The 72,089-nt window shown below is 34.9% G+C and overlaps 5 protein-coding genes, 1 long non-coding RNA gene and 3 pseudogenes across 6 annotated transcripts in view; 3 read left to right on the forward strand and 6 right to left on the reverse strand.

The window, feature by feature from the left end:
• The first annotated feature begins 2,316 nt into the window (after positions 1-2,316).
• On the forward strand, positions 2,317-3,066 carry LOC142644006 (uncharacterized). The gene has a single exon (XM_075818699.1). The coding sequence runs from the start codon at positions 2,317-2,319 to the stop codon at positions 3,064-3,066; it is 750 nt and encodes a 249-aa protein (XP_075674814.1).
• A 19,395-nt stretch (positions 3,067-22,461) lies between these two features.
• Positions 22,462-23,342, reverse strand: LOC142644008 (AAA-ATPase At2g18193-like; annotated as a pseudogene).
• A 9,408-nt stretch (positions 23,343-32,750) lies between these two features.
• LOC142644009 (zinc finger BED domain-containing protein RICESLEEPER 1-like) lies at positions 32,751-36,866 on the reverse strand (annotated as a pseudogene).
• An 8,403-nt stretch (positions 36,867-45,269) lies between these two features.
• LOC142642210 (putative E3 ubiquitin-protein ligase ARI8) lies at positions 45,270-46,921 on the reverse strand (annotated as a pseudogene).
• A 2,276-nt stretch (positions 46,922-49,197) lies between these two features.
• On the reverse strand, positions 49,198-51,807 carry LOC142644602 (AAA-ATPase At2g18193-like). The gene is made up of 2 exons (XM_075819181.1): positions 50,757-51,807; positions 49,198-50,166 (listed from the first exon to the last, which is right to left on the reverse strand). Exon 2 carries the CDS (start codon positions 50,137-50,139, stop codon positions 49,537-49,539), a length of 603 nt encoding a protein of 200 aa, XP_075675296.1. The 5' UTR covers positions 50,140-50,166; positions 50,757-51,807; the 3' UTR covers positions 49,198-49,536.
• LOC142644010 (AAA-ATPase At2g18193-like) lies at positions 50,889-51,707 on the reverse strand. Its single transcript, XM_075818700.1, has one exon. It carries the CDS (start codon positions 51,705-51,707, stop codon positions 50,889-50,891), a length of 819 nt encoding a protein of 272 aa, XP_075674815.1.
• Positions 51,808-67,839: 16,032 nt separating the features above from the next.
• Positions 67,840-69,400, forward strand: LOC142644011 (uncharacterized). Its single transcript, XM_075818702.1, has 2 exons — positions 67,840-68,221; positions 68,274-69,400. The coding sequence occupies exons 1-2, from the start codon at positions 67,840-67,842 to the stop codon at positions 69,398-69,400; spliced, it is 1,509 nt and encodes a 502-aa protein (XP_075674817.1).
• A 530-nt stretch (positions 69,401-69,930) lies between these two features.
• LOC142644012 (uncharacterized) lies at positions 69,931-70,473 on the forward strand. Its single transcript, XM_075818703.1, has 2 exons — positions 69,931-70,153; positions 70,247-70,473. Exons 1-2 carry the CDS (start codon positions 69,931-69,933, stop codon positions 70,471-70,473), a joined length of 450 nt encoding a protein of 149 aa, XP_075674818.1.
• Positions 70,474-71,469: 996 nt separating this feature from the next.
• Positions 71,470-72,089, reverse strand: part of LOC142642340 (uncharacterized) — a 2,131-nt gene continuing 1,511 nt past the window's right edge. The window contains exon 3 of the long non-coding RNA XR_012845644.1: positions 71,470-71,604. This is a non-coding gene — a long non-coding RNA (uncharacterized LOC142642340). The remainder of the gene's footprint in view (positions 71,605-72,089) is intronic.

A 72,089-nucleotide genomic window follows, 5' to 3' on the forward strand; every position in this document is an offset into this window, starting at 1 on the left:
TGTACTACAAATAAACACCCAATGGCATACTTTTCTTTTCTTTTTTTGGTGGGCAATGGCATACTTTTCAAGGGCAATTAAAACCTACCAATTAATACATTTTTTGTAGCATCAACAAGGACATTAGCATCTATCAGCATAAGCCTAGGCATGAGAAAGTCGGCAACAACTTTTCCAGGCTACTGTATTGGTACACCTTCCTATAAGATTCCAATTCTGTCACCCTGTCTTAATTCTTATGATGTTAGCTACTGATTTGAAATATTTTTTTCCGAGAATTTGACCTATGGTTTTCTTGACTTGATTAAAGATACTTGAAGTTTTTTTTTTTTAAAATGAAAGATACTTGAAGTTGGCAGCAGGGTTTTTACGTATGTAATTTACGTCATTTTTATAATAATTGTTCATTATCATCTCATTAAGTTAAGATATTAATTTATGTTTGGCACAGATGTATGAATCTCGAATATCTTATACATAAATAATAGATTTTTCTAACTGGGCTACTATAGGGCTATTTTTCCCCACGTCTGGTGGAAACCTTCACCCCCTCCATACAAAACTCCTCCCCTTCCCTCCCTTCCCACTACCCATATCACCATGGAAGACCTTGCTGGACAGTGTGCCCACCTCTCCCTCCATGCGAAGGAGTGCCAAACTATTCCCTTAGCACAAGCCGTGGAAGATAACAACAGGATCCTTGTAGCAAAACTCTTTACCAAGCGCCGAGTTAACGTGGAAGCCCTCTCACGGACTCTAAAGACCATGTGGCGCTTTGTAAAGGACTTCGAAGTCAGAGATCTTACGTCAAACACAGTACTGCTACTTTTTGCCGACGATGCCGACATGCAAAAAATCCTCTCTCAGGGGCCTTGGACTTTTGACAAATACTTAATAGGCCTATACAAACCCGGTGCGAAAGAATCAGTGGATGACGCAAACTTCGACACCACCTCGTTTTGGATCCAAATCCACAACCTACCTCTTTGCCGGATGAACAGAACCAATGTCGTAGCCATAGGTAATACTCTCGGCACAGTTGAGCAAGTGGATGCCTCACCGACTGGAGAATGTTGCGGACGCTGCCTCAGAGTTCGCGTTAATATAAATATCACACAACCTCTCTGCCGAGGCCGCTACGTGGATCTAGGAGATTCGGAGCCCCACTGGATTTCATTTCAGTATGAGCACATGCCCATTTTCTGCTACTGGTGTGGCATCTTGAACCACAACGAAAGGGACTGCAAAATTTGGTCTGACAGTGGTGAAACCTTGAACAAGGAGGACCAACAATACGGTCCATGGTTATGGGCCACCATGACTAACGTCCAACCATCGCAAGTGGTCCATACCAAAACGGCCAAACCTTCTGCACCACCGCGACCCCATCATCCTACACCATCACCCTCCATGCGACCATCACCGCCGGTGGTAAAAGATATGCACCCACCACCAGAACAGCCCAATATCATACAACCCGCTGTTGCTGTGATTTGTGCAGAAACTCCGGACTCAATGCCATCAAACACGGTGATCCTATCCGACCCGACTCTGTTTAATGCGCATATCACGGAGGTTGACAAAGTTTTGAATTACTTTCCAAACTCAAACCTGACAAACCCACTCACACAGCTGGCACCAAGTACAGTTACGGAAACCTCCTTACTTCCCTTTTTAAACTCCACAAAGTCAGCCATCCCATCAAAAGAAAACCCAGAGACTTTAAACACCATCCACCCAAATATTCCCCACGCCATACCAGAGCCCCACATCAGAGACACTGAACCCCGACATTTCTGAAACCCAGAAAACGACCACCAACCCCACATGCTCCACCCCAACAGTAAACACTGGCCCACCGCTTGGCACCTGGCGTAGACTGGGCCCACCTAGACAAATAATGGACACCAGTGATTCTAGCGACCACTTTGTGGGCCCAAAACGTAAAACCCATGCAACCCATGCAGACACACTCCATGATAAGAAACAAAAACTCTCAGACGCTAAAGAAAAAATACCCCATGATAAAAAACAACAACTCCTAGACGATGAAGCAAAAACCTTGGGAAAGCCCATGGCAGATAACTTGGGATCGGCGGTGGCTGCTTGGCAGCACCGCCGGGAACAATAAGTATCCTAAGTTGGAACTGTCGGGGGCTTGGGAACCCCCGAACAGTTAATGCTCTTAAGAGAGCATGGAAGAAGAAAGCTCCCATTTGTGTCTTCTTGATGGAGACTAAACTTACCACTGAGCAACTGAATAACATGAAATAGAATTGGGATTACAACCAAGGCTTGGTGGTTTCTTCTGATGGTATGAGTGGTGGCTTGGCACTCTTGTGGAAAAAAAACACTCAGGTATATGTTCAGAATTTTTCTCGGTGGTTTATTGATGCCCATATAGTCTGTGCAGATACAGGTTTAAAATGGCGGCTCACTGGCTTCTATGGCCATCCTGATACAAGCAAACGTGAAGAAACATGGACTTTGCTTGAATCACTTGGAAGCTCCAATGCACTGCCGTGGCTATGTCTGGGTGACTTCAACGAGATCATTAGCCATATGGAGAAGGCGGGTGGAAGCCTACGTCCAGCCAGACAAATGGACCGATTTCGTACTGCCATCTCACATTGTGGCTTCGTGGATTTAGGTCACATGGGCTCTCCTTTTACATGGTCACGGAACCATCCTACAGAAGGTCGTATCCACATTCGCCTGGACCGAGCCCTCGCCACTGCTACATGGAAGAGACACTTTCCCGGAACCGTGGTGCACCATCTTTCGATGTCCACATCTGACCATTCCATGCTTGCGGTCTGTTTACCAACTTTGAAGCCACGCCAAAAACGCTACCACCCACCTTTTCGTTTTGAGGCAATGTGGTTGAAAGACCCACGTTGCGCTGAGGTTGTTGAAGAAGCATGGATGGAAGGCTTATATAGGTCGGGTGATGTACAAATCTCCAACTGTCTAAGCAGCTGCAAAACACACCTATCTGCATGTAACAAGTCAGAGTTTGGACACGTGCGTAGGCAGATTGAACGACTAGAGGTCACACTACAATAATTAGAACAACACCCCCAACAAAACTATGCACAAATTCATGAGGTCCGTAACTCTCTCAACTGTTGGTTGGATGCAGAAAATATGATGTGGCATCAGAGATCCAGGCACCTATGGATAACTGATGGCGACCGAAACACGTCCTTTTTTCACCAAAAAGCTTCTAACCGTAAGGAGCGAAACTCAATCCGGGGTATCACTGATGAGAATGGAGTTTGGCAGGAAGATGACCAAGTCATGGAACGGGTTATCTTGAATTACTTCACTGGTATTTTTCAGACCAATGGCATAACGGATACAGGTGTTGTAATTGAGGCTATAGAACCCGTTGTCACTGGCCCCATGAACGAATATCTTTGCCAATCTTTTCAAGCTGAGGAAGTTCACACAGCGCTAAAGCAAATGCACCCAAAAAAATCACCGGGTCCAGATGGCATGCCCCCTCTCTTCTATCAGCACTTTTGGTCCTTGACAGGTGAGTGTGTCACCAATGCAGTACTTGATTTCTTAAATTTGGGCATTACTCCCCCAACTTTAATGACACTCATATTGTGCTCATACCTAAAGTGAAAAGCCCTACAAAGATAACTCAATACAGACCCATAAGCTTGAGCAATGTCCTTTCTAGACTTGCCTCCAAGGTCCTAACTAATAGACTGAAGCGTTTCCTTCCAGATATTGTTAGTGAGAATCAAAGTGCTTTCATGTCCTCTCGCCTTACCACAGACAATGTATTAGTTGCTTTTGAGACCATGCACTACTTAAACAACAAACGTAACGGGCGGCAAGGGGAGATGGCTTTGAAACTTGATGTGAGTAAGGATTTTGATAGAGTGGAATGGGGGTATCTAAGGGATGTTATGCTAAAAATGGGTTTCTCTGATAGGTGGGTGAACATTATGATGCGCTGTGTTACATCAGTTACGTACTCCATTCGGATTAACGGTATACCCCGAGGCCACATCACCCCTACAAGAATCTTGCGGCAAGGAGACCTTATATCTCCTTTCCTTTTCCTGTTTTGTGTAGAAGGACTATCAGCCCTCCTCCGTAAAGCCACACGAAATGGAGATTTGCATGGAGTTGCCGCCTCTCCATAGGGCCCTCGAATATCACATCTCTTTTTTGCCGATAACAACATTATTTTCTGTCGAGCCACAAATGATGATTGTAGCTGCCTTGAACATATTTTGGTAACGTATGAAAAAGCATTTGGCCAACAACTCAATAGAGAGAAGACCTCATTATTCTTCAGCCACAACACTCCCCAAGAAGCCAAGGAGTATATACAGCACCGTTTTGGAGCGGATGTCATCAAGCAGCATGAAACCTACTTGGGATTACCTTCCCTAGTTGGTAAATCAAAGAAAAACACCTTTCGTGCTTTAAAAGAGAAGTTGGATAATAAACTCTCTGGCTGGAAGGAAAAAATGCTCTCACAAGCAGGGAAGGAAATCCTCATCAAAGCAGTGGCTCAAGCCATCCCTACCTATACAATGAGTGTCTTCAAGCTACCGGACACCTTGTGTGATGAGTTAACTAGCATGGTTCGCACCTTTTGGTGGGGACAATCCAACGGCAAAAATAAGATGGCATGGTTGAGCTGGGACAAAATGTGGGCACCAAAAAAGGATGGCGGGCTTGGCTTTCGAGACCTTCGCGCTTTTAACTTGGCACTCCTGTCAAAACAAGGCTGGCGCCTGCAAACAAACATACACTCCCTGGTATACCGTGTTCTTAAAGCTCGTTATTTTCCTAACAGTGACTTTCTTCATGCAGAGCTTGGACGACAACCTTCCTATGCATGGCGAAGCCTCATGGCAGCCCAACACATTGTCGATGCTGGTCACCGTTGGCAGGTGGGAAATGGTACTACTATTCGAGTGTGGAGAGATAGATGGATCCCACAACGATCTACATTTCGTGCTATCACCTTGCCGAACACGCTCCACATGACTCCACGGTCTCTGAGCTTATTGATGATGACACAGGTGAATGGAAGGTTGCTTTGGTCAAGCAGATTTTCTCACCTTCTGAAGCCTAGACCATCCTAGGCATTCCATGGAGCCATCAAAGTGCCAATGATCGCATGGTTTGGGCCTATACACCTAAGGGCAACTTTACAGTAAATAGCGCCTACAAAGTGGCTATCGCTATGTCACAAAATACCACCTCAGAGGGTGCCTCAACCAATGACATGATGAGTCGGTTTTGGGAAAAAATTTGGAGCCTTGGTCTCCCTAACAAGCTGAAGACTTTCGCATGGAAGCAAGCCGCAACATCCTCCCTACCAAGGTTAATCTTTATCATCGCGGAGTGATTGATAATGCCACTTGTGAAGCATGTGGTTTGGCCGAAGAAACAAGTGGGCATTTGTTTTGGGATTGCACAAAGGCACGTGAAGTATGGTTGACCACCGGAATACCTTTTGATGCTACGGGTGTACACTTCAGGGAGTTTATTGATCTTCTCTGGTACCTCATCTTTGTGCAGCACATGGGAAATGACTTAGTTGAGCTCGTTGTCATAGTGGCGTGGTGCATGTGGTACAACCACAACAAGGTGAGGCTTGGCTCCACCAGGCAGACCAGCCAGGAGATTATCCACAAAGCTCGCTCCACCCTCAATGAATTTCAGCTAGCCCACTTTCCTCCGCCTCTCTTCAAAGAGCAAGCGGATCCTCGTTGGATTCCACCTTCACACCCATGGTACAAAGTCAACATCGACGCCGCAACCTTTTCAGACCTTCACACCGTCGGCATCGGAATCATGATATGTGACCATGAGGGATCGGTGATAGCCGCTATGAGTAGACACTTACCATTACCATTGGGTCCATTAGAGATAGGTATCAAACATTTGAATACAAATGAGAATAACGTTTTTTTTTCTCCTTTTGTACATGAGATAGTATTACTTTTTTAACCTTTTTTGTTTTTTGTAGGAAAAAAATTAAAATAAAAGGTATGTTATTCTAGGATTTGTATTAGGATATTTTAGTACGTCAAAAATTAAAGAAGAAATAGGAAAATCCTCTTATTAGTAGTATAGATAATCAAACTGAGAATTAAACTTCTCAAGAAGTAATATGATCGTTTATTGGTTCAACCTTTAGATTAATATTTAATTTACTTTAAATAATAATATGCATAAAGAAATTAAAAGAATTATGTTAAAAATAAAAAATAAAGAAATGAAACTAAATCTCACTTTGCCCGTGCGATGAGGCTTTTTTTTTTATTGGTCCTATTTTGTAAAAAAAAAAAAAATGCGTTTTTTTTATTTTATATATATAATTTTTATTTTGAGAATTTAATTTATAAGTTGATAAAACAATTTGAAAATCAACAGGAGAGTAGCCCTATTTTTTAAGCCATGTTTTAGCGGGAGTTAGAGTTGTATTTTTACTGAATTGCCTTTTAATTTTGTCTCTACTTAAACATAGAGGTACATGGGTAGTTTGAACCAGAAAATAAGAGTTCCAAACAGGTGAATAGGATAATACAAAAATGGAAATTAATAAGATATTATAATTGTTAAGAAAATTTATTCAAATATTGAATGTAATGTTCCTTATATATAAAAACCGACTAAAATTAAAATATTTGAATTGATCTTTTGACGTTTCTCAACCAAAAAAAAAAAAAGATTTTTTGATTACTTGCTTCAAATTTAAAAGCAAAAGACTTAAAGACTCCATAAATAAAAGTGCAAATTGAAGAATAAAATCATGTAGTTCTGTATTTTTCTAAAAAATCGTTGGCATATTTCATTGGTTATTGGTTAATCATTTTTTTTTTTTTGTTGCAAATCCATTAAAAAAATTTGAATGGTTTACTGGTTTGACTGTCTGATTGCCAATTTGGAACAATTTTGATAACTATGCTCAAAATTGGATTTGTCCACATAATTATAAGGATTGGTAGTTCATGCCAGCAATCACACACGCTCGTTCGTGCGTGTCCACACGCATGCACACATATAGGGACGATTGAATTTCACCTAGTATAAATTTTTATGAATGTTACTAAAGGTGTCCACTCACCAGCCGGACTCAACCAACCTACAACTGACCCGAGAGCTCTGGTGGTCGACAAGTTCCAGACCCCAAAAACTAACTCTGGTGGGTCAGTCGATGGTTCTCTCCTCTAAAACCCGCCTCACCCAACCCGACCGTGAACTTACCAAAATCCGGCAAGTTTTGATCAAAATTCTCAAATCTAACGATATTTATGCCAGATTTAGGGAGATGTCACCAAATCTAGTGAGATCTCATCTATATCTGATGGAAAACTCATCAGACCAGGCACATATCTCACCAGATTGGCAGGTTCTCTCCTCTAAAACCTGCCTCACCCAACCCGACTGTGAACTTACCAAAATTCAGTGAGTTTTGGTCAAGATCCTTCAAATCTAACGATATTTATGTCAGATTTGGGGAGATCTCACTGAATCTAGTGAGATCTCAGCTAGATCTAGTGGAAATCTCACTGGATCTAGCGAGATCTCACTAGATCTGGTGAGATCTTTGCCAGATCCAGTGAGTTTTTGCTTCTAATTCAATGTTTTGGCTTGTTTCCTTTGCCTTTGACAGTTTTGATCGCTATCCAACCACTTTGATCTGACTCCCTCACCATTCGGCGGTGAGTTTGAAAATCCTCCACCCAATTTGGTCGAGTCAGTCGCGAGTTGGCACAAACCCGACCCATGGACACCCCTAAATGTACACCACTCAATAACTTTTAATTGGATCAATAATTTTAAACTCCTAATGTTGGATTATATGTTTTCATTATTCTTAAGATGCAATCTAAATTTTGCATTAATCAAATGTTAATTACTATTCCATTAATAAACTCATGTTTTGTATATAATTTTAAAATACAAAAAAAAAAAACTCTAAATTTTAAACATTTTATAGATGAAATAGTTATTAATCTTTGATCATTTTCAAATTTTACAATCATGGAACATATAAGGAAAATATATAATCCAATGGTAGTCAAAAGGAGTAGTTCTTAGGTACTTATGGAGTATGGAGAATGGTGCTCCCTCCTCTTACATTCATGATGGGGTCAACTCATTAAATTCATGGTGGGGTTCATCATGAATGTAAGAGAGGAGAGCATCATTTCTCGTACTCCGGGAGGGAAAATTATAGAATACTCCGAGAGTATCATAAATGCATACTCTCCTCATTTCCATGAATTGTGAATCCCACCATAAATTTAATTAGTAAGACCCATAGTTATGTGAGAGAGATAGTACACATTTATAGAAGTCTGGGAGTACCTAATAATTACCCCTCCAGGAGTATCTTAGAATTTTCTGGTCAAAAGACACCAATAAAAAGATATTAAGAGTTGTATTATTGTTAAATGTTATTCTCGGTATAATTTGAAACTAACTCATATATATATACACACACAAATATTATTAGTATCCCTAAAAATTGTATTGGTATACAGTCACCAATTTTGCACGATTCGAGGAGGACAACCCTCAAATTCCGGCATAACCAACACGATTAAGTGACCGTTTGTTTCAACGTTTTGAGTCTAAAAAGTCACTTTTTTAAAAAGTCAGCCCTTTATGTGCGTTTGGTTAAGCACAAAACGCAACTTTTTGAAAAAAGTTGCATTTTGTATTTGTGAAGAAACGCGCAAGCCAATTATGGAGCTCTGGAGGTCCATAACCAAAAAGTCCATGCGCGTTCGGAAGCTATCCGTTGGGCTCTTCCCAAAATTACCAAATTACCCATGAAAAATCATCAATTCTCAAGCTAATGAGCAAGCCCTGACTTGAGAAATTTTTTTCTAGGAATAATCCTCAGAGGTACCGAAAATTACCAAATCATTAACGCCTCTCAGCTAAGGAAAAAATTAATAATAACAAATTTTCAAATCCAAACACAAAAAAATTTATAACAAATTCCCAAATCAGCGAAGGAAAAAAAATAATAATAATAACTATCCAAATCCAAACACACAAAAATTTATAACAAATTCCCAAATCAGCTAAGGAAAAAAAAATCAATTCTTTGCAAATTAGGATTCCTCAAAATGCAAAACAAAAAAACATCAGAATATACCAAAATCTTTCAAATGGAGTTCTGTGTACGGATGATTTCTTGACAATGGATGAGTAATTAGCCATCCCACACAAGGGTTTCTTGCGGTAGCTCTGTGGATAGATAATTCTTGCAGGAAAAAAAAAAAAAGAGAGAGAAAGAGGAGAGCTCTGTGGAATGTCTTGAGTAAGGATGAAGTGGCTGGAGGAAATGGCTAGGAAGAAGAGAGGAAAGAAGGAAAAAAGGAAAAGTGTAATACGTGGGTGGAGGAGAAAAAAAGAGTGGGAAAAAAAAAAGAAAAAAAAAAAAAGGAAAAAAGATGTGGTGCAGTACATGTGTGGAGGAGAAAAAAAGAGGGAAAGAAAAATGAAAAAAAGAAGAAGAAGAAGAAAATGCTATCACAATATTTTCACAATATTTTTTAATATTGGAGAGAAAAAAATAATTTTTATAGAAAGAGAAAAATATAATTTTAATAGTACGTTCAAATTAAAATCAGTGTCAATTTTTATCACAATATTTTCACAATAAATCTTAAGTGGTAAGTTATTATTAGCTAATATTGGTGAGAAAAAAATAATTTTTATAGAAAGAGAAAAAAATAATTTTAATAGTACGTTCAAATTAAAATCAGTATCAATTTTTTATCACAATATTTTCACAATAAATCTTAAGTGGTAAGTTATTATTAGCTAATATTGGTGAGAAAAAAATAATTTTTATAGAAAGAGAAAAAAATAATTTTAATAGTACACTCAAATTAAAATCAGTATCAATTTTTTATCACAAATGCTTGAAACGGTTTTTGTTTTAATTAAAGACCTTTCTACAAAAATTATTCTAGGAAATCCCTTTATGACTTTACTTTACCCTTTTTTAACGACAGATGAAGGAATTAAAACCAATGTATTAGGAAAAGACATACTTATTAAATTCATTCTACCCCCTATCCTGAAAGAAGTCTATTCCCTCACTAACATTTCCCTAATAAAGGAGATTGATAAAGAAAGAATTGACAGGAAAAATAGACATTTAGAATCTTTAAAGTCCGAAATAACATACAAAAGAATTGCTGATCAATTAACTGACCCCATATTGAATCATAAAATAAAATCATTCAAACAATAGATTGAGGCAGAAATTTGTCCTAATCTCCCCACTGCTTTTTGGCACAAGCACCGACTCATAGTACAACTACCTTATGAAAAAGACTTTAATGAAAGACAAATACCTACTAAAGCTAGACTAATACAAATGAATAATGAATTATTAGAACAAAGAGATTGAAGATCTTTCAAATAAAGGATTAATCAGAAAAAGCAAGTCTCCTTGGAGCTGTGTTGCTTTTTATGTTAATAAACAAGTAGAGTTGGAGCGAGGAGTTCCAAGATTAGTTATAAATTACAAACCTTTAAATACTGCATTACAATGGATAAGATATCCCATCCCCAATAAGAAAGACTTACTTGACAGACTTCATGAAGCAACCATATTTTCCAAATTTGATATGAAAAGTGGATTTTGGCAGATACAGATAGATGAGAAAGATAGATACAAAACTACTTTTACAGTTCCTTTTGGTCATTATTTCCTGGAATGTCATGCTCTTTGGTTTAAAAAATGCACCCAGTGAATTTAAAAATATAATGAATGATATATTTACACCTTTCATAGATTTTTCAATTGTTTATATAGATGATGTCTTAATTTTTTCCAAATCAATCAATGACCATTGGAAACATTTAGATATATTTGTCAAAGTAATCAAACAAAATGGATTAGTTGTCTCAGCCTCTAAAATAAATTTATTTCAAGATAAAATCCAATTTTTAAGCCATAATATTTATAAGGGAACCTTAAGCCCTATTGATAGAGCTATTCAATTTGCAGACAAATTCCTAGATGAAATAAAATATTAAAATCAGTTACAAGGATTTCTTGGCAGCCTAAATTATGTTTCAGATTACTTTCAAGGATTAAGAAAAATATGCAGACCCCTGTATAAAAGGCTAGAAAAGAATCCTCCTCCACAGACTGATAGACATACTATGATAATCAGACAAATTAAATTTTTTTAGACAGATGCTTCTGACATAGGTTATGGTGGAATTCTAAAACAAGTAGCAAAAAATGATGCTAAAGAATAGATTGTTAGATTCCATTCTGGCTCCTGGTCAACTACTCAGCAGAATTACAGTACAATTAATAAAGAAATTTTATCTATAATATTATGTGTTTCAAAATTTCAAAATGATCTTTTTAATCAAAAATTTTTAATCCGAGTTGATTGTAAAAGTGCTAAAGAAGTTTTACAAAAAGATGTTCAAAATTTTTTTTCCAAACAGAGTTTTGCTAGATGGCAGGCTATTTTAAGTGTTTTTGACTTTGATATTGAATATATTAAAGGAGAAACTAATTCGATTCCTGATTTCCTAACCCGTAAATTTCTACAGGGACGATGAGTGCCCCTGCAAATAAGAGCAAATCCCCAAAACCCAGAATCAGAAAGTCTTATGCTGCTCCTCCGATTCCTCCTCCCCATAACAGATTTCTCCCTTGTCCCTCTTTTACTTCACCTACTTTCTCTTCAAACAAACCCTAATCCCAATTAACATGCAGCCCAAACCCCTTTGAACCACTCTCCCCATTCCCCACTCCAACAACTAAACAGACATATGCCTCGCCCTCAACTCCCTCAACTCTTCCCTTAAAAAAACCATTTAACATAGTTGCATCCTCTTTTCCCCCTTTAGCCTCTCCTTCTAACCAACCAGAGTACAAATCCTCTATCTCTTAGGAAGCCCAAACCCCAAAAGAAGACCATATTATTGAACTTCCAAAAGATTCCTGGAACTTTATACTATGGATTGAACCAAAATTCCAGCACATAACATACACCCTCTCCCTAGTCAAATAGCTCCTACCCCCAAGATGGGAACACCCTCAAACAGAAACTTTAAAGACCTAGAAGTTTTTTGAGTTTATTTTAGTTGATATAGACTCAATCCTAGTAACACATATGCCATGCTCCCAAGGCCCAAAGAGAGTTGGCTACTTTAAGGTAGTCATAAAACAGATCCTCACCCCCTCCCAATGGAAAGCACCACCCTAGATTACCGGGAACTTTTCTGAACTCTTTGATCCCCAGTTTTATAATTACTAAGACTATGTAGAAGCCTAGGGCGAATTCCTTCTATTCCAAAATAACATTTACAGACATACTTGGTTTTTTCGTTTTGATATGTATAGAAAGAAAGACATGATGGTTCCAAGATGGTTTATTGATTGGTGGAATTCCCATGGTCCTGAAGCTATGATTCTCTCCCCTGATCTCTTAAAGGCATATGAGACTTTCAAGAAAGAACTAGATATACCGCATCTTAAAAATTTCCCACATCTTTTGCAGTTTTTCTACAGGTTTTCGGATCTCCTGTGGATTATTAGATGGGAATACAAGATAGAAAGGCATCCCTAGTATCCTTTTCCCATGCTCACCAAAAAATTTAAATTAAAATGGTGGAAGAAATTTAATTTTGATCATATTTGCCAGGAATTACAGAAGAAATCTTCTCCCTCCTAGACAACGAGTTCTAATTTCTTTGGAAAAATTACACTTTACCACCCTAAACTATGCACTAGATTACCCTTTGCACCCTAAACTATCCGATTGCACACTTTGCACCCTAAACTATTACACTTATCACACTTTGCACCTTGGTGTTATTTTTGTTGTTATATTTAACAGAATCTTATTGCATGTGACAAGCACATGCCTCTTCCCTAGGTGGAACAAAGTTAAAAGACTTAAACACCCTTCTTCATAATCAATTAAAACAAAACCCAATTTTTTCTAGATCTCTCTTTGCTATTATGAATCGCCTGGAAATTATTATCCCTGCAACTAATATATGGTGTTTGTTACTAGCTTTTCTAGGTGGGTGGTGAAATTTTTTTTCCCGAAACATATCTTTAATTTGGTTGCTGTTGATGAATTCACCAATCCGGACCACCTTTTTGTAGTTTGGTTAATGCAGGATTTTTCTTCAAAACCTCTTGAGAAAATTAGTTTTTTTTTTTTTCAACTTCTTTTTATTAAAAATTGCCATGCCTGGACTTATTTAAGTCTTGGCCCTTATTTTTTGGGTGTGATTGCCTAGCAGTTGACCATACCTGATGATAAGCACTTGAGATCTTAGACGAGTAGTGCTTCAGCCTTAACCTTTGATGTTGAGAATCTATGGTGCGATGAATACGCAGTTTGTTGCATTTTCTAATTTGATGCAACTGAACCTTTTTATTATATTTTAGAATGTCAAAAAAATTTAGATATCTATTTGTTTTAAGGGTATATCAATCTTTTAACTTTGTTTTACCTAAGTAAAGAACATGTGCTTGTCACATGCAACAAGATACTGTTATATATAACAGCAAAAATAACATCGGGATGCAAAGTGTGATAAGTGTGATAGTTTAGGGTGCAAAGTGTGCAGTTAGATAGTTTAGGATGCAAAGTGTAATCTAGTGCATAGTTTAGGATGGTAAAGTGTAATTTCTCCAATTTCTTTCTAGAAAAGAGTCAAGTCCAGTGCCAGCTTGCCTCCGTCTCAGACAGAAGACAGCTTAAGAATCAGCTACTTGAAGCTGCGTCACAAATTTCAAATGATAAAGATGACACAGTAATGGAATCTTCCTCCCCAAATTACAGGACTCACCCTAAAGCATTCCAAGATTCTCAAGATCCCTATGACATATGACAAAACTTCTTTTTGACTAAATACTATGAGACAAAACAGACAAAACCCTAGACAGAATTATGACAAGATCATTATTCACTAGCACACATGAATAGCTTCCAGACAAAACTGAGACTACTTTTTTACCGTAATGTCCACAATGTTCTACCGACAGAATAACTTGAGTTAACTTTACTAACTCATGTTACTTTTGAAGATTTACCATGGTTTATTTTATCTATAAAAGGATAGACTCTGAAGACAGAAGATAGGTCCAAGTTTTAGGTCCAGAATTAAGGTCCAAATTCTAGGTTCCATAAGGTTCAACTTAGATCCAAGATAGCTCTCTCTCTCACCCTCAGAAAGATTTTTGTAATCCTTCCTCTCTTGTAACCTTGTAACCCCTCCCTTTAGACAGATACAATCTTGTAACCTTTTAGTTTCAAAGACAATTTTACTTTGTAATCTTGTAACTCTTCAAACAGTGTTTATTTTTAAGCTTGTAACAAAGACAGAAGTTTTCAGTTTTAATCAAAGACAGAAGTTTTATTCAAGTAAGATTTTACTTGTTTCTGTTTTCATATCTATTTTGCTATTTTCTTCTTTATCATCTATTTTATCATTGTTTATGCTTCCATATTACTACTATGCTCTCTCCTGGGTAGTTCTTTCTCTACTTCAGACTTCTTTTGCATCATGCAACTAGCTTCTTTGTTTTCTATCAAAATTATCTTTAAGTCATTTCTTTCATCATTTTCTATACATGTCATGTTTACGAGTCTGTCGGTACTTATGGAGTTATTCATTTGTCTAATATGCCAATTATCTATTACACTATTCCTTTCATTATTCCAATTTTCTGTCATGGTCTTTGTTAAACGTGATCTATGATGGGGTTCAAATTCTCTTTCTTTTTCAAAAGGTGAATTTAAAGCTTTTATTCTTTCATAGAGGTCCAAAAAACTATCATTTTCTCTTTCTACTTTAGAATATATAGTCGATCTTTCAACATTTTCTAAAGATTCTAATTTTTTATTAATCATGTCTAAAAAACTATTTTTGTGTCTATCAGTCTGTCGGTTGATTTTATCTCCTGTTAATGTACTCCAATTATTTGTGTTACTATTATAGTTATAATTGTAATTATCCATATCATTGTCAGAGTCAAAATCTATTTCATCATAATCCATATTACTATTTAACCAATTATTGTCTATATCTCTTATGTTATAGCCTTCATCATAATCCATGATTCTAATTAGTGTGTGCCTAGCCTAAGTTTGATAGTCAAAATTTCATTTAAAATTCGATTTCAATGTGATGCATAAATATTCAGTTATTATATGGTTCAAATTTGTTATACTTTGATCATTTTATGAATTTTGCAAAACTGATATAAGTTGTACTTATACTTGAGCTAAGAAAGTTCTAAGCGCTTATAAGCTAAAATGGAAAATAAAAAGATGTCCTCAACCAAAAGATAGAGACTCGAAAGCTCAGTTACATGTGGATAAGGTATTAGACAAACCCACAATGCCCATCCTTTAATAGTACCGTATTTTGAATACAATCCTATATCTCACTATTTGAAAGGTAACTTAAACATTTGGCATTTGGATTTTTGAAAAAGGTTTATTGTGAAATTATTTTGAAATTACACGTGCTCCAATCACATATTTGTTTGAAAAATAAGTTGCAATTTTGAATTAAATACGGCTAACCTTTCTTATTTAGAAAGAATTGTAAGCTTAGTTTTACAATAAAATTTCCAATGTAATTTCTCATGCAAAAAGGACAAAAATAAAAAGTAAAAGAAAAAAACAAAGGTTAAATTTGAGAGTCCATGAGCCCGATTGTTTAAGCCATGAACTAAGAACCATTTTTAGAAAATCACTTTGGAAATGTAATTTTTTGGAGAACAAGTTTTTGGAAATGGAATTTAAAAAAATAAATTTAATTTGTGTATTTTTGGTTTTATCGGAAAAATATTTTGAAAGGGGTTCTTAGATGAAAAAATTTTATTTATCTTTTTGGCATTTTGGAAAACAAGGATTTTTGGTTTATGAAAATTGTTCCTTTGGATATATTTTGAAGGGAAAATAATTTTTGAAAAACCTTTTTGAAAAGCGGAAATTCCATGGTTATTTTGAGAAAGAGAAGTTTATTTTGAAGAAGGAAATTTATTTCAAAAAGGTGAAAAGTTCAAAGGATTTTGAAAATTAATTTTATTTTAAAAGGACAAAAAAGTTCCATAGATTTTTGCAAATGCTTTCTTATGAGATAAAGTATTGGAAAAGGGTTTTTACGAATCTCATGAATTTTTAGAAAAGTGCTTTTCATGGAAAAATTTCATGGGCTTTTGAAAAATGTGTAAGGAAAATCTCATGATTTTTGGGAAAAATTTAGAGGAAAATACCATGGATTTTTGGAAAATTGTTCAAAGAAAAATCTTGTTTGTTTTTGTAAATTTATTTTCCACATGAAAAGTCCCCCGTGGGTTTTTTGGGAAACGGCTTATCAAATATAAACATTTGGTATTTGGACTTTTAGAAAAGGTTTATTTTGAAAGTATGTATGCTTCAATCACATTTATTTTTGGATAAAATAAGTCGCATATTTGAATTATATACAGCTAACATCTCTCTCTTCTTCTTTTTTTTTTTACAAATTTTATTACTATTAATTTCATAGAGTTTTTACATGAGAAATTTTTTTTTTCCCGAATTTTTTAAAGTAGTTAGTTGGATTCTAATGATATTCTTCTAATAGAAGTAAACGGAAGACCTAAATTGAATAAACTTGAAACTTGAAGAGTTAATTGAATGTAAGTAAAAATAAATAAACAAATAAACTAATTTTGATCAAAGTTAGAATGTGCATTTTGCAATTTAACCAATGTTTTTCAATGGAAAAGTTTCATGATATTTTGAAATTGAAGTCCCATAGGTTTCATGTTTTTTTTTTTTTTTATTTTAAAGCAACTCACTCTTTGAGAGTATTTTCACAAAGCAAGTTTTGAAGGCTTGGATAACTTGAAACAAGTTGAAAATTATTTTGGAAATGCTTTCAAATCAAGCTTTGTTCTTTTGTAATGGAATTTTACACTATAGCCTAAAAGTTGGCATGTAAAGTAAACCCATTCGTACATGGTGAAAAATCACAAAGAAAATAAACTCAAGCTAAGTAAATAATTAATGGTAGTGAATTAAAATTAAGTTCACATGTATAAGATATAATAAATCTCGACATCCAAATATACCCATCCAATGTATCATGCATGTTCATCATACACTCTTAAGCATATTCATCCAATTTTGAACATACATGTATATATTCATCTCAAAGAGATTTGTTTTTTTTTTTTTTTGTTAGACTTATGACTAAGTGATTAAATTCATCATTTCCTAACAGCTTAAACTTTTGGGACAATCGGTAATTTAATATGGTATCAGAGCAGGAGATCCTGAGTTCGATCTTTAGCTTTACTCTACCTCGGGGAGTGTTAGACTTATGGTTAATTGATTAAATTTGAGGAAGTTTAGGTCTACAAGTGAGGGAGAGTGTTAAACTTATAGTTAAGTAATTGAATACACAATTTCCCAACAGTTTAAGCTTTTGAGACAATCGGTAATTTAACAATTTTAAAAAACCAGACCCAAAGGTCAATTTATTAGCAAATGAAAAGAGACTACGTAGAGTCACGGGTTACAAACTTACAATATCAGCTAACAGAGAGCGATTAACAACATATATATAAAGAGAAGTATAATAATTCATGCATAGCCGTACCCACCCATACATGAGAAGTGAAAGGTTACTGATAAACTTTATGTAGTTGAGACTTGAGTGAGATTCAAATGTGTAGCATTCTCATTGGCTTCTTAAAAATATACACGCATTTTTCATCACAAAAAACCACTTTATATATTTTACATTATCCCTTCAACAACTCACTTTACGAAGAGATCTGACTGTGAGACCAGAACAGCGAGTGGTGGAAAAACATGGCAGATGTTGTGTATTTTATTGTAGCACACTGGCATTTTCTTATGTAAAATATTGAGACCCAAATAATTTGATAGATATGGCAAAATTTTAATAGTAGTTAAAAAATGACGTCAATCATGGACTAAAATGATAACTAATGAAAGCTTGTCAAAGGTGAAAAAGATAGAGTAATTTTAAGATTACAAATTATTCTACAATTTTTTTATCACAATTTTTTTTATTTAAAATAAAAAAAGAACCGAGTGAATTCGAATTCTATAATTGAAAGAAGAGAAATAATTTTAATAAAATATTGTATTTTTTTAATAATTTGCTATAGTCAACTAGTATTTATACCAGTATATTGTAGTTGCAAAAAATTTAACTTTAACTTCTCTAAAAACACATGATTTTTTATTTCTTTGGTGGTAAAATAATATATTTTTTTTGTTGCTAAAATACAATTACTATTATGAATATTTTTATTATTTTTGTTAAGTTCTTGGGTTGAATAGATGTTATTTGATTGGGTGAGGCTAATTAAACTTATTAAGAAGAATGGGCCAACTACAAAAATAAAAATATTATAACTAAAAAAAAATTTGACCCGTAGGAGCCACCTGGGTCCGTTCCTGCTTGAGGGCTGCAATATTATTGGAGTTTGGAGTTGGACGCCTTTTTTTTTTTTTTTTTTTTTTTTTTAAAGAAGACACCAAGTATTTCTTGGTTTTGTTTATACAATCTGTTTAATATTACGAAAGTTTTGAGTTACTCCATAAAAAGTTCATCTGCCATAATATTCGGCAAAAAAAAAAAAAAAAAATACATCAGCCATAAATTCATTAGGATTAAATCCCCATCTATTTGCTAATAAATTTTTCATAAAAAAAGAAAAAAGAAAAACATCAAGCAAGCACCTAAAATATAATTGGAACAATTTTCTATAATAAAATAGAGAATGCGATGCTCAATTTAAGTTCACAATAAATTTGAAAAATAGAATGATACCTCTTTAGAAACCCAGTGAAACCAAGATCACCACAAGATCTCCGCTCTGAACAAAGCACAGTTTTTTTTTTTTTTTCTTGACATATTTGAGGTGTTAATAGAACACAAGAAAAGCATGCTCTTCATTCTTTTCTTTTTCTTTTTTAGAAAATCAACATGTTCTTAATTTTGAAAACACAAGAAAATAAATATATATATTTTTAAAATATTTATAGAAACAAATTTCGGACAAAAAACAAAAATAGTTATCTAACATGTCCTAAGGTTTTTCACTTTTAAAATTTCAATACTTGATTAAAATTATTTTTAGAAATATTCTACAGGAGGCTAAACGATTGTCTTGGCCTGAATTATTTATACAATTATACTCTTATGCCCATTATGTGATTTGGTTGGTGCTTTTTCATTTATTTTTTTTTCTTTTTGGTTTTATCCATACGATGCATAATTTAATCGAAAATTATATGTAAATTATATATAATAAAAGCAAATTTAATACATTGAGTAAGTGATTATATGCGAAGAATATATTTTTTTTATGAAATACAAAAAATTAAAATAGAATAACTAATCATATGTGGGTAACCAATAATCATTATAATAATTAATACAATAATAATTAATACATAGAGTGACTTAGTTGACAATTTTCATGTTTATTGGTTCCTAAGCCGTGCATGCATGAAAATATTATCATATTTGAGCTGGAATATTAAATGCATCAAATAGAATTTTATTTGATAAACGTGAGAAATGTTTATTAGAATTCTATCCTATAAATATTGCAATCAATAAAAGAAAATTGTAATAAAAAATGTAGTAACACTTTAATTATAACCAAAAAATGCTAAAGATATTATTAAATTTTACAAACTGACGTGGTGTCACTAATTAACAAATTAAAATGACAAGAAATAAACAAAACAATTTTGATTATGCATTACATGTTAACTAGGGTGTTAAATGGGTGGGTTTGGAGCGGGCATAATTGGGTTAGGTACATAAAACCCACTTATCTATTTATTGCCCATTTAACTAATTACTTCTAACCCAAACCCAACCCAACTCAGTTATTATAGGTAAACCCCAACTCACCCAATTACCCAATAATCAAAATTACCAAAATGTCACTAAAACTTGAAAATGACCAAAGTACTTATAAAATCCTTTAAATTTACCAAAATAGCCCCTAAACAAAAAAAAAAAAGAAGATCAAATACACTTAAAAAAAAAACCACTAAAAATGACCAAAATACTCTTGAAACCTAAACAATGTCCGGAATATCCCCAAAACCTAAAAATTGACCGAAATACCCCTGATGACCAAAAACCCCCCGAAACCTGAAAATGGCCAAAATACCCCTGAAACCTAAAAAATTACCAAAATACTCCCTAAACCTAAAAAAATAACTGAAATACCCCAAAACCTAAAAATTACCAAAATACCCACTAAACCTAAGAAAATGACTGAAATACCCCCGAAACCTATAAATTGACCAAAATACCCCCCAAAACCTAAAAAACTACCAAAATACCCCCTAAACCTATTAAATGACCGATATACCCCTGAAACTTAAGAAAATGACCAAAATACCCCTAAAACGTAAAAATTGACCAAAATACCCGATAAACCTAAAAATTGATCGAAATACTCTAGAAACCTAAAAATGACCAAAATACTCCCAAAAAAAAAGACCAAATACCCCCGAAACCTAAAAACTGATCAAAATACTCTAGAAACCAAAGTGCTACCTAAACCTAAAAAATGATCGAAATAATCCCAAAACCTAAAAAAATGACCAAAATAATCATGAAACCTAAAAATTGACCAAAATAACCCACAACCTAAAAATGACCAAAATACCCCCGAAACCTAAAAATAACCAAAATACAACCTAAAACTATAAAATGACCAAAATCCCCCCTAAATCTAAAAATGACCAAAATATCCCCTGAAACCTAAAAATGACCAAAATACCCTCAAACCTATAAATGACCAAAATACCCCTAAACCTTTAAAATGACCTAAATAAACCCAAAACCTCAAAAATGATCACAAATAACCCGAAACCTCTAAAATTACCAAAAATATCCTAAAACCTCTAAAACGACCAAAATAGCTCTAAACTTATAAAATGACCAAAATGCCCCCTCAAAATATTTAAAATGACCCAAATACCACTAATCTTGTAAAATGAACAAAATAAACCCGAAGCCTCTAAAATTACCAAAATAAGGGTTTGGGGTATTTTGTATGTTTCGAGGGTATTTTCATCAAATTAAAGGTTCTAAGAGTATTTTAGTCATTTTGTAGGTTTCGAGAGAATGTTGCTAATTTTTAGGTTACTTCTAGGTTTTGGAGGTCTTTTAGTCATTTTTTAGGTTTTAGGGATATTTCAATCATTCTTTAGGTTTCGGGGGTATTTTAGTCATTTTTGAGATTTATGGGGGTATTTTGGTCATTTTCTAGTTTTAGGGGGGATTTTGGTCATTTTTAGGTTTAAAGTGTATTTTTATCGTCTTAGTTACAGGTTTAAGGGGCATTTTTGTCATTTTATAGGTTTCGGGGTATTTTGATAATTTCTTAGGTTTCAGAGATATTTTGGTCTTTTTTTAGGTTTAGGCGTTATTTTGGTCATATTTAGGTTTCGGGGGTATTTTTGTCATTTTTTAGGTTTTGGGGTATTTCGGTTGATTTTTAGGTTTCGAGGGTATTTCGATCATTTTTTAGGTTTATGTGGTATTCTGGTCAGTTTTTAGATTAAGGGCGTAATTTGGTCATTTTAGGTTTAGGGGTATTTCGGTCATTTTTTAGATTTAGGGGGGTATTTTGGTTATTTTAGGTTTAAGGGGTATTTTGGTCAATTTTTAGGTTTCGGGAGTATTTTGGTTATTTTCAAGTTTTGGGGGTATTTCTTCATTTTTTTTTTTTAGGTTTAGGTGATATTTTCGATTTCAGGGGTATTTCGGTCACTTTTTAGGTTTAGGGGGTATTTTGGTAATTTTTAGGTTTTGGAAGTATTTCGGTCATTTTTTAGGTTTAGGAGGTATTTTGGTGACTTTTAGGTTTTGAGGGTATTTTGGTAATTTTTACATTTAGGAGGGTATTCGGTCATTTTCATCCTCAAAAAATGAATAATAGGTCCTAAAACTGATACCTAAATCAACAAAGTAAAATGAGTGGGAATGAATTATATAGCTAGATAGAGATATTGTCAAAAGTAAAGTGCTACTTATATTTGCACTATACTCCAAAAAAAATCTAGTCAATTCATTAAGAGAAATTTCAACTATAACACTTTTTCTTATTAAAAAAAAAATGTTATAATTGAAACTCATTGGAATCATTTACATTCTATTTCAATCTAATAAATATTCAATGCAAGACTTCTTTTAAAAAAAAAAAAAAAAATTACACATCTGCACTACACACTTAATATTCAATTAAATCCATGTAAGAATCACACAAAAACTGTCTAAAGTATAAAATTAGTAGCCAATGTGATTCTTACATGAATTTAAATGAATAAGTGTGTATTGCGAGAATATGTATGGAGCCAATAAATATATTGGAGTATTTGTAAACTAGTTTTCTTGAGATTAAAAAATGCTAACCAACTCATCACGTTGCTTTCGATCATTCAACTCTGCCCCGCAATCTATATTCTATATCCTCAATTACCAGTTTTGACCGATAGAAGTTGAAAGCAAAATTTTTCTCAACTGCAAATCTGACACCTTACCGGAAAGGTTCAAATCGTAGATATTAAACTTTAGATAATTAGCCATTGCAGCAATCAAGCTTGATTTACCGGTACCCGGAGGTCCGTAAATCAAATACTCTCGCTTCCATGCCTTGCCAACTTTCTTATAAAAATCCTTCCTTCTAATGAAACTGTCCAAATCATCCTTGACCATCTTCTTCAGCTCTGCGTCCATTGCCAACTTCTCAAATGTAGCTGGATGTTCAAGATTAACAGAACCCCATTCTCGACCATCAAGACGGCCACTTTCACGGCTATAAAGCTTTACCATCTTTTCTTCTTTATTTATAGCCTCAGAACGTCTTATTATATCAGGTAAATAAGATTCTCGCACAAACTCTACGAATTATTTCTCAAAGGAAAGCTCAAAAAATTTCTGACTATTTTGCTTAATGATGCCTCCTTCTCCTTCTTCCATAGCTTCCATTTGAGCTCAATGTGTCGAAAGCGATCAAGTACCTCTTCACCCATTGCAATATCAAAGGTTGGTTTCTTTTGCCTAAAGGTTTTGCTTGCTTCGAGACATTTTGTTGAATCACTTCTATCGAGATCACATTTCTCTTTAATAATGAAAGTGAATCGACGCCTAAAGATGGCGAAGAGATAATCGCGGATTACAGGAGGTATGAGTTCTTTGACTACGGGACTTACTAGCATCACAAAAGCAGCTGAGAGCAATTTTGTCAATGATGGAAGCAACTCTTTGAGAGAAAACATGATTGAAGGTATAGGTATCTACCAATCACCTCTTCCAAATCCTGTAGAAATGAGAACATTATGATCAATGGATATGATACAACTTTTTTATGGCTTGAGGGCCGCAATGTAGGAGTTCGGACACCAAGTATTTCTTGGTTTTGTTAATTTGTTTATGCAATATGGTTAAAATTATGAAATTTTTTAGTCACTTCACAAAAAGGATTTCGGTCATAAATATGTTAGGATAAATCTCAATCTATGTGTGAATAAAATTTAAACATAACCTGAAGCAAAAAAAAATAAAAAAAAATCACGCAAGCACCAAGCACCAATTAAGTTAATCACACAAGAACACATTATATGGAAAACCTACCAATCTACTATAATAAATAGAGAATGTAATGCCCTAAGTTTATGTTCAAAACTTTAAGTTCACAATAAATATGAAAATATAATAATACCTCTCTAGAAAACTCAGTGAAACCAAAATCGCAACAAGATCACTTCTCTGAACAAGGCACTGTTTGTTTGTTTTTTTTGTTTTTTTTTTTTCACATAACTTAGGGCTCATTTGGTAATGTTGTTCTAGTAACGTTGTTTAAGTGCTATGAAAATATATATTAAGGAAAAAGTGTTATGAAAATACATGTTGTGTTATTTAAACAACGCAACCAAACAGCCCTTAATTTCACTCTTTGCATGTTTCCCTCTATTACATTTACATCCCTTTTTATAGATCAGCTGCATGCGTCACTACTAGTCCTGAGCTTGTCTCGCAAGGCTAAGGCAATTGATAAGAAACTTCTTGTAGTTGAGTAAGATTTAAATGTGGGGCTGGGAGCAAAAAAGAGGTCTAAAATAATAAAATATCTAACATGAATGACACGGTTTCGTAACTCATTCTATTTAGTTTTACATAGTTAAGGAAATAAGACATAGCTCTTGATTATAGTTAGATTTTAGTCCAAACTTTCATTCATTGTTGGTGATTACTCCACCGCCTGTGTCGTTAAATGGTTCTTGAGCAACTATATAGTAACATATAGAGTGACTTCATAGGAAGCTCTGGAGATGAACAATGAAGCCGCCCCTTGCCTTGAAAGAATTCACACACGGTCACCAGCTTCCCCAAAAAAAGGGGAGATCCGCTGCTTGCTGCTCACGCCTCACGGAAACATTCGACCTAACAGTTTTACATGGGGACAGGCTCCCCTCCCGTTCAAATTTCTCAAGTTTTCTCCATTTTTTATCCGGATGGAGGACACATGACACTTAAAACATCTGAAGGTTAAAAACATGCCACATGAAATCATTAATTACTCCCATTTAACCCACTCTTTTAACAACCTCTGTTCACAAACCATCATTAGGATCTGCTTCTATGCGGGCTTTGAGAAGAAGAAGAGACAAAACAGTGTCCGAAAGAAAGAAAAGAAACTTACCCATATATACTAGATTTCAATTTCCATTTTTTATAACAGCTTCAAGATTTCAATTTCTTTTCTTTTCTTACGCTTTCTCAGAGACCAAAAAGTGAAAAATGGTGATGAGAAAAGAGTGAAATTTGGAAATCACCAAGTGGGCTTTATGTGGAGATGAAGATCTGAGAGAAGTAACGAGAGATTATCAAAAATATTTGAAACTTTTAATGTTAGAACTTTCCCCCTGAATCTAATGTATTTTTGATTCGTTTGCCAAGGGTGTTAGGGGGTGGCTTCTCTGGCATCATTCTGACAGCTCCTCGCTGTCCGTTTGCCAACAATGCTGGTGTATGGGAGGTGGGTTTGTGAATGGAGGATGCTGAAAGAGGTAGACAAGATGAGAATAAATGAGGTTTGATGTGGCATGTTTTTGACGCTTAAATGTTTTGAGTGCCACGTGTCCTCCATCCGGATAAAAAATGGAGAAAACTGGAGAAATTTGAACGGAAGGGGAGCCTGTCCCTTTTACATGGACCTTTCCTATTCCTTCTATGCCGTATGTAATAACAGTTTTCCCGTTTTATTAGTTCCTAAGTCCTAACCCGTGCATGCATCAAAATAACTGAATTTGAAGAAAATATCATTATATTTGATCTGGATACTAAATGCATAAAATAGATTTCTATCTAATTAATTAACATGGCAATCATTAAAAGAAAAATTATAATCATAATAGTAGTTACACTTTATAACTAAAAGATGCTCAAAATATAATAAAGGAATGGAAAAATATGAGCGGTTTGGAAAGAGATTTTTTGGAATGCTGTTTATATTTTCTAGGTGAAAAAGTGTAAAAAAAAAAATAATATTATTTAAATACTGAAAATTATTACTTAAACAACAATAACAAAGTGGCGCAGTTGTCACCAAGAAAAGACACAATTAAACACTATTACTGTCTTCGGCTTCTCCCACTCAGTCTCGCACTCGGAAAGGAATAATTTCCTCTCCCAGCAAGTTAAAAACGGACACGTTTAACACCAATTTTCAAAAGCAAAAGACTGTTCTGGCAGGCAGCAAATGAGCAAAGCAAAAGCTCATAGCTTCAAACATGGACAGAGCTAAATATATAATAGGGGCAATGGCTCCTCTAAACTTTTTTTTAAAAAATATTAATATGTTAATAGGTACTAATTTTAGTAATTTTATTCAATAAAATTATACTTTACCCTATTTAATAATGTCATTAATTTTTTTGAAAGTAATGTTATAGCCACAAACGCTTTTACAATGTTTGTAAAAATTTTGTAATTTTAGCATTTTCACCTTTTAAAGAACATTAAAAAATTAACAGATTAAATTTAAAATAAAATATACAAGCCCAAAAAAATTAGTCCAATAACAAAAATTACCAATAATAAAACTAAAAAATTAAGCACAATCAATTTATTCTAATGAAAATAAATAATTTAGTCATTTAAAAAATTTTAAACAAAAATTCTTAATAATAAAATAATAGACTCAAAGGTCGGAGTCGCTGCACACCACTAACAGCAGAGTCACCCTCTTGACTCTAGTTCCGGACTCCCACCCTGCCTTTAAACAAACTGGGTGCTCTAGATTACAATTTTTTTTTTTCTCTTTTCCCATGTAGTGGCAGTTTCATTGAAAGAACTAGGAAAGAACATTCTCATCTTTTCCCATGTAATGAAGTTTCTCAGTTTTTTTCTCTCGGTTTTGTCAAAAGTTCAATTATGAGCTAGTCATTTCCACCGACAAAAGTCTCTTGCTTTTGGAAAATTGTTGTACTACAAACACGATGAGGGTAAAAAGGAGAAGACCGACAAAAATAAAGAGAGTCAAACAGAGTTTTTTGACATTCTGGAACAGCTTTCCAGGCGCCGCCGAATAAGAATTGGTCTAGGGTGACCACAATGTTCTTTTCGAGTGAGTGGAGGAAATTTTTCTTTTTCGAGTGAGTGTGAAAACGGGGAAGTTTAAAGAAAATAACTGAGAAACTTCATCTTGTTTTAGTCAGAGTAATTGTTAATGTATAATAGTAAAAAGTTTAGTTACAAAATTAATTATATTTTAAATTATAAATTGTTTTAATAAATTGATATATGTAAAAAATGGTATGAGTAAACTTAATTTAACTAACCTTAGTTAATTACACTATCTATTAAAAAAATAAAAAATAAAAACTAAAATCCTAAACTAACAAAGCATATAATCTCTCTCCCAAGAAACCTAGCTCCTACAGGTCTCAAACTCTCCTGTCTTCACCGCTGGCCCACCACCTCAAATTCTCCTCTATCTCTACTACCGACCCACCTTAAATCCTCCTCTGTCTCCATGACAAGCCCACCTCAAATCCTCCCATTGCTGCTATACTGTGGTTTTGTTTGTTTAGTAGCCTCAAAGGTAGACTTGGGAATTGGTGTATGGATTTAAAACTTGAATTGCAATCTTTAAGGAATGCACTTCTTTCGTGGAAGCAGTTGAGAAACATCTAGTATACACAGAAAGTGTTGTTGAAATTCTAGCAAAAAAAGAATGGCCACTTGGAAGTAGAACTAAACAGCCATCTGATCTGATTAGATTAGAAGCTTCAAATCTGACTTTTAAGGGCGATTATTACTACGCTCTCTCCTTAGTCCGCTCCACATATATATATAATAATACATAAATGTAGAGCACCCCAAATATCCACATTTCAATGCCAACCCCGCTGTCCAACACTCCATCAAGGCCAAAACGCGTCACCCAAACACCATATATAGAGCAAATATCATTCATATGCAATTGAGTAACAAGTGATCTACATATTCATCGCTTTGCTTACATATGCCATGCTTGCCCTTAATAGCATTTTTTTTCTTGGTCCGATTCCTTAGATAAGATCCTCACTGCAGACAATCTTTAGAAGAGACCAATTATATGTGCAAAAGGTGTGGTCAATGGTTTTTGGTTTGTTTGGTATTCATTGGGTTTTACCGGCGATGGAGACAGAGGAGGGTTTGAGGTGGTGGGATGGCGGTGGAGACATTACAGGATTTGAGGTTTGTCGGCGGTGGAGACATTACAGGATTTGAGGTTTGCCGGCGGTGGAGATAGAGGGTTTGGGTTGGCTAGCCAGCGGTGGAGATGGCAGAGGTTGAGACCGGTAGGAGCTAGGTTTCTTCGATGAGAGAGAGAGATTATACACTTTGTTAGTTTAGGTTTTTAGTTTTTTACTTTTTTTAATAGATGATGTAGTTAACTAGGGTTAGTTGGGTTAGGTTTACCTAAGTAATCATGTGCAATGCACATACTATTTTTTACACATGTCAGTTTATTAGAGCAGTTTGTAGCTTTAGGCTACAACTGGTTTTGTAGCTAAATTTTGTCCTAATATAAAATCGATGCTTAATGTATTGTGTACAAAAATTTTCATATCGCGCATATGGACGTATTAAAAGTGTTCATAAATCGTCTAATAAATAGGTGTCCAAAATATAAATCATACATATTATACTATTCATAAATATATAGGTTAAAAATTAGATTTTTTTTTTTAATTAAAATTTGTGGTTTTATTCTATTTACAAAGATGGTTTCAAGTTTTAATTAGGGTGGTTACATGACTACCCTAGGAAAAAAAACTTGACTACCCTAAAAAATATAGAACACCTAAATAAAAATTTAAGGGATGCCCTTAGGGAAATTCTTAATAAATTACAATAGAAAAGTTTTGAAACCATTTTCATGGAGAATATAAAAAGTTGTTAACAACATTTATTGTTTTATCATTCTCCCAATAAAATATTTCTAAAAATAGCTCCTAAACCAATGCCCTAAGAGCATTAATTAACATTTCCCAAAATAAAATTCAACCTCACCAAAATTTGTCTGTTGAATGTTGAACAAAAAATTTGCAAGAAACGTTATGTTTGCGACACTTTTGTAACAAATCCTAAGTATCAGGTTGTTACTTGTGGACAAAAAAATAATTTTGATGGTAAGTTCAAATTAGAACCAGTAAAAACTTACCACGTAGGCTTTGCTGTGAAAATGTTGTGGACGTAGTACTTCTCAAAAATCGTTCAAACAAACAAAACTTAGCCTAAAAGCCCACAACAAACGTTTAATTGAGATTTTTAAAATTGTGTGTTTCAAATGGCATATTTTAAAATCTCTATTTAAAAAAAAACAAAATGTACACTTTTCATATAGTTAGTAGGTTCGTGTTTACTTTAGTCTTTAACTGAATTTGTTGGATTTATGTAATACATTTTTTTTTTAATAAAAAGATAATGCATTTTGTTTATATTGTTACTTATTTAGTCAATATGTTGGTACTTGAATGTGAGATTAATAGTTTAATGATTTCTTAATTGTGTACATTAAAAAATATGTAGCTAATAACATTGATAGTGAAGCTATCATCCGATAATTTCAAAATATGAAAATTTGTGAAGGAAAATTTTAAAACTTTATGTATTTGGAGTGTTTTTTTTTTGGTGATGATAATAAATTCAAGTTTTATTTTGATTAATTAAGTCTTTTAATGACCACCCTGAAAAAAATTCCTAGAGGTGCTGTTTATTGCTAATTCACACGAGATTCCATGTACCCCATGCTACTCAGGTTAGAGCGTAAGCTAGTGATGCTTTAAACAAGTTGTTAGACTTGTATTTATTCTGCTAGTTAATTGGGTCCAATAAAATAACATGTCCATGATTTTTTTTCTTTTCCTCCTCTTCTCTTTCTCTTACAGAAGTTGGACTACACAATCGACACTTTACTTTCATATTTACAAATTTATTTTCTATGCTATGAATAATGTATTAAATTAAGATATAATTATTTTTATTTTTTGCTATCATTGTTATAAGTCTAAGAAGTTAGACTGCCAAGAATAAATAATTATATATATATATATATATATATATATATATATATATATATATATATATATAAGAGATAGTAAATGTTATTGATGAAGAAAATGTCAATGAAGAAATAATTTTGCAATATAAAGAACATGATGATAACATTAACTTAGATAAAGTTAATTAGACAAGATAATATAAAAAAAAATTATTATTTTGGTTTAGATATTGTGAGTGCCTTTTGTGTTAATAGGCCAGGGTCTATTCTACTATGTTCAGGCCCATTGAATCATGGGACAAGAAGTTGGGGCTGGCTTAATTGTAAGCAAGGCCATGCTACAAGCTAGTTTGTGCGCAAACCAAACACTCCAAGGATGCAACTGACAAAATATGTAAGGTAGAGAGTTGGACAGTGGTCCAGCTATAGCAAAAGAAAGTGAAGTGGTAGAAACAGACACGGTAGAACAACTAGCATATCAAATATGGGAAATGGTGCTACTTCAAACTAATTAACATAGCAAACATAATAAAATATGTCACGACAGAACGACTAATACAGGAAATATAATAAAAGATGCAACGACAGAACAACTAATTTAGAAAATATAATAAAAGATACTATGGCAAAACAACTAATACAACAAATATAATGAAAGATTCCACAACAGAACAACAGATACAACAAATATAATTTCTAATGAGTAAGATTATATGTATTCGCAATCAAAGTCATGGGTTAGATCTTTTCGCAAAATGTGAACTGAGAAGGAACCTGAACCCTAAGTTGAACAACCTTGTCATAGGCTTCTACCATCAAAGTTGTGCATTTTGGAAAATGGGTCTAAATGGCTACCTGTTACTATTTTTGGAATTTTGAAGAGTGGGTTTGCCAAAAGGGAGGGAAAAGATAATATATTGATGCATGCCCCTACTTCTACCGTGTTTTCTCTCCTCTTTTTACTAGTTACGTTCTTTGTTCTTTTTCTACTTTCTTTCTCTCTCAGTATTTTGCTATTGTCTTGCCGTGGGTTCTTCCTCCTTTTCTATCTATGGCTAATTCCCCTCTTTATAGTGGGCTAATTCCACAAGATTTCTCCCTTTACCCCTAGGGCTTGTGGGCACAATGCGTGGAGGGGAGTATGCCTTGGCCGAGTGGACCAGGGCGGAGAAAAGGTAATGGAGTCGCCATCTAGTTTTATGGCTCAGGTACCATGTATGTATCGCCCTTACGTGGAAGAATTGATCTTACTACCAGAGTATGAGTTTAGAGTTTAGGTACGATTTAGGAAAGTGCTAGGCATCCAAGACCGCCCGACTTATGGGTTGGCTTCCACTCATTGCGTCTTACGTCTTAATCTCATTAAAGACATGTTCAATATTGCATCTTAAACTCATACACACACACTAGCATACCTTTAAGCATACAACATGGCATCAATCATCCAAAAACCTTAACATACATCCATCATGGCAACTCACATCAAGCCTAGCATACATCTATCATGCATATCATACTATTTCATCCAAGGTAGCAAGTATATCACAAGGCAAAAACATCAATCAAGGCATTAATCATCAAGTACATTCAATCATTCAAACCTAGCATCATGACATTCATCAATCAAGGAGACCAATCATCATATTCAAAGATGCATGTTCAAGTGAATGCATGACTTACGTTACTTACCTCACAGCATCACAGCACCTATGCATCAATGCATGGTCATGTCATATGCATGTTCATGACAAAGCAATAAAATGAAAGGAAACCCTAATCTAGCATGTGAAGGACAAGCAAACACACAAACAAAGAAGCAGAGACTTATAAACATAAACCCAAACAAGGCAAAGCATGTTAAATAAGAGAAACAAAGAAACAAAAAATGGTTGAATTAGGGTTTCTAAGCTTGAGTATGCGTACGCATACATAGGGCCTACATACGCAGCCCAACTATATGCGTACACATACTTCGAGTACGTGTAAGCATGCAGAAAGTACGTGTACGTATACACTAGGGCTGTCCATGGGTTGAGCCGGGTTGGTTTTGGGCCCAAACCGAGCTCGACCCGATTGGTTCGAGTTACTGAATTTTGGACCCGTATTCGACCAATTATTCTAGTCAGATTCGACGTTTCGGATAATTGGTTGTCCGGGTCGGAGTTGTCAGTTTGATGGGTTAGGGCCTCAAATTGGGCCGAAATTTTTGCAATTGTTAAAATTTAGGAAATTTCATTTTTTTTTGGGCCTTTTTAGCCCAAGTTACTCGGTTTGGCAATTAAAATTCCCTATATATTACAAATTGGGCCTCTTTTTACGAAATTTATTTTAAAATAAGGCTTCAAGCTTAACTAAACTAGACCAATTGAGCCTTCAATTAGGACATCTAAAAAGCCTATTCTTTTTATCACCTATGATCAACACAACACAACACACCAAAAAGCTCTTTTTTTATTTTTTATTTTATTTTTTTTATCACCTGTGATCTAAAACAAGAAGCACCTATCAATCCTCTTCCTCATACATAATCTTTCCCACATTAACCACAAAAAATAAATACAACAAATAATATCTAATCTGTTGCAGTTAAACTAAGCACCTAGGCAGTAAGCTAGTAGCTCAACACTTTTAAAACCTGCCAACCACAACAAATAATATTTCCAGCAACAAATAAACCTCAATAGTACCATAGAGGCAGTTACCGCAAGTTTTTGGGCAGTAACCCATAAGACAAAAAACTTGGTAGTTATACAATGTTCCAAGCAATATAATTAGTTACAACAATCAAATACCATAGGTATTTCCAAAAAATAGCCTTTCCAAAGCATTGAATGACTACTCTATAGTTTGTAAGTCTATAACTAATTAAAAAGAAAACCTATGAATTAAGATTTCTTTTCTATAAGCATTGACAGTTGAGTATCGTTACAAGTTAGAAAAGCGATATGTCCAAAAAAGCTTCCAAAATATTCCCAAAAAGCTGCCTTCTTTACAAAGTAAATTACCATCCTTCTACAATAGACAGAAAAATATTCAACAAACAATACATTAGTACCAAATACAAGACCAACTAGTAAGGAAACCAAGTTTATAATAGAAGGGGGCTAAAGGCAGAATCATACCAAGTCAGTGATTAATCATCAATGCTAATTAAAGGTCGTTTGCCTGAAGTGGAACCCTTGCTTGAGCTGGTATTTGCTGTTGCACTTGCTATTGGTTGTTCATTTAAAACTAGAAAAGAATAAGAAATAAACATAATAGATTCAATTTTGCTTGAATACATAAGACATTCAATAAAATTAATAGACTAAATTTCAAAATTTAAACATATTACCTAAGTCAAGTAACTCCTCCTCCAATGCCTCTACATCATCCCTTGATTGGCAATGAGAAATTGGAACTGTGGCTTGAAGCCAATTTTGTGAACATACAAGGTTTTGAACCATGAGAGGAGATAGTGAACTTCAAAATGGATCAACAATTCGACCTCCAGTGTTGAATGTTGACTCAGGTGTAACTGTGGAAACTGGTACAGCCAGCACATCGTTAGCAATTTTAGACAACACTTGGTACTTACTACAATTGTCCCTCCACCACTCTAATATCTCAAAATTCACATCCTTTCTATCATCACAATTTTCAGCCAAATACTTCTCAAGCTCATTACTACAACCTACAGATTGCTCAACTTCCAAAAAACGTTCATATCGCAAGTGAACCATCACATATGGATCATTACCATCACTTTCCAATTCTGACCTCTCACTCCCACTTTGTTCTTGCACATTTGGTGAATGAATAGAAGAGTAGAAATTATACAACTTATACAAAAGATCTTTCACCTTATCAACCATCACTTCTGCAACTAAATTCCCATAAATTTTAGAAAAAGAAAACTTCAAAAATTTCAATTTTTTTCGTGGATCAAGAACCACAGCCACATACAAAAAAAGAATAATTTTCTCCCCTTCGCCCCAATACTTCTTAAATTTAGTTTGCATGTTTGTGGCTGTGTTTTTCAAGAGAGTGCTTTGGGATTTAACTAAATTAGAAATACTCTCCTGAATAACAAAGATCTCATCATAGAAAGCATTTGAAGTAACGTAAAAAGAACCAGAGAATTTCTTCGTTGCATTATAAAAAAGCCTTAAGAAAGTCACAAATGCCCTACAATTTTGAAAATCAGCCATACACGGAGATCCCAAACCACCACTATCTTCCTTGGTTCTAAAGTACGACGAATAACCATCATGTTCAAAATCCATTCAAAGGAACACTTTCTCAAAATTTTCAGTAATTTCTAACATGATATAGGTCGAGTTCCACCTAGTAGGTACATCTAGGCTAAGAAGACTCTTGGACTCCATACCTAACCTCTCCATAAAAATCTTAAAAGTTTGACTTCTATTGATTGAGGACTTCACATATCTCATAGCTTCATGCACCTTAGCAACAGATGCATCAATCTCTTTCAAACCCTCCCCCACAATGAGATTTAGGATATGGGCACAACACCTCATGTGCATGTACTCATTTCCTAAAATTGTCCAATTCCAATCTTTAGTCATCCTTTGCAAAAATTTGATTGTTGTTAAATTTGAGCTAGCATTATCCACTGTCAAGGTGAATATCCCATCAATACCCCACTCAAGCAATGACATCTCAATCTTTCTACCTATAGTCTCCCTCTTGTGGTCTTCAACTTGACAAAAATTTAAAATTCTCTTATGTAATTTCCAAGCATCATTAATAAAGTGACATGTGAGACACATATAATTTAAATTTTGAACAGAAGTCCATGTGTCTGTAGTAAGACACACCCTACAACTTTTCAAGGATTTCCTTAGCTTCTCTCTCTCACTATTATAAATGTCAATCACATCTCTAGCCACAGTTTGACGAGATGGGATGTCCTTTAATCGAAGATTAGGTTGTAAGGTAGTTACATATTTCTTAAACCCATACCCCTCGACATACCTAAAAGGCAACTCATCAATTATAATCATTTCAGCCAATGCCTTTCTAGAAGCCTCAACAGAAAAGGTTGTTGACACAAGGTGGAATCCGTCTTCTCCATCCTTTTTGGGTTCAAAAGATAATGTTTTCTACCCTTTAACTAGATCATCTCTATTAGGGTTCTTGGGACATATTGGCACATGAGCTAACAACTTACTAGTACCATAACTCTTACTATCAGCATTATACGATTTTTGGCAATAATTACAAATAGCCTTAGTTTTACTAGTATCACCCTCACCTATCTTTACTTTTTCAAAATAAGCCCAAGCAGGTGACTTTTTCCTACCACTACAAGTACCACTGACAGGAGCTGTCATACTCACTTGGCATGGTGGAACTGGGGGCAACTCAGTAGCAGCAGTTGCTTCAGCTTGGGTAGCAGCAGAATCTTTAACTTGGGTGGGAATAGCACCAACATCTTTTGTAGCAGCTGGTGTTTGGACAGAGGGTTCATTAGTGAAGGTTTCTATGACCTAAAAAAATAAAGATACATATTAGCGAACTAGAGTAACAAGTATAATTCATAGCTTTAATAATAATAATAATAATAAATAATAATAACCATACAAACCAAAATTAGGAACAGTCACATTACAACAATCTTCTCATATAATCAACTTCCAGGTGTTAAATGTGTTAAAAACAAAGCAAGGTAAACTAAAACTTCCATAAGATGCTATAACCAAAAATGTTAAATAAACCTTGTCTAATTTGGGCAATAGAGAACATATAAAGCTACAAACTAATAGAAAAGCAAAATCAAAAGCATCTGCAAGCCACATTAATGCAACTCTCATGAATTACATTCAACAGTTTCCCTTTCAACAATCTTTTACTTATCATTTAAATTACTTTGCCCCTTTTAATAAACTTTGTATACTTTTGCGTACTTTGTTCCAACCAAGGGCATTGTCACCAAATTATCTATCTAAAGCATGTCATCAAAGATACTATGCACATCAGAAACTAGCTAGCTATATTATCATTGTAACCGTATTTATACAATCCATTGTCTAAATGGATCAGAGAGATGGTTAAACTCATTATGGATTCACAAATTCAATCACCTAATTTACTCGCCTTTTATTCAAAATGATTTGAAGAATCATTGTGGAAAGTTATTTGACATAAAAATTAATCTATGACTAATCCTGATCATTCAACCATATGCTATTTGCAGAGTAATGATCTCTAATGCCACCCCAGTGATCAAGTAGTCTAAACAAATGCAAGAAGTTATCAGGATAAAACTTAGAATCCATCCTATAATATAAGATATTAACAAATGAAATTTCACTTTATGAATTATGAACCCAACAGCAGCATCACTTCCTCACACAAAAGCTATACGTGAATAACAGAGAAATTATTTTTTTCTGGAACAAATAACAAGCAAATATCCCATTGATATTTCAGGAAGAAAACCTTATCAAAAAAGGTTCTTACAAAGGAAAGTAAAAACCATACCTTAAAACCGTGGGTGTATGGGTTCAAACTTGAGGGCAGAAAATGATACTTGAAGTCAGCTTTCAATCCTGAATAAATTAAAACACGATCAAAATTGATTAAAGAAAAGAACAAAGAACAAAAGTAAAATAGTTAGGGTTTCATAGTATGAATCTACGGATTTATTTGATTTTAACATTTGATTTCCATAACAAATGAAACCAACGAGACTAACAAAAAAGAAACAGGCCCTTGAATCACTGTAAAGAATAATGACACTCTTGGTCAATTAGGATTGAAGGATTGAGAAATTGGTTCAGAGTATTAGATTTTAATTAACTTAACCGATTCTTTCTCAAAAAACAAAATTGACTTAACTAATAGTCTAATACAATCTTTTGTCTACGACTAAATAAACTAATTGGAGCTTAGCTTGATAATAATTAATAAAGAGCAATCAACATAAAGTTGATATCATAAATCTTATTTTGTATCTATCAAAGAAAGAAAATTAGCTTGAAATCTTGTGCCTTTGATAATGTAAAGCCAACTCACTCTTATACGATTGTCACGAGGTCAATGTAGTGTGTAGATTACAATTATGAAGAGAGAACAATTACCTTACTGACTCAGTGAAGAGAGTGTGAGACGGTTAGACTTTAGAGACTGTGAGAGTTTGAGAGAGCCATGTAAAGAACTGAGAGTCTGAGACTAAAGAAGTGAAGACTGAAGAGGTGAGGAAGAGTGAAAAAGGGAGGAGGCGTGAATGGGAAGCCAAAGCCATGACCGAACTGTGTCTCTGAGAGTCTGAAGTGAAAACTGATGAAGAGACTCGTGAGAGGAATAGAGAGATATCAGATCTTTCCCATTTAACTCTCACCGTTAGATTGGCTCTTCATCTTCGATTATAACCGTTGATTTAGAATGGGTTATCGTGCCACTGTGTAACGCCTAATCAGTCATATCATGCTCAATTGGTCTCTCATCAACACCATTGATTTTAAATTTCAATTTGAGATGGACGGTTGATATGGATGTTGGGATGGTGTGTGAGCAAAAAGTAACTTTGAGACTCAGGCTGGCAGTGCTGGGAGTGGGCTGCCTGCGCATGGGCTGTCAAATCCTACAGGTTTTTATTTTATTTTATTTTATTTTATATATATATATATATATATATATATAAATAATTCGGGTTTTACAGGTGGAATTTTTTGAAACCCGAATCCGAACCGAATTATTCGGGTTTTTTCTTTTGGCAACCCGTGACCGACCATAGACTGATTCGGAGCCGCCCGTGGACCTTCAGTTCAGGCGGGCGGGTTGGTTGATCCGGGTCAGTGGACACCCCTAGTATACACACCCAGAACTATTAGGTTCTAAGACTTTAGGAATTAATGTATTAGAATTTCAAATTGTCTATGTTGGCAAACCATGATCAAAACATTTAGTCTAGGTTTAGACTTGCTTAAAGTTTGGAATTGAGTAATTGCAGGAAATTACTGTTCTATTTCTGCAAGGCTCAATTGATCGAAGAATAGACTCGATCGATCGAGAATCATGGATTAGCAATTTTCTGCAAAATTTCTAAACTAGCCCAAGCCCATATGATGTGTAGGGTTAAGTGTTTCACTCCAAGTATAAAAGGGAAAACCCTAGCTACGTTTTAGAGGTCTTTGTTGAGTTATGTGTTGAATCTTTTGTGAGATCTGAGAGGTGTTTACCTTCATACACACACATAAAGCTATCAACATCAAGATTTGCATCAAGAACTTGATGGTGAATTCACTTGCTGCATAAAGAACTTTCAAGAAGATCCAAAACCTTTGAGAGGTGTCTCAAAGTTACAAGTAGGAGAACTTGTGGTTGCTATAGATTAAGGAAAGAAGTAGTTCGTGAACTCGGAGCTATCACGTGGTCGTGGTAGTAAGTTTTCTACATGAGGTAGCAATAGGATGTTATTGGTCTAAGTCTTATTGTACAAACTTCAATTCTTTCATAGTGGATCTGTTTTTACCTTGAGGATAGCTAGGTTAAATCCTCCCCAAGATTTTTACCGGTTAGGTTTCCTGGGTCATCAGATTTTTGTGTTTTTTATTTTCAATATTATTATTGTTTTGTTCACAATTGTTTAACCTAGACTTAAATATCAATCTTATTAATCAACTTGGCTTAATATTAGGTTAAGGACAGAAAAACTATGTAAACCTAAACTAAGGAGACATATTATACCATAAACAAGAAAAATAAGGAAAACAAAAAGATTAAAACAAGAAAAACAAGGAAATAAAAAAGAAACTTTTAGAACTTATACCTCAAAAATAAAAGCTCTTTGGCTTGATTTTTATTGTTCCCCTTAGTCAAAGGTCAAGATCAGAAAAGGTCCCAATCAAAATAAAATTGACTTGAGGATATTTTATGAAAAACTCTCTTTTTGATTCATTATTTCTAGTGAATCTTAGGATTTCTCGTAATATTTTCTGTGTGTTTTGAAAATGTATCATATATGACTTTTTATATTGAGAAAATGGGGGTTTGGATGGTTCCTAGACAATGTGGTATTCATTCACTAAATTTCTTAATTTGTTACTTTGCCGACATAGTTCAACTCATTCCCACTTAGCATTATATTAATATTTTTACATCTCAAAATGATGAGATAGTTCACTTTGTAGCGAGATGCTCACTCACATTTATTATTTCCTAGTTTGCTGGCCTTCATAGTCGTGTAAAGGAAAAATTATTAGGTACTCCTGGAGTACCATAAATGCATACTCCCTCTTTTCACATGAATGGTGGGTCCCACCATGAATTTAATTAGTGGGACCCACCATTCATGTAAGAGGAGGGAGCATGCATTTATGGTACTCTGGAAGTACACAATAATTTTCCTCGTGTAAAGAACCTCAGTGCAAGTTATGATAGTGATTAATTTTAATTGAGCTCTCAAGTATCTAATATTTGATGTAGAAAATTAGTGAACTTTTGGAATTCATATTAAAAAAAATGTAAAGTGAGTACTATAGTGATGTTTATTTTTTACAGGATCTCAATGTAGGCCCCTTATATGGATGTGATTTTCCTGTTATATACACAATTTGGTAAAACTCAAGCTATTTTGTGGCCCTAATTTGTTGGAACTTTTGTGCCAAAATGTTGTTCAAATGCATTTATTTAACCTATTTGTTATCAACTGTTAGTCTCTGATTGCTTGTTAGGAATGAGAGAATGGAGACAAAATCTTAGTACATATACACTCTTCTTACCCTATATTTTTTAGGGAAAAGGGGAATACAGATTTCAGAAAATGTGACTTTCTTTTCCAGCCTTTTTTTTTTTTTTTTTTTTTTTTTTTTTCCGGTAAGTGCAGGGGTTGAACCCCTAAGCAACAGGTCACTATGGAACCCGGGTACCAACTCGCCTAGATAGGCGGTGGTTCTTTTCCAGCCTTTTTAAGTTCAATAACTTTTATAGGTTTGATCATTTGGTGCATCTTCTAATTAATAACATATAAAAGGAACCCAAGGGGTTGGTCAAGTTGGTTGGGCTCTCGGTCTCAAGGTGCTTGTACTGGGCTTGACTGGGTGTGCTCCCTAGTTCGAGTCCTACTGCCTGAACTTTGAAAATAATTTCTTGGGCTAGTGTTTACCTCTTCGTGGGCTCACTCGGCGCAAATAGTAATTAGTCTCTAGTTGAAAGTTTTGAGATACACTATGCAAAAGCAAAAAATAAAACATTTAAAAGGACCATAGATCTGTACATATTACATGTAAACACTGCACATGCCCTCTCTGTCACTACATCTTTTTCTTTATGTGACTGTAAGCTGTGGATAGAAACATATCTCAAACGTCACTATCTGCATTTTTCTAAACTTTGGAAATATAAACAATGTAATCATTTATGTTTTCGGGGGCCGTATTGCATTTTTCGTATAATTGTATTTCTTTATGATGAGATTGCTACTTCAACTTTAGTTTTTCATTGAGATAATTTTATTGTCATTAGGCGCTGATTTTCTCTCTGGAGATTTGGGTCTAGTACTTGAAAGTGCAACTTCAGATCAGCTTGGCATTGCACAAAAAGTTACCATAACCAATAATTCCTAAATGAAGCGAAGCTGATCGTAGTAGTCATTGATGGATTGCCCTGGTTCTTGCCTGAGTTGATGCAATTCAACCACTAACTGATATTTCATGGATCCGTGAGTAGTGAAGTATCTTTTGGCCAACATATCCCATGCTGATTTTGTATCATCAAAGCTCCCAACAGATTGGAGATGGAGGGAATGGAAGTGTTTCGAATCCATGTGAGGATCATGCGATTGTGACTATCCCATTCAATCATGCGACTGAGAAAGGCAGTATCTTCTTCACTTGCCCCTTTCACAGGAATAGTGATTGCATCAGTACAATAATGCCAGAGCATGCGACCCTTAAGAAAACTACGCATAGCTTGAGACCAAGATAAGTAATTCTTATTCCCCTCCAATACAGTATTGATGGGGCGAGGAAGAAAAATATCATTTTATCCATTTAGAGACACAATATGCAAAAATGAAATCTACGCGAAAAATTGAGTAAAGAGAACCTGGATTGCAAAAAGTCAACTCTGAGAAAGTCAACGGTCAAAGTCAACACCTAGTCAACGGTGGTGATGTGGCGCTGACATCAGTAGGTGACTGGGATGCTGACGTAAGCTAGGGCTGACGTGTACTGATGACGTCAGCAAGATGACGTTAGCCTGGACGTGATGACGGCGCATGGGGCGCGTGAACTGCAACACAGATTCTTCGAGCGGCACGTGGCAGTGCATGCGGTCTCCGATGGCTTCGAGGTTTTCATGAGCATGTAGATCGGTGGAAGACGATCGTAGTGGTACCTTCAGGAAGTTGATCGGAGTAAGACTGGCAGCGGTACGAAAGGATACAGTGGTCTTTTCAGTGTGGAACTCCTCAACGGTGGCTGCTATAGGTCCGGAACCCAAGGACGATGTTTGGAAGACGTCGAAGGTTCAACGGCAAAAGGCTGTGGCAGTTGCTGTGGCGGCGGAAGCAATATTGAGGATGAAGTTACACCAATAAAGATAAAACTGCTAAGAAAAAGGTCAGAACAGTGGCTCTGATACCATGTTAGAAATACTGAATGATTGTATTGTATTTCTTACTGAAACAATATACATGAGTGCCTTTATATAGGAGGCATATGAGTGCAATACAAGTAAATATGAGTGCAGTACAAGTAAGAGTGTAGTACAAGAATATGTGCTATACAAGTAATCTAGTTGGGCCTAAAACCCACAATACTATACACGTTAACACAATGACCATTGTTGCTGACCCTACTACTAAAGCTGAAATACAGGCAAGAATTTTGAAAATCAAGAAGGATCTGGCTAAAATAGATAATGCATCCTTGTCAAGAAAGCTCTCTGAAAGAATTGCTAAACTCTCTGGCGGTGTGGCTGTGATTAAGGTCTGCAATTTAAAAAAATTCCTATTTCTTAACGATTGTTAATGAAATCTTGTATAACAGCTTTCTTCTACCTGGATGCTGGCTTCAATCAATATCTATCTTGTCATAAGCGAACAAGGCTTTTCCAGCCAAAGAGAGAGAGAGAGAGAACAAAAGAAAAGAAAAAGTGAACAAGGATTTATCTTTGTTTTTTATGTAAATTTTGAAACTAAATTTTTTTTGTTGATCATGACTGATATTCAAAACCTTTGGTCATAATTGTTTTACCTTTATTTTATTTTTCTATTATTTTAGGTAGGAGCACACACTGAGGGGGAGCTTGAAGATCAGAAACTCAGAATTGAAGATGCAAAAATGCCACATTTGCTGCCATGGATGAAGGAATAGTCCCTGGTGGTGGTGCTACGTAGAATTCGATGGAAGATCTACATGAGCAGAATGGTGTAGATATTGTGGCAAAGTTGTCGTATCCTCCCTCCTCCCCTTCTCTCTGTATCTGATTTTTCCTTTGTTTATGGTCAGAGTGAGATCAGTGTTAATTAAATAATGAGGTGTACTTGAGTGCAAAGGTCTCCAAAGCAATGTTTTGAATTCCGTTCTGGAGACCATTCTAAATTGACAATTGGAACAGAATATTTTAGTACCTGTGTGTTTCACTGCACTGTTTCGTGATTACCCGGATATATATACATACACACATGTACATACTTTATATATTTATAACTTCAAATTTCATTATATCTAATTAACCAAAACAAAATTTAAAATATGATATAGGAATAAAATAGGTCAAATGATGACTTTTGTGCTTAAAAGGTTTGAAAAAATCCTACACAATCCGGAATAGGCCGGAATTTAGAGACTGTAATAACTGAAATTTGCCCGGTACATCGGAATAGTCCGGAACAACCCGGAATTAAGACCGAAACGGAACAAGGGGTTATGTGCACTGAATCAAGGACCGAAATAGAATATTCCGGTTGGAACGGAACGGAATTTAAAACATTGCTCCGAAGCTTTGCACCTTATAGAAGTAAATCGCATTATGTAAAAATTAATATTGTAAATTTTAAAAATCAAACAATATGACTATCAATTGATATGCGAATCATATATATTTTTTTATAAGAGCTAATCATATAAAAATCAAATCTAGCAATTTATACAATGCCCTATAAAATTCAAACAAAGCTGTAGAAGTTATCAGTTATCACTAAACAAATATTAAAAATACTATTTTTTCACAGCCAAGCACATTTTCACAGCATCCAAACCTCTTCAAACGAAACAAAATTCATCAAGGGTTGCCCAAAAATGCCTTTAAAAAAACAATTAGTTGCCCAGTCCGCCAAAAAAAAATTCTAATAACAATAATAATTAGTTAAAAACAGGGTGGAGTGGGTTTTGAGAGAGAGGATGTAGTCCGTCCAAAAACAAGGGAGTGGGGATGGGATTCAAGAGAGAAGAAGCCAACCCACACCAAAAAAACCAAAAAAACACCTGATGCTGGGAGCACAACCAAATTACTATGGAATTTATTGGATTAATTTAGACTTTCCTTTATCTCATCTATAGGCTCTAGCTTAGAGTTTTATGGGACATGATCTTTTATTCCTGAAGCTCTGTAAAAAGGCTACTGGTGATTTTTTTTTAAAGCTAATTACTTTTTAATAAAATTTTCTTCTTGAGAAATTTTCTCTATATTTTTTAATTACTATGGATTTTTTTTTTTTTAAAATCCTTGCATTATTGTAATTGCATCAAATCATCAACAATAATATAAGAGATGCCTTAAGAATGTTAGGCTCATTGATTATTTTATTTAGATTCTGAACCAGTAAACCTTAAATCTATGATGTATATACAATCAGATTTTCCTCATTTGTTATAACAGACAAGAACCCATATCACCATACTGATATATATATATATATTGTGAGGAGTAATCAATTAAAATGTTTTTAAAGATGGCTGGTGCCATGATACATAAATTGGACATGGCCCAGAACAGAGATTGCCTGATAAAATTGTCAGAACAAGTGTTTAATCCTAAGAACATTGCACAACTGGTCTACTAGGTATTGTTATAGATGTGGCAGTAAAATTATGGAATTAAAGCAATATACTTCCTCCTTGATAAACCTATGATGCACGGACGTGGCGCCGGAGGTGCCGCACCCGCGTCCGACGCGGCGATGCGCGAGGGACGCCGCTGCTTGAGCGTAGGTGCCGCGTCTGCCACGTGTTCTCTTTTTTTTTTTTTTTTTTTTTTTTTTTTTTTTTCAGCCGACTCGCGCCGACGCGGCTTGAATCGCGCTGACTCGGCACCGATTCGGGCCGTATCGGGTCGTATCGGCCGGCGACCGAAACGGCCGAAACAGGCCCGAAACGGCCGAAACAGGCTGAAATCGGCCTTGAATCATGCCAAAACAGTCGAAATCGGCTCTAAATGAGACCCAAAAACCCTAAATCTGTCCTTCCTCAATTTTATTTTGAATATTTGTTGCTTCTTTTGTGTTTTCTTTTTGGTTTTGTGTTTTGTTTTGTGTTTCTTACTTTCTTCTTTCTTTGTTTTGTGAATCAAGGCATAGTAATATGTTTTTTAAGAATATTTTAATAGTAAAAATATATAGAAAATATAAATAAAAATATTTTTAATAATTTTTTAATTGCCGAGTCCCGCCGCACCCGCACCCACCTTTTTCAAAAATTGCCGAGTCCCGCACCCGCACCCGCACCCGCACCCGCACCCGCACCCGTGCTTCATAGTGATAAACCCAATTTTCTGCCAATGTTGCAACATCTTCCAGAATATTGCTTCTGTGTATACACAACATACAAGTGATTTTATGCCAAGTTCGTTGATTTGAGTGTTATTCCAGATCGGTAATTCTGTCAATCATGCATTTTAATGCTTTTCTTGCATCTTATTTCATTGTTCCAAATAAATAAGCTAAGTAAAGACTTGTCTTTCACAGCATTATTTTATGAAGTACAACCTACCGCTAATAGTTGAGAATGCTCGAAAACTGACTTTCAACCTTTTTTTTCCTTTTTCTTTTTGTTGATACAAGATGAAATTTCTACTCTAGCTAAATCTAAGTATATATATGTGTGAAGCTCCCTCTTAGAGACTTAAACCCTGGCCCTTGCCCCCCACATTCCACAAGCATTTATACTTGTGGAGTGACCACCGCACCAAGGGTGCGCGGTGGTCTGACTTTCAACCTATACTATTAAAGGATTTTGATAAAGCCACATTTATGTGTATTTGTTTAACAGTCTCAACTATTTTTTTGGTAGAGTTTCTAGTTATATATGTTTAAATTGTATGTATATTTTGAAAAGAAAAAGATTAATATTCAACTTCCTATACAAATATCAAGCAAATATAGAATTTAAGGTAACTAAAAAAGGGCAAATGCCCATTCCGCAAGTTCACATTGTATATGATCAAGATGTGAAAATTGAAAACTTATCTAGCAATGCCAATGATCTTGAACATAATAATCAAGTGATATAAGATAAGTTACACTACAGATGACATAAAAATGATAAATATATAATAAAAAATAACAATAAATCAATCTAGAATGTGCTCAAAAGCACAAAAAAATGCTTAACATATATCTAAAGTCAATACGAAAATTGCTTAGTACTGTTTTTTACTATGGAATTCTTTGTTCAAAGAAACATATTCTATTTGATATTTTTGACTAAGGTCTCCTCTTACCCTTAGTCCTTTCCCCCTTTCTTGGTTTCCTACTTCTTATCGTGCTGCAAACCTCTTGAGAGCTAGTATCTTCTAGGCCATTCTCCAATGCCTTAACCAGATTCTCAAAGTAATTCCTTGTCACTGTGGTAAGCCCGGATAGCTTTGCTCTGAAATTGTTGAATTCTTTGTCTGAACACTTTTTGTTGAGGTAGTCAAGCATATCCTTCTCTGTACAATGATGAAGCCTTTCCAAATTAGACTCTGCCTCACCTTGCAAGTACTCAAAGAACCCCCTTTTTGATTTTGCTTTCTTGTTTCCATCCTCAGGGAGGTAATACCCATATGCATATGTCCACTTAAGCACTCTCCTACATTCAATTATCTGCAACCATGCCTCTGTAATGAACTTAAGCTCAGCCTCAGTTGCCCACTGTATGTCACTAAGTCTTCCCATGTAGTTCTCTTGCATTTGCTTTAAATCCTTAACAGCTTGTTGCCTTGATGATTCATTGCCTGCCCATCTCTCATAATAATGAGTGTACTTTTCCAAATGCTTCTTAGCTCTTTTTCTGATATCTTCAGCCTCATTATACATTCCCTCTTCCTTATTCCTCTGGAATGTATTACAAGCATAGTACCCACCTGATGTCTCACCATGCTCCTTCCATGGTCCAAGGCACAGCCAACAAAACTCATGTTTACAAGGTTTCATGCATGTCATGTGCATGCACCCTTGGTTCTTCTCAATGGGTTTTCCACACTTTGGACATGGCTTTGTATTGATTAGCATCCATGCCGTATTCTGAGCCTCAGAACTGTTCTTCAATTGCCACTTAGCCACAGTCTCACAATCCACTGGCCTATGCGCATCATCCATACAATTCCAACAAAACCCATTGTTACAATGGCAACAAACATCATAGCACTCATCACCACCTCCTTCACACAACTCTATCGCATACTCACAATCTACACCTGGACACCACTTATACTTCTTATTACTGTCAATATAAGACCTTATCAAATGCTGTGAATACCTCTCATTATCTTCCTTTTTAGCAAATAAATCAATCGAATCACGATCTACTACCGTGTTACAGCGTGGTTCGGGACATCTCAATGTCAAACATCTAACCCCATCCTCAATTGCCACACTCACATACTTCTCCCAACAATCCCTACAAAAGGGATGACCGCACTAACCCAACCCATCATAGAGACACGGAAATTCTCATAACATATAGAACAAGTTAGTTCAACTTTTCTATGTTTCTTGGGCAGCAAGAAAACCGGTTTTTCAAACAAACCTACATTTTTCCTAATTCTTTCTTCATCAGCAAACCACTCATCCTGAACGTCACACACTCTCCAGTTGTAATGAAGGAGAAGCACTGTCGCTGCAGCTTTTGATATGAAAAGAACATTCGATACCTTGGTGATCTCGTTCTCTTGACGTTGTTGAATATATGATTCGTTCAATAAAACGTAACTTTGCTTTGCCTTCTTGTTAGTTCTCGACTCATCGCCATCGTCACTGTCACCAACAGCTATGTTCTGCATTTTTTTCTCTTCTTCTTTGTCGCTGTAATAGTAGTGGTCATTGTTGGTTGGCTCCTCGGCTTCACTGTCGTATAGGTAATCCTCGGATTCCATGGCAGCTGCAGCAACAAAAACTAGAAGGGAATTAATATATAATATTAGGTTTTGTTTTTCACAACTCGATTATTTTTGTGTGAGTCTTTGAGTGGGTTATTGGGGTCATAGAGTCATATATGTATATATGAGAGAGAAAGGTCGGCTTAGAAGTTTGGTTAGTGTGAGCCCCACGTGACTAACAATATTTTCTTGTTCCTTTGCTTTTTTTCTTAATTTTTTCTAATTTTTTTTTTATATTATTACTCTTATTATATTCTATAAATGATTGAATTGATACTTGTTACTATTATTACTATTATTGAACTGATATTTGGGCTTAAAAAATGACATATTTCAACAATATGTATTTATAACTTTAAATAATAATTTAAATGGGTTTTCTTAATAAAAAATTTATGAAGGTAATTTGATGGTATTTTTATTCATATTTTTGAGTAGGAGGGATGATAAATTTATAGAATGAGAATAAAAAAATTTCTTATACATATTACTAGTCGTTATCCCTACAATACACGAGATAATTAAATTTAAAATCATATATATTTATAATAATAGGGATAAAACAAATGTGTAATTGCATTAAAGACAAATTAATCTAAATGAATTTAAATCCTTAGAAAGGCTTTAAGAAAAAGGACAAAGTTGAACTTAGGCCGGTTTGATACTTGCAAGGTCTGATAATGGTGACTCCTTAGGATTAAAAATCCTATCCACCATAGTTAGACCCAAAACACTATTATGCCATCATAAAAAATAAAGGATTTTCAAAACTTTACCTAAACATCATTCTAGAATCTCATCTATTATTTTTATTCTTTTTAAACATGCACCTCTAAATTCTAATTAGCATGAAATATGAGCTTAAAGTTAATCAAATTTCAATAAGAGCCTAATTAGCCCAACAAGAATAGACTAAAAGAGAAAAAAAAGTGTAGGTAATAAAAATAAAGACAATAATTTTTTTTTTAGAAAATTCAAAACAATGGGAAAACTATATGCAAAGGATTCTAACCTTTGTCAGTTTAACAGGTTGGAAGGCAAAATCCATATTTAGCTTCGCAACAAATCTATACAACTTCATATTACACATAAATTAACCTCACTGCAAGAATACATTCTCCAATCTAATGTACCTTGAAGATCATTCACCTTTCTTTTCAAAACATTATTGCATTCATTGTCTCAAGAATTTCAACAAATACTATAGCAACCACAAAAGCCAATGGCGACCACAAAAGCTATCAAGGTTGCAATTTCTTATTATTTTGCATTATTTAGTAGTCATTATCCTTCAAGCCAACTGTATTGGAACAACATTGATATTGGTCTGTAAAAGTACAAATCTGGACAAAGATAAGCACTTGGAAAAAAAAAATGTTTGCTAATTGATCCCAACTGAAGCCAAGAAAAGAAGAAAAAGAAAATGATAAGAGATTTATTGGATATCATAAACAAAAGTGAAAATCAATTTCAACATGCGTTGATTGAGCATGGCAACAGGAGAGGTATATTGCCCCCATTAATGTTACCCTTCATCCATTGCTTTGTTTTCAGTAACAATATTAGATTTACATTCGCATTTGGTTGTCTCCCTTGTTCCCAATATGAGCCCAAGGGGCAAGGAGTGCAGTACATATTGAATTTGAGTAGCCCATTGGCATCAGTGGTTGTAAATGGTATGCATTTCATTAGTGAAGAGTACTTCCAAAAACTATAATCCAAATGGAACATTGAAAAAGACGTGGCATGTGTTGCCCTTTTTGACATAACATCCATTGATACTATAAAGTCTACAGACAAAAAGAATTTGATTTCTAATCTTACTTTATATATTTGAGTAATGCTAGTGTAAACATGAAAGAAATTAAGTTATTATATTACAAAAAACCACCAATTTTTAAATATATATATATATATATATATATATTTTAACTTCAGGATCATCAAACAAATAAATAACAAAAGACGGGAGAAGTGAACGGGAAAGAGTCATATCACAACATATTATGTGATCAGTTCCTATTCTCTCAAAGTACAGTTATCAAATGACACTGATTTACATCTTTGACTTGCATGTAGTTTTTTTCAAAGAACAGAAAATAACCTCCAAAGACTTCTCACCAAAGCATAAAATGATTAAATACTAATTAAATATGAACATTCAATGGTGGTAGGGCTGTAACTAGATGAGAGAGGGGAGGGCTGTTACGCATAAAAAGAGTGAGAGTCAACATTACCAGCAATAAAAGTAAAGTGATCAGAGGCATATAGCAGCACACATAAAAAGCTTAATGCAAAATATCCATTCAACAAACATGTAATTTTTTTCTAAATCACCAAAATCTCACACACATACATGGTCACACAATTTGCACTAGTACATAATCAGATTCACAGCAGTGCAAACCCACACATTGACACGATGCATATTATTTCACAAAGAGAAGAAAAAACACATAAATGAGGGGAGGAACAAATAAGGATCACCACCAGCAGGGAGTCACTATGGTCACCCAGATGAAAAACTTAAATGCGATTTGACAAGAGCTAGAATGGCTTGGGAACATTACTAACTCCTTGAGAACACGAACCATCTCTTTTGAAATTACCCATCAGTTATGATTCTTATGATTCTTTTGGATATTTACTTGCGCTGCCTCAGCAGCCTTTGCATCCTCAAGTTTTTTTTGCTTGAAAAGTTTAACAAGTCCTTCACCATCGACATCAACATCAACATAAGTATGATCAATCTTCAAAAGTTGCTCTGCCTCTGCAGCGTTTGCATTCTTATGTTTTTCCTGCTTGAGAAATTTCACAAATCCTTCAACATCAACATCTGTATTATCATCACTCTTCAGAAGTTCCTTCAACTCTGCAACCTTTGCTTTCTGAAGTGTCTTTTGCTCGAAAAATTTGACAAGTCCTCCGAGAACAACATCAGTACCACCACTCTTTAAAAGTTCCTCTGCAATTTCAGCTGGGGTAACCTCTACATTCTCCAACAATCCTTCAATCTCTCTATAGAGTTGGTGGTCAGCCTCGATATTAAGATAATTAGAAGCCAAAATCTTGAACCCATCCATGGTGCAATATGACATGTGCACGTGCACATCCATGCGGCCTGGGCGCAATATAGCAGGATCAAGCCGGTCCTTATGATTGGCGGTGAACACAATAATTCGTTGATCTCCACAGCTCGACCATAATCCATCCATTATGTTCAATAAACCCGATTGTGTGAACTGAAAAAATAACTAAATACTATTAAATAAAATAATTAGATAATGTCATTTGTGTCAGCTAGGATGATGATTGTAATGGTTGTTGACATAGTGCATAGCATATGTACTCATTAAAAGTTATGATCAATACACAAAACTCTAACTTCCAGGGGTTTAAGAGATATGATTGGTATGCAATTTTTATTCCCATTTCTATTCTATTTTTCTGTTAAAATATACTACTAATTCGATTCTCAGACTCAAACCCAACAAATACATGCATCCAATAGTAGGAAAAATTTTCTACCAGGATAAAAACTAATTAGACTCATTGAACTAAATATCTCGTTAAAATTATAGCCAAGTCTAACAAAAGACGCTCACACACTTAGAATCATTATAACAATTTTTTGTATTGAAAAAATACTTTATATCGAAACTCATTGTACTCATTTATTGTCCATTTCAATCTAATAAACATCAAATGTAAGACTCAATATACATCCAACTAAATCCATTCTCAGAAAAACTGTCTGAAGGGTATAATAGTTGACTATATATATATATTGGAGTAATTGCAACTAAATTTTATGAGAATAAAGAATGCTAACCGTGTAATTCTTCTTCTCTTTATCATAGAACTTTGTACAACAATCTACATCCTCGATTACCAGTATTGAGCGATCAGTTGTTGAGAGCAATATACTTCTCAAGTCTTCATTTGAAAGCACAGCGGAAAGGTTCTAATCATAGATGTTAAACTTGAGGTAATTAGCCATGGCAGCAATCAAGCTTGTTTTACCAGTACCCGGTGGGCCATAAAGCAAATACCCTCGCTTCCATGACTTGCTAACTTTCTTATATAAATCCTTCCCTCCAAGAAACCTGTCCAAATCATCCTTGAGCATCTCCTTCTGCTCTGGGTTCATTGCCAACTTCTCAAACGTAGCTGAATGTTCAAGATTAACATAACTCCAATTTACATTGCGATCACGATCTTGTTCATAATATTGACGACTACGAAGTTTTTCTTTGCAGGTATAAATCTTTACCACCTTTTCTTCTTTTTGAATTCTCTCATAACGGTCTACTATATCTTCTAAATAAGAGCCTAGCACATCCATTTCGTATCCCTTGTCAAAGGAAAGCTCAAAATATCTCTTAGTAGCACTGTAATGAAACTCTCCTTTTTCTGTACGTAACTTCCATTTGAGTTTAATTTCTCTAAAGTAGTCAATAACCTCTACATCCTTCATGATATCAATGACTGATTCCGTTTGCCTATCTTCTTTGCTTACCTTGAAACGTTTTGGTTTTGTTGAATCAGAAATCAGGGTATGTAGGTGGGCTTGGGCAGCTTCATAGATTTGGTTGCTTTTGAGTTCACCTTTCTCTTCAATGACTACAGTGATGTGAGGCGTACAGAATCTAGCGAGCCACATTTTAAAGGTGGAGACGAGATAATTGCTGACTGCGTAAGGTATGCGTTCTTTTACAAAGGCACTTAGTACAATCACAACAGCGGCAGTGAAAAATGGTGCCAATGGTTTAAGCATCTCCATGAAACTAAACATGGTTTGATGGTATGGGTGTCCACCAATCACCTCTTCCAAAATCCTGTAAAAATGAGAAGAGTGTGGTCAATGATACAACTTTTTTATGGCTGGAGGGCTGCAATATAGGAGTTTGGACACCAAGTATTTCTTGGTTTTGTTTATGCAATCTGGTTAAAATTGTGAAAGTTTTGAGTCACTTCACGAAGAGGACATCTGCCATAAATTTGTTGGGATAAATCACCATCTATATATGTAAATAAAATTCAAATATAACCTGAAGCAAAAAGTTAAATAAATAATCACGCACGAGCAGCAAAAAAATTAATCACACAAGATTGAAAACCCTCTAATTAATATATATATGGAACAATTTCTATTTCTATTAACTATATAAAAAGCACCAATGCCCCTACAATACACATTTGGTTTATTAAGGTTTTTTTTTTTTTTTTTAAAAAAGTTTTAAACCATTGCTACAGTGCCAATTTGGTTAGTTCAATTGGCACAGTAGGTACAGTGCTTTGGTTTCAACCTCTGCACTGTTGCTTTTTTTTTTTTTTTCTCTGCTTTCTTATTTCAGCGTGATATCGTACTGTCCACTTTTTATTTTTATTTTTATATATATATATATATATAAAGCTCTTAATTAATCCAATAAATTGTCACAATATTTTTGCAATTATTGATATGTTAATTCCTTATAGGTTAAAATAAAATATCATACTAGAATCATCCACAACTAAAACTAAAGGTATTATGAAAAAAGAAATACTACATCTACAACATTTTTCGTAACACTTTCACAACATTGTTCATTAGGCTTTTTTTTTTTTTTCCACAAACCACAATATGCCAATTTTGATTGTGTTGTTCTTATAATATTTTCACAATTATTGACAATTTGCACTATTCATGGACCCTTTTTTTTTCACAATATGCTGGTTTTACTTGTGCTTTTAAATATTATATGTGCATACACAATTACACTGACGCAACAAATTTTTACAATATTTTCATCATTATTGAGGTATCAATTTTTTAAAGGTCAAAATAAAATAATAAAATAAGAGATTGAGACCAATCACAACTAAAAATAAATATATTATGAAAATGTTATACCATCTTCTTCTTGTCACAATATTTTCACAATCCCGAGATCTCAGTGCCTTATAAATTAAAATAAAATAAAATAAAAAGAAATACTATGTGCACAACATTTTCACAATAATTTTGTAACAAAATTTATGTAGCAAGGTATTTTGGAAGGATAAAAAAGTTATATCAGTAGTGGGTTCAATTTAAAGCTACTAACAACTTGTCATTTATAATTTGTTCTAAAAATGTGTATTTTTTTGAGGTGATTCTAAAAATATTATGGATGTAGCATTTCTCTCAAATAAAATAAAAATATATCTATTTGGATCCTAAAAATAAAAGTATTGTGAAATTGTTTTAATATTTTGTTGTATTTTTAGACTTCTTTTTTAGTATATAAAGTCAAATTGGGTGAGCCAAAATTCAATGTACGTTTCACGCACAATTTTCTTGTCTTGTCCTTTTGTTTGTTTATTTTTTAATGCATAATTTTAAAACCAGTAATAATTTTTTAACTAAGTTTTGTTATGAAAATGTTGTGAACGTACAAATTAAATAATAAAATATCAAATTGGGACCTTCCACAACTGGAAATAAAAAATATTACGAAAATATTATGACATTTTGTTATATTCCTAGGCTTCTTTTTTTGTTTAGTCAAATTTAGTAAGCCAAAACTCATTGTGTTAGGCACAATTTTCTTCAGTTGGTTTTTTATTATATTTTTAAATGCACGGTTAAAAGTGGTTAGCCCAATTTAAAACCAGTAGCAATTTACTATCTAAGATTTATTATGAAAATATTGTAGACATAACATTACTCTAAAATAAAATAATAAAATATCAGACTAGGACCCACCATTGCTAAAAATAAAGATATTGTAAAAATATCGTGACTTTTTTTTGTGTTTCTAAACTTTTTTTTTTTTTATTCAATTTGTTGAACTAAAATTCATTGTTTAATGCATAATTTTTTTTAGGTTGATTTTTTTTTACACATTTTTTCAAGTATTTCAAAAAAAATTAAAATAAAAACACACACATATACATACACATACACATACACATACACATTGTTTTACACACACACAACATACATACAAATTGACGAAGTAACACTTTCCTACTTTATGTTTGGGGTAGTTGCATTCCTCCCTTAAACTAAAGTTGAATAATTTCATCATTTATATTTTGAAAATGAGCATATACCCCTATTGTTTCTCTCTTAGTTTAACCCTAACAAAATCTTATAATTCCTAAAATATTTCATTGTGCAATGTCTGATATACTCCTACTAAATTTTAATGTCCCAAAAAATTTCTTTGTGTATTTTGAATTTTATGTGGTAGACTGGTAGTCATGCTTGGAAAGTTAGAATGATGATATATGGTGTTCTATTTGTTACCTAAAGAACACTAATTTATTATGTTTAAATCTTCTACACTTATAATTTTCTCTAATAGAAACTTTAATGACATGTCTTTTGTATTTTGTTCTTTTTTCAATTTATTTTCCTGCTTAAAAGACTATTCATTAAAAATAAGTAAGCTAAATATCGTAGTTAGACTCATAAAATAAGATAATAAAGAATAAAATATGAATATGAATAACAAAATCTTCATTGTAGATGATTGCAAATATTTAATTTAATGAAGATTTTCAAAAAAATTGTAACATATATTATCATTCATTGCGAAAATTTAAATATTGTAGAAAGATAATGGCATTCATTATCATTCATTGTAACATTTTTTGGTGAGTAGATATTATATTGAGTAAATAAGTTCTAAAAAATTGTCATAGTACGTAGATATTCAAATATCTATTTTAAATTTAAGTACATAGTTTTATACTTTTTCAACAAAAAAAAAAAAAATCTATATTAATTTTCTCATTAAATGGCCAACACATACCTTGCACATGCAACCCTCACTAGAACTATAATAAAATAGAGAATGCAGTGCTCAAGTTTATGCTCAAAACCTAAATTCACAATAAATTTGAAACATACAATAATCCCTCTAGAAACCAGTGAAACCAAGATCGCTACAAGATCTTCACTCTGAACAAATCTCTGTTTTTTTCTTTTTCTTTAGATCTTCAGACAACTTAATTTCACTCTCTGCACGTTTTTCTCTATTACACCCCATTTTATAGACCCAGCTGCGTCACTATTCCTGAGTTTTTCTCACAATGATAAGGCAATTGATGAGAAACTTCATGTGGTTGAATAAGATTCAAATGCGTGGCTAAGAGCAAAAAATCTAGTAAAAATAAATGCGTGGTTGGATAAGATTCAAATGTGTGGCTGAGAGAAAAAATTCTAGTAAAAAGTAAAGACAAATGTGTGGCTGAGTTTGGAAAGTGCTGTTTGCGCGTTTCACAACAGTTGCCTTTTATTTTAGTGAGTCTAATGCACAATTCACAAAACTAACAAGTATATTTTTTTAACAAAAATAATTTTAAAACTGAGTCCTACAGTACTATTTACACATTTAAAAATTATTTTGTTACAGTATTTTTAGTTTTCAGCAATAAGCAATATCCAAACGTGGTCACAGGACCATGACTTGGAAAAAAAATTATTATGTATAAATTTTTAAAAATTATGATTTTTTTATTCTTAAAATAACTTTGTGACTACCTTAAATTTTTTTTAGGCCTAACATAATTAAATCTTGACCAAATTTTGTTCTTAAACTTTGGCCCCCTTAACAATATATTAGGTCCTTACAAATAAAAAGAAAGAGTCCAAAAAAAATTTATTTAACTAAACTTTTGAAGAGATGTAGTTTGCATCATTGATAATGAGACTATCATGTAACAATTTCAAAATAATAAAAATAGTAGAAGAAAATTGTAACAATATATTTGCGTTTTTTCCTTGTAAGAATTTCTCTTTCTATTAAATTTTGTATATTTTAAGTTTTTTAATAATCACCCTAACAAAAATTTCTAGCCGCAATGCAGTGACATGTAATTAAAAGTTAAGAAAATGAGATATAATTACTGTTTATTTTTGGTGATTATTGAACGTCTGTTTGGATATAGTTGAAAGCTGAAAACTGAAAATATTGTAGCAAAATAATTTTTAAATGTGTGAATAGTATCGTGGAACCCATTTTTAATGAAAAAATTGCTGAAAAATGAAGTTTGTGGGTCCTATAAACAGTGCACAGATCCAAAGATGTAATGAAAATGGCTGAAAAGTCAACAATATACGAAACAGTAGCCTGAACAGTAAAATTTGTCCCCCTCACGAGTGCAGCAGCAGAAAAAAAATTAAAAAAGAGAAGAAAACGTGAACGCGAAAATGCTCAGCTAAACGCGTAATCCGAACAGGTGCTGAGAAGTTTCACATAATTAAGAAATGCGAATTGGTGTCGGGTGACCACAAAGTTGACTCTTTTTTAGCAAGAGTGTGAAAACTGGGAAGTTAATGGCCTGTTTGGATGTTTAAAAAAGGAGGGGGAGTAGAGTAGAAGGAAGGGGAGTAATTCAATTACCTTGTTTGGGAGTTTTTTAAGGAAGGAGGGGGAGGGGTTTGGAGGGGTTTGAAGGGGTTTCAACTACCTCCAACCCCCTCATTTTTAATTCCCCCAAATTGGAGAGATTTGGAGGGAGAGTAGAGCACATAAAATTATTGATAAAGTAAATTACCTAATTTACCCTTATTATATTTATAAAATTACAATGTTAAAAATAAGGGGAAGGGCTAATTACTCCTTTCCCCCTTACTAATTATAAAACATCCAAACAAGGTGGAGGGTAATCATTTTCCTCTACTCTCCTCCCCACTACTCCCCTCCCCTCTACTCCCCTCTACTCTCCTCCCTCTCTAAACTCCCAAATAGGCCATAAAGGAAATAATAGAGAAACTTCATGTAGTTTTGAGTCACATTCAAATGAAATGCGAAGCCAAGAGCAAAATAATATTTGACCTGATTATTGGGTCCGGCTCCCCTCCAGTCTGTATGTCTCCCGTTCTCTCTCATTTTAAAACTAATGAAGGACATGTGACAAAAATAAAATCCATAGGTTACAAAGAAGCCACCCCAAATACAACTTTTTTTCTCACATAAAAAGTCTGACCACCCTCTTTCTTTCTCTCTCCCAAAAAGCCTTTCTTCTCTTCTTTGCCTCTCTCTTCTTCTCCATCACCACCGCCACCTGAGCATCATAAGCACCGAAATCAAAGCTTGTTAGAGAAGAAGTGTAAAACAAGACAATAGATTAGGAAATTAAAAAGAGCAAAAGATCTTTTTAACATAAATAATACCCACTGCCAATGTTGCCACAAAATCAGTCATAACATTAACATCTAATTGAAAAGAACAATTCAAAAGATTTTACAAAATCAAAATTTTCCACTACCACAAAAGAAATAAGAAATACAATTTGATCAGAGAGAATAAACTATAAAAAAAAAACCTAAAATGGACAAGAAGTGAGTCTATGCTTGGGGAATTTATATCATTCTTGGCATGTTGGACAAGGACTTGGCACCATTGGCTTCTGTCCAAGAGAAGGTGGAGTTAAAGACAACAATGACAAACTGCACACCTGCCTCCCTCTCACTATAAGTATAGCTTGCTTGGCTTCCCATAAAGTCACAAAGATCTTTTGCTCTCTTTAATTACCTAATCCACTATCTTGTTTTACCCTTCTTCTCTTGCAAGATTTGATTTAAGTGCCTATGATGCCCAGGTGGCGGTGGTGATGGAGAAGAAGAGAGGCAAAGAAGAGAAGAAAGGCTTGTTGGGGGAGAGAGAGAAAGAGGGTGGCAAAGAAGAGAGGCGCATTGATATGGGCACAAATCCAGTCTGGGCTGGACTAGTTAGCAAGGAAGACGACTAGTACAGAGACAGACACGTTGGTGTTTTGTGTCAGCTTAAATACTGGCCGTTCCAGGGATAAGTACCGGGTTTCGGCCGGAAATTAGATACCGGGCCAGAACAAAAAGCTGTCGATCTTAACGCAGGCAGTAACCCAGAAACGCTGTCGATTAACATTCAAAGTTCTCCTCTTCACACCGATCTGGGGAATCTCATCTTGGCCTCACAGTGGTCTGGCGGTGAACGGCGGCACCGGCATTCATTGTAGCAGTAAAACATGGTTGAATGCCTGATCTGAGAGAGAGATCAGATCTGAAAATGTGGGTTAACTGATGGAAAGAGAAATAGTCTCTCATGTTAGAGAGAAATCTGAAAATAGGTGGTGGTAAACTAGGAACAGAAATAACTTTTGGAAAAATAGCATTCATCTTTTAGGGCTTGTTTGGTTTTAAAAAAAATGTCACTTATCACTCAGTTTTCATCAATTTTCATCACCCACCACTCGTTACTCATCACTCAAACTCTATTTTTTCACTCACTCAAAATAAAACATGTTTAATTCATTTCTTGTTCTATGTAACTCAAAATTTTGCAATAATGGTGGGACCCATTTACTGTACTGGGTCAGACGGATAGTTGCCTACCCACATAAGTTCTTTCTCCTCTTCTTTTTCTTTTTTCCTCTCTTCACTTCTCTGCCTTTACTCTCCCCTAAGACCTAAAAATTTCGCCTTTCTTTCACTCACTGAATCCACCACTTTTCTCTCCCACATTCATCAAATCAGAAGGTACAAAGAAATGAGAAGCTCTCTTGCCTCGTCAGGACTGTCCAACTCCGGCCATAAGAAGCTCCCTCGCCGTTGATCTCCCCTGTACTCTTCTCCCTTTAATTTTCTTTCTTTCTTTTCGTTTCATTTTTTTTTTTTTTTAGATCAGCATATTGGTGTGTGGGTATAGATCGATTTGTTGGGATTTATGGGTCAGATCGGTTTGCTGGGTTTCATGGGTCAGATCGGCGTGTGGTTTGTGGCTAGTTGTGGCTTGTGGGTTGTGGCCTGTGATGTGTTGGTTGTGTCCTGTGATGAGTGTTGTGGATGACTGTTGTTGAGGTGGGTTTGTAGTGGTGATAATTATTTTATTTTATTTTAATTTGAGTCGTGGTGGGCTGGTTGTGGTTACGGCAGTGGGTGGTGGGTGGTTGTGATTGGGTTGGTTGTGCTAATGCAGTTGGCTGGGTTAAGGGTTGCTAGGTGTGTGTTTGGTTGATTTTGGGTTGCTGGGTTTGGGGTTGTTGGGTTCGGTGGTGGAGCTAGCTCGCTGGGGATGAAGAGGGAAGTGAAAATGAGAAGAGGAGCTCCAACGGTAATAACTCTTAGCCTATTCCGAATGTGACAATGCACTGGCGAAGGGGCCCACAACTTCATCTAATTTACCGACTTGCCATTGAAACTCAGCTTTTGAGTTTTGAAAACAGATGAAACCTGTTTTCAGTTTTGGGCACTCATCATCCATTTTACTAAGTCATGAGTGATGAAAACCATGATTCAAAACTAATCCAAACAAGTGTTGAGCGGTGGGACCCACACAATTTGGATGATGAAAACAGAAAACTGAGTGATATCATTCAAAACTCTCTTCATCCAAACAAGCTCTTAGTCTCACATGTTAGAGAGAAATCTGAAGATAGGTGGTGGAAAATTGGGAACAGAAACAAATGTTGGAAAAATAAAGTGATGAAAATTCTTAAGTCCGATGTAGAGTAGAAAGAGATAATATATAAGTTTATATGCTCATGAGTTGGACATTAGTTAGGGCTTTAGCATATGTGGACAGCTCAAATAATAATTTTATTATTATTATTATTTTATTTTTGAGTTAGTCTGTGCACAACAATTTTTCTTTGAACAGTGTGTCTATTTACTAACGTATATAAATTCATAGTCTCTCATTTATGAAAATTAACTTTTCAAGAAAAAAACTGTCATAGAGAGAAAATATTTTGTGCTTTCATTTGAGCCAAAGAGAGGGAAAGAAATATAGAGTAGTTCGCAAAGTACGTACCTTGTGTGCTTCTTCTCTATGTTATAGATCATTTTATCCTAGGAGGCAGGCATCCGTGAGTCTCAAAGCACCACAGATTGTATGAGGGGTGAAATCTGCTTTAAGGGGATTGTGTCAAACACAAAACTTGATCTGAATCATTCATCTTTTACGCATTTGGTCTGTAAGTTGTTAATTATTTGTAGATTTCTTTATATATACACACACACAGTATTATTTATTACTTTTACAACCACATTTTTTTTGTGTTATTGTTTATATTTCGATCCGTATGTTGTTCTGTTGATATACATCTGATGATCTTAAAGCAGAATTCATATATATTTTAATTTATTTTTGTGATTATTGTGTGAATCGGTGTAAATTACTGTGCTATTTGATATTGACTGTGTGAGATTGGTGGACAGTCTTTTTTTCACGATATTGCTTTGGCTTTCGTGTTTAATATTTTGGAGTTTATGCTTATTACAAATATATTCTTTTTCTATACTACTATTTAAAGGGTTGCCCCTGTTTGGATCGGATTTTTTTTATATTCCAAAATACCCCTACATCCCTAGGTTTAAGTAGAAACAAAATTAAAGGATAATCCGATAAAAATACATATCTAATTGGCACTAAAATATTGCCTACAAAATAGTATTTCATACCCAAAAACTGCTTTGAATAACTCCACTCTTCACCTCTTTTGCAACTTCAAAAACTACCCACTACCATTACTTTAAGGAAACTAAGGAACTTGCAAACTATTACTACCTCATCTATTTAATTTCTCTTTCTTATCCATTGACTATAATATTTTGATTATTTTCTATCCTCATCCTAGGCATGAAATACTCATCCACAATCCTCATCTACTCCTGCAATTAATTTTTTTTAATGCCTTTTATTAACTTTTTCCTCTTTATTGCGTTATAGGTTATGTGCCTTTGTCATGTTTAAAGTGATAATTTGTTCTTTGCCTTGCTTTTATTTTTCTTATAAAATAATAAATAAAATCTTTTATTATCATCTTTTTTTGGATTTGTAGAGACATAGATAGAAGGTGCATAAAGCGTTGTTTACAATGGGTGAAATAAAGGTTCCTTATACACAAACACCGCGAGTTGAGGAAGTCTAGTAGGATTGCGAAGGAACAGATAAATGGTTGGAGAAAGTCAGATGGTGAGGTTGAGATCGTTCTCTACTGAGACAATGTTTGTTTCAGAAGTACTTCCTTCACTCATGTAGTGGAAGAGATTCTAGAGAATGTATCAATTTTTTTTATATATAATAATCTTGGTCTCTGCACCCAAACAAACCAAAAGGAACACATGATTTATATGATAAATAAATAAAAAACGTTAAAAGTAGTATTTTTAATTGACGATTTTTTTTTTTGTTCTTTTTGTTAAGGACATATTTTATGTAGTTGGCTAATCTTTTGAAAAAACGCACTTTACTTGTAATTGGATAGATCTAGAATGTATTTAATATTTCAAAGAACATGTTGTTCAAGTCTAGTATTAAAGCCATGAAAATTGGACCAAGAAACAAGTGAAGAAAAGGTGTTCACTAAAGCTGGATAGATAACTCGACACCTGTGGACACCTATGATCAGCTTCTCGACAGATAGCTATCTATCGAGATTTAATGAGGCTCGACACCTGCTATCTATCGAGGTTACGGAAATCAAAATTTTCAGATCTGATTTTTGAGCCAGGCTTATGTATTTGTGTAGGGTTTCTTTTCTCACAATCCTAAACATATATAAGGCTTATTTTAGAGGTCATCACATAAGAGAAAACAAGGAGAAAACATGCAAAAGGTGACCGAAGCCTTATTCTTTCTAAAAGAAGTTACTGCGTCTTTGTGCCTTAGGGTTTTGTAACCAAGTGCTTCTTGATCTTCATTGTTGATGAAGTGAAGAACTTTGCAGCCAACATTCTTCTTTCTCAAGTTGGTGAGTGAGTCACGTATTGGAATTCGTGTAAAGGAGTTAGTCACATATTGGGATCCGTGTATCAAAGGACATCGTTCATATATTGAAGAGTTCAGAGGTTTTGAACCGGTAGAAAGTTTCTGTTGTAAGTTCATCTATAGGGATTGTAGAGTCTAGGGACAAAGGTTTTGTACTAGATCTGAAACTTCTCTTTATTATAGTGGATTGCTTTTCGCGAAGGTTTCTCCCTAGGTTTTTTACTGTGAAACTGGTTGGTTTCATTGGTTTTCCTAGGTCATCATATCTTGTCTTATTTATTTTTCCGCTGCACTTAGTTTTGACATGATATTGATGTTTGTTTGTTTTAACAAGTTTATTCATAATAAATCTAATTAACAACTTGGGTTTAAAACTTATTAATTCTATCAACCGGGGTCTAAATTTCTCAACAAGTGGTATCAGAACGGGTACACTCTAATTAGATTAATTTCCTGAGTGTGATCCTTGACCCCCGTTGTCATGGATCGTGGACAATCTCTTTTGATTCCTCCTTTATTTAATGGCACTAATTATACATACTGGAAAGTTCATATGAAAATTTTCTTGCAGGCTCTAGGTGAACAGGTATGGCAAGCTGTTGAAGTTGGGTGGATTAAGCCAAAGGAAGTGCCAATGGATTGGGATGATGCAACAATCATAGCGGCAAATTTTAACAGTAGGGTCTTGAATGCTTTGTTTTGTGGGTTAACCAATGAGGAATTTAAGAAAATATCATCCATGGAAGTCGCCAAGGAAGCATGGACCATTCTGGAGACCACCTATGGAGGTACCAAGGCAGTGAAGACTGTGAAGCTTCAAAGACTCACTAGTAGTTTTGAAGAAATAAGGATGGGGGAGGATGAGACCTTTGATGAGTTCTATGCTAAACTTAAGGATATTGTGAATTTTGCCTTCAACCTTGGAGAGTTTATAGCAGAATCCAAAATTGTTAGAAAAATCCGTAGGTCCTTACCTAAAAGATTCCATGCCAAAATCACTGTCATTGAAGAAGTAAAAGACATTGATCAAATTCCTTTGACTAAGCTTGTAGGGAACCTTCAAACTTATGAGATGGGATTAGGCTCAATGGGAAAAGGTGGAAAGAGTAAAAACTTGGCTCTTAAGGGTATAGAGGAAGAGATTGAGAACTCTGAAGATGAAGATGAAGATGAGGATGAGGATGAGGATGAGGATGAGGATCTAACCTTCATAACTGATGAGATTATCAAGCTTCTTCAGTTTAGGAAAAAGAATTAGTGCAAACCTCCTAGGAAATCTAAAGCCTTTAAGAAGGGTAAGAATGAGAAGCCCCTCATCCAATGCCATGAGTGCAAGAGTTTTGGTCATATAAGGATAGAGTGCCCAAACTACCTTATGAAAGAAAAGACCAAGAAGTCAGATGATAAAGGGTTGGTTGCCACTTGGAGTGACACTGAAAATGACTCTTCTGATGAGTATGTGAATCAATATAGTCACGTTATGTCCTTTGCTGCCTCAACCGATAGGGTGATTGTGAAGAGTGCTAGTGACAGTGAGGATTCTTCTGATGAAGAAGTACCCAAGAAGTTGACCCTTCAGGAAGCCTATGATAAGTTATGCACTGAATTCATAAAATCTGAAAAGACTTCTCATCTTTGTAGAAAAGAGCTTAATGAGGTAAAAACTGAAAAAGCTAATCTATTACTCAAACTAGATGAGACTACAAGGTTAGTTGAAACTCTTGTTGTGGAAAACACCTTATTAGAAGAGAAGGTCAAGAATCTCGAGGTTGAGCTTAGTCAAGCTAGAATACAAATAAAGAGGATGTCTAGTGCAAAGCTTAAAGAAGTCTTGAGTGCTCAAAAGTCTAGTTCTGATAAGATTGGCTTAGGATATATTGTTTCCTCCGGCCCCTCCTTTTCCACGGCTTCTAGATCAAGGACTGTCGTTATGCCTCAATTCGAGAAATGTAATAAAGGTATGAAAACCAAAACTATTTTGGCAAATTCTAAATCCTTTGTTAGACCTCATGTGTTGTCACTATTGTGGTGTTTCTGGACACATTCGTCCTAATTGCTTTAAGTTGTATCCTCAAAAGCAAGTATTCAAATGGTCACAGGTTTCCTCTCAAGGACCTATACCTTTGTTTGGAGAGTTGTTAAAAGCTTTGAACTTTTTAACTCAATTTCAGGAGAATTTTAATTCTTTCATGTCCTTTAGTAGACATACTAGGACACGTGTCTTTTTATCTTCACGGTCAAAAACTCATGCTATGTGGGTGAGAAAGGAGCCTAAGACTTAATTGTCTTTTCTGTTGTCCTCTGCTTTAATTCTTTCTATCTAAAGTAGGACTCTCTTTGCTTGATTTCTTATCTGCTTTTGGAATCATGCTTTCATGCATCTACACCTTTCTATCATGCTTTCATGCATATGCATCTTTCTTTCATGCTTTCATGTTATTTGTCTGTTTTTGTTTGGTTGTTTAGTTTTTATTTTGTGTTGTTTTCAAAATAAAATAAAATAAAAGGAAAAATCAGAAAAATACAAAAACAGTGTGTATGTGTACATTGGTTCTTGTGAACCTTAAAATGGTCATTGAAACAAAGTTTTCTAAACTTTCTATCTTGTGTAGCTTAGATGAGCATGTTTATGCACAACTAAGCAAGTGAGCTTTATGGCTCTTTGTTTGTGATTAGTAAGGTCAAGTGATCTCTTGTACTTAACACTCGTATCACTCTTTTTGACGGGAAGGACTAAAAAATCCTAAGAGAAATGCATAAATAACCATCTCACCACTGTTACCCGTCAATCATGATATGACATCTGTATGCTTCGGCATAGCAAAAGTGCAATGTCAATGACATCTGTATGCTTCGACATAGCAAAAGTGCAATGTCTAAAAGCTTAACATAATTGAGTATTTCTTTTCTCTCGTTTGTATACTCATGCATGGTTTGCTGAATAAAAAGAATATATGCAAAGAAAATAAAAAGCAAAAAGAACAAAATGCTTTAAAACATGATTGCAAGCGTGTTTTCTAGGAGACGTGGGAGTTATAGGATGTACCTCGAAGGTGATAGTCTCCATCAAACAGTTATGATTGTGTGTGAGTTGAAGTGATTTTCTCATATCTCAAATCGTCATAACATTGAGACACTTATACAATCGTGCAATGTTTTTCACACACAACACACAACACGCAATATTCTTTGCTATTTTTGATACATGTGCAGGTACAATGTGATTTGGCCATCACAAGGTTTACATGTGTTGATGTATGCTCACTAAACTGTCTTAACTTGTTTTTGAAATATAAAATTGGTTAGACTTGTTTAGTGTGTGTGTTTGTGTGTGTGTTTTAGATCAAAATGCATGACATTTTTCTTGTTGAGAGATGTTTTTGAGGGGTTAAAATGTTGGATATTTGGCTGAGTTGCATGTTTGATTGTATTCATATCTATGTTTTTCCTTCTTTGAAAAATTGTTTTTAGACAATCTTGACACGTCCTCGACACCTGGCTTATCTGTCGAGATCTTCAATTGATTTTTTATCGCAATCTTGACACCTCTCTATAGCTAGGTGGATCGATCGAGAAAGTTCATGTCTCCTCGATAGCTTCTCGATAGCTGTTCGATCCATCGAGGTATGCTCGATAGCTTCTCGACACATCTCGATCCATCAAGATCCTCTGCATGCATTGTTTTTCACATGTTTTGCATGTTTCTCTTATCTTGTCATCCATAGCATCTTGTTTCATTATATTCATGCATTTATATGGATTCTTTGTACCCCCCTTGATCATCTTTATGTTTCTCGGGTAAAGTTTTATAGTTTCTTGTACCCTTTGTCAATCATGACAAAAAGGGGGAGAAATTGGAGATTTGTGGTTTTTTTTCTTTAAGATTCTACAAGTTAGGGGGAGAAATACATACCCTTGTAAGGGGGAGATGTGTTTCATCTTGTTAGGGGGAGTGTTTACCTCCTTGTTGTTGTAGGAGCTACTTTTAGCTTCTTCTTCTCGTATCTTAGATCTTGTGACCATGTTTGCATACGTTGTGCTTATCTTTGATATATATATATATATATATGTGATGATGTATGTTTTCTTCACCTATCTCTACATGTGTTGTTTCTTTTTTATCTTTATACACATGTTTCTTATTATTTGTATGCAATCTATTATTTCTGCTTCACACAAAGATGCCTTGATGTGTTTTGTTTAAAGTGTTTTAGAAATATAGGTTATCAAAGTCTTCCATGCCATGAACTTTCTTCTTGCAAAATTTTTCAAGAGTTTGTGTTAGGATAAATTTTATTGTATTCAACAAGTGAGTATGAGTTGAGTAATTTATGACTTCTCTCATATGTTCATTTGTTTGTTGTGGTTTTGTCACGGATTGCCAAAAGGGGAGATTGTTAAGGACATATTTTATGTAGTTGGCTAATCCTTTGACAAAACGTACTTTACTTGTAATTTGGTAGATCTAGAATGTGTTTAATACTTCAAAGAACATGTTGTTCAAGTCTAGTATTAAAGCCATAAAGATTGGACCAAGAAACAAGTGAAGAAAATGTGTTCACTAAAGCTAGATAGATAGCTCGACACTTGCGGACCTATGGACAGCTACTCGACAGCTTCTCGACAAATAGCTATCTAACGAGATTTAATGAGGCTCGACACCTGCTATCTATTGAGGTATCTATCGAGGTTACGAAAATCAGATTTTTCAGATATGATTTTTGGGCCAGGCTTATGTATTTGTGTAGGGTTTCTTTTCTCACAACCCTAGACATATATAAGGCTTATTTTAGAGGCCGTCACATAAGAGAATACAAGGAGAAAACATGCAAAAGGTGACCGAAGCCTTATTTTCTCTGAAAGAAGTTACTGCGTCTTTGCGCCTTAGGATTTTGTAACCAAGTGCTTCTTGATCTTCATTGTTGATGAAGTGAAGAACTTTGCAGCCAACATTCTTTTTTCTCAAGTTGGTGAGTGAGTTACGTATTGGGATTCGTGCAAAGGAGTTAGTCACGTATTGGGATTCGTGCATTAATGGGCGGCGTTCATATATTGAAGAGTTCAGAGGTTCTGAAGCTGTAGAAGGTTTCTACTGTAAGTTCGTCTACGGGGATTGTAGAGTCTAGGGACAAAAGTTTTGTACTAGATCTGAAACTTCTCTTCACTATAGTGGATTGCTTTTCGCGAAGGTTTCCCCTCAGGCTTTTTACTGTGAAACTGGTTGGTTTCATTGGTTTTCTTGGGTCATCATATCTTGTCTTATTTATTTTTCCGCTACACTTAGTTTTGACATGATTTTGATTGTTGTTTGTTTTAACAAGTTTATTCATAATAAATCTAACTAACAACTTGGGTTTAAAACTTGTTAATTCTATCAACCGGGGTCTAAATTTCCCAACACTTTTGGGCGGAAATATTTTATTTGGCTATTAGTGCTAACTATTTTTGGTTTTTGCTGAAGGTGGTTAATGAGCAAGTTCATCAGATACCTATGATGATGAGCTTTATCCCCTCACCCCTGCACTTCAATCTTCGATGGGACTTCAAATTTGCACTTCACGATCTTCAATCAACAGGTTGGACTTCAAAAATTGTGGGTGGATGGGGCACAAGGAAGAAGCTTGTGCATACACAACTAGGGCTACGGAGGTTCATGGTGAAAAGGAAGAAGAGAGGAAAAGTCATACCATGAAAGAACATGATGCCCCTACTGAGGAGGCATATGGGCCATGGGTTTTAGTTTCATGGAAAAGGAATGTCAGCAGAAAAACTAAGAAAGAAACAGCCCGACAAGACCAAATTGGAATGGGCCACCAGTCAATTGTCAATGTCCAAACTCCAAGCCCAACACCTCATGCGTCTGATCCATCCTTTTGCTATGATAGGGACAAAGCACATAATGCCAAAACCCCATCCCAAGATAGTGCATCCGTTGCAAATCGCACTAAGTCCCTAAAGCCTAAAGACAAACCCTCTTCTCAAGCCATTGTGTTGACTAACACAAGCTCCATCTAGAATCAGAAAGCTAAACACCAAACTTGAGGTAACCTTGGATCCAAGAGAGGGCAATATCGACACCTCTCTGAAGGTAAGAATGGAAGTAAAATCTCCTCGACCCCCCCAAATCAAGCTATCACTGTACTATCCAAAATAGCCCCTAGCCATATGCTATTCACAGCGGGAGGATCAATGGAGAAACCTTCTGCCACCTCCCTGGAGAAAATTTTGCTCACACAAGAAGAAGCAAAGATGAAGGAAAAAATTTTGGGCAATGTTGAGACCCCACAAGGACTCACTGCAGTCAAGGTTCCCTTGAGGGATATATCCAATCATAAGACAAGCTTTGAGGAAGGAATGGAAATGATGGTGGCTTCGGCTATCACAAATGTCTCTAATGCTTCCCTGAAAGGCATTGATCCTAGACTCAGAGCAAGCTATAAGGGGGAGGAGGAAAACCTAGGTCCAGATCACGAACTAGATGAATGTGCTCCAATTCAAGTAGAAGTAATTCATGAGTCTCCACTGGCGAACTCCAATAAAGAGACTGATGAGATGCTCTATGACAATGAAGGTACTTCTAACACCTTCAATTGATTTGCCCTTTGTAATGTTATCTATGATAGATATGAACATTTTAATTTGGAATTGTCGGGGTGCTCTTAACCCCTTCTTTCAAAGTATTGTTAGGGACATGGTTCAGATTCATCACCATGCTGTTATGATTGTGACTGGGACCAAAGTTAGTGTACTGCGAGCTAAAGACATTACAGATAGGCTCCTATTTGATGGGGCAATTCACGCCAATAATATTGGCTTTACAGGTGGTTTGTGGTTGCTCTGGGACTCTGCCCAAGTGGAGGTTAATGTATTATCTTCCATAGAGCAAGAAATACATGCCATAGTGAAAGATTTGTCTTTGAATGCTTCTTGGATGTTATCTGTTGTCTATGCCAGCCCAAGGTATGCGGAGAAGAGGCTATTATGGGACAATCTGACTACTATAGCTGGTCTCCATTCTTTGCCTTGGGTTATAGTAGGCAATTTCAACAAAATTCTGCTTGGTGAGAATAAATTTGGGGGGAGACCAATTGATGTCAATAGGGCTCTTAAATTTCAAGAATGTCTAAATGATTGTGGAATGATTGATTTGGGATTCACTGGTCCTAAATACACTTGGTCAAATCATCGCCCGCTAACCCATCTTATCCAAGAGAGAATAGACAGAGTTTTTGCGAATACTGAGTGGAATGTTCTTTATCCAGATGCTCAAGTAAAACACCTAGAAAGAACTCATTCTGATCACAGTCTGGTTATTTTATCTCTTAACAACAGCCCTACTACCAGGTTCCCTCGCCCATTTCTCCAACCGAAGTGGCTCTCCCACTCCACTTTCCCTGGAATTGTAAGGGAGGCATGGGTTAGACCTGTTACTCTACCCAACGCCATCTCCTCCTTTATTTCAAAAGCTAAAGCTTGGAATAGAGACCAATTTGGAAATATTTTCCATCGTAAGAGGAGAATATGTGCTAGGCTTCAGGGCATTCAAACTGCATCGGGAGTTAGGCTGAGCGAGTTCCTTATTGACCTTGAAAAGACCCTTAAGGCTGAACTTGAAGAAATTTCCAAACTAGAGGCTGAATTTTGGAGCATGAAAGCTCGCACACTTGGGTGGTTGAGGGAGATAGAAATACAGATTTCTTCCATAATTCAGTGCTTGTGCGGAGAAGGAGGAACCGCATTTCTAGCATGAAGGATAGATTGGGTAACTGGCTTAATGATGAGCAGGATGTTGTATCATTCATTAGACAAGGGTTCATGGAGTTATTTACTTCTTCACAGGTTAGTGTATCTCTCGATGAGTGGCATCCCCCCTTTTGGCAATGTACCTTGAAGAATGAAGAGATTGAAAGGCTTGATCTCCCAGTTAATGACATGGAAATCTTTGCTACTCTTTGATCCCTTAAGCCTTACAAAGCGCCTGGACCAGATGACCTACATGTTGGTTTTTTCCAACGTTTCTAGCTTATTGTAGGGGATTCGGTCAAAAGTGAAGTGAAAGAGATATTCCACTCAAGACGAATTCCTGAATATCTGAATAGAACTTTGATCACCCTTATTCCTAAATGCAAAAGCCCTAAGACACTCAGCAATTATCGGCCAATTGGTTTATGCAACTCAGTGTAGAAGGTGGTAACTAAGATTATTGTTGGCTGTATTCGCCCTCTGTTGGCTGGGTTAGTATCGCCTCTATAAACTGCCTTTATTCTCGGGAGGAAAGGAATGGATAATGCGATCATTGCTCAAGAATTAATCCACTCCATGTCAAACAAAAAGGACAGAGTTGGAGTGATGGCCATCAAAATAGATTTGGAAAAGGCCTATGATTGCATCGAATGGAGCTTCATCAGAGATACATTAGCTTTGTTCAAATTTTCCAAGCATCTCATCTCCTTGATAATGAATTATGTATCTTCTTCATCAATTTCTGTTCTTTTTAATGGAGGTGCTTTTGAGCCTATTCTCCCTTCCAGGGGCATATGACAAGATGATCCCCTCTCTCCTTACTTGTTCATACTATGCATGGAAATCCTTGCAGCCCTTATTATTGAAAAATGCAAAGCTAACCTTTGGGATCCAATTACTGCCTCCAGAGGGGGTATTGCCTTCTCTCATATCTTTTTTGCAGATGATCTTATGTTATTTGCTAAGGAAGATAGGAAGAATTGCATGGCTGTAAGAGATGCCTTAGACACCTTCTTTGCTTTATCGGGCCAAAAAATCAGCAATGAGCAATCCCGGGTGTTCTTCTCCCCCAATGTCTGATAACACTGTAGGAATGAACTTTGTGAAATCTTAGAGTTCTGGTCCACCCCATCTCTTGGGAAATATCTGGGATTTCCGATCAAGCACACTTCCATTCCTTAGGCTTTGGGGTTATAATTGAGCGGATGTAGAGCCGTTTAGCAGGATGGAAATCACATCTTCTCTCCTTTGCAGGGAGACTTGTCCTCACCTAAGCTACTATTTCAACCATACCATATTATACAATGCAGTGTGTAGCTCTTCCCCCCAAGATCGCCCAAAGCATAGACAAGCTGCGTTGGAATTTTATATAGGGTTCCACAGAGATTAAGAAAAAGCTGCATTTGGTAAATTGGAGGAAGATTACCAAGTCAAAGAAAGAAGGAGGGCTGGGTTTGCAATCAGCCAAGGAAAAGAACACTGCTCTTTTAGCCAAACTTACACTACAACAAAAATGGACTATAGTGACAAAACCTTTCGTCACAATATGTCCTTATTTCGTCACCGAATACATATGGTGACGAAATAGCATTCGTCACCTTAGCTCCGTCACAGAATGTATAGGTGACAAAAATGTTTCGTCACCAAAAAAAAAAATGATAGGTGACGAAAATGTTTCGTCACCAATAAAAAATGACAGGTGACAAAAGTTTTTCGTCACCTAATATTTTCGTCACTAAACCTTATTTCTAGTGACAGAATATTTCGTCACCAAATGTATTTTTTTTCCAATTTCAATAGATCAGGTGACAAAGTTTTGCGTCACCAATCATTTTTTTTTTTTTTTTAATTTCAATAGATCAAGTGACAAATTATTTCGTCACCAATTTCTGCTTATAGTCAAATATGGCAACAAAAATTATTGTCACCAATTTTATTTTTTTATTAATATTCTTTACATTTACTTGTCATTACATTAACCTGTTCATTTCTAACCAAATCCATAAAAATAAATAAAATAAATAAAATAAAAAACATTCATTCATTAAATCCATAAATAAAATCCATACAATCTAAAAATGCAATAAAGATGTTCACAAAGTAATTACAACCATTTACATACAAATAATGTCTTAGCTTCCAAACTTTACAGAAAATTAATTGAGTTCAAGTAGTCCCACAAAAGCTATCTTTTTGCCACCAATCCCAAATCTACACAAGTATCAAGGAAAATACATTAATAACAAACTAGACTGCAAACCCATATCCCTAATAAGATGTACTACAACAACAACAACAACAAAAAGATTATTATTAGTAAGACAATGCAAAAAATATCCACGAAATACCCAATAACAAACTAGACAAAATAAGCATAATGCAAAATCATATGAAGCCAAACTATCAAATAAAGAAGACCCACAACATTCTCATCAAATAAAAACCAAACCTACATTACAAACTATGGACAAATCATAAAGAATGCAGAAAAATCTCAATTTAAAACAAAACAAATAAAGTGAAATCCAAAACAAAAACTCAACCACCATCATAAACACAAACCCACCCACCACAACGAATAAAAAATCTAGCCAACACTATTAAAAAAAAAAAACTAGCCACCACCATTAAAAAAAAACCACGGCCACCACCAGAAACAAAAAACCCACCACCACCATTAAACAAAAAGCATAGCC

This window comes from Castanea sativa, chromosome 7 (assembly GCF_040712315.1).
Source record: "Castanea sativa cultivar Marrone di Chiusa Pesio chromosome 7, ASM4071231v1".
NCBI lineage: Eukaryota > Viridiplantae > Streptophyta > Magnoliopsida > Fagales > Fagaceae > Castanea > Castanea sativa.

Excerpts from the sequence above, each read along its gene's own strand:
- LOC142644012 (XM_075818703.1), top strand. The coding sequence starts at position 69,931 with ATGGATAATGCGATCATTGCTCAAGAATTAATCCACTCCATGTCAAAC. Across the intron at positions 70,154-70,246 it reads TTCTGTTCTTTTTAATGGAG|CCCTTATTATTGAAAAATGC; the intron begins GTGCTTTTGAGC and ends AAATCCTTGCAG.
- LOC142644011 (XM_075818702.1), top strand. The coding sequence starts at position 67,840 with ATGGAGAAACCTTCTGCCACCTCCCTGGAGAAAATTTTGCTCACACAA. Across the intron at positions 68,222-68,273 it reads GATGCTCTATGACAATGAAG|ATATGAACATTTTAATTTGG; the intron begins GTACTTCTAACA and ends TATCTATGATAG.
- LOC142644006 (XM_075818699.1), top strand. The coding sequence starts at position 2,317 with ATGAGTGGTGGCTTGGCACTCTTGTGGAAAAAAAACACTCAGGTATAT.
- LOC142644010 (XM_075818700.1), bottom strand. The coding sequence starts at position 51,707 with ATGGAGATGCTTAAACCATTGGCACCATTTTTCACTGCCGCTGTTGTG.
- LOC142644602 (XM_075819181.1), bottom strand. The coding sequence starts at position 50,139 with ATGGATGGATTATGGTCGAGCTGTGGAGATCAACGAATTATTGTGTTC.